Below are 60020 nucleotides of genomic sequence, written 5' to 3'. Positions count from 1 at the left end.
AGCACTTCTAGTCAGCAGCCATGTCCTAGTCAGAAGAAAAGTACCAGGAGAGAAAGAGGATTGAGGCAGAACTATAGCAGTAATAGTGAAGAGAGTACTTCTTCAACCAAACATGCAGCTACTATAATTTAATAATGTTGCTGTCTAAAATATGCGTAGGATGACATCTTAGGGTGCATTCGGGGAGCACGCTATTAGCACAATTATCGTCCAAAACTGTTCGAGGAGACGCTTTGTGGCGCTGTGATATACGATGATGACGTCACTGTAAAGGCAGCGTGACGTCATCACTCGCGCTATTTTCGCTATTATTTTCGAGGTGAGGCACGAAATGCTATTGGCACTTAGGCTGCGTTCGGGAAGCGCGCTATCGCTATCGCGCTATTGGCTCCTCGAACGAAGTTCATAGCGTTTGCGTTTATAGCGTTAATAGCGTCTCCCCGAATGCACCCCTAGTAAACACAACGTTACATGTAAAGTACATATTAGTTAAAATTTCCTATTCAACAATATAACTTAACATGTAACAATGTAATGTAACACTTATGTTATATAATAGTTACATTGTTGAGTAGGAAATTACAACTATCATTTACATTACATGTAACATTGTGTTTACTGGAATATATCTCTTTTTGTACTAAAACCTATATATATTATTTTATTCCTTTTATTTAGTTATTGCAACATAGTCAGAGGTTGTATTAAATTTTTGAGAAGATTTAATGAAGTTTTATTGTAATATGTTCAGTTATTTTATTTGTTTGAGAAGATTTATTGTAACAAAAGTTTTATTTGTTCAGATACAGTATAGTTATTTTGAAATACTTTAGAAATTTATGCTGTGAGGTACTTAGCATGTTATTCCTATGAGTCAAACTGTCTGTCATCTCATTACCACAGTAGATTTATTCTGACATTAGATGCAATCATTTAAATTTCTGAAGCCTTAATGCTAGTCTACAATCTTGCTTTAAGAAAATATTTTAGCTCTAAGCTGTAAATTGTAATCAATCACAGTCGATTCTCCTTACATTTGACTGTGGTCACAGCTTATGGATTAGAGCTAAAATATTTTTTTAAAACAAGATTGTAAATTAGTACTTATATTTGTTTTAAATTTAGTGTTTGCCTATGTTTATCACGGTTCATTAAAAGTAAAAAATATTTTTTTTTTCTGTTCATTATGGCATTTCTTATAAAATATTCAAATAGATATGCATGCTTCGTACAGAAATTTGATTCCTTTTTTCCTATAGGTTTTCTTGTATAAACCAAAACTGGTTTGTCAATTTTTATTATTTTTGTTTACTCTACTAATTTTTAAGAGCTCTTGTATACATTTTTTATTTTTAACATGTTTTTTACATGTTTTCTCTGTGGTCATTTCAGTTAGTTTCATTGATCTCATTATAGTCAAATGTATAAATGTATGCATATTTTCAATTGTAGTCGTTAAAAATGTTCTTTATGTGATCATTAAAATTGATGTTAATCTCAAAATTGATTTTCTGTACACAATCCTCTTGATTCAAGCAGGCAATGATGCCACGAAGATTATAATTCGACTGAATTCTAAAGGTATTTTATCATATTTTATTCACATACATGGCCGGTTGTTCTGTTTATTGATGTTATCAGGAGGGAAGGAAAAAGGAAAATGAGGGGAGAGGGTGCACTACATTCGATTCGACGTCGATTCGACCTCTTTTCGAAGATGACAAAGTAAACTATGTAATGAGTCTAAATGTCACAATGATGTCTGAATACACGCGTAACCTGATATTTGCTATGGGTTCAAAATATATGCAGATCGAAATTTCATCGAAATTCCATCGATATCGAAAACACATCGATTTCAGGGACAAAATCACATCGAATCGATGTGCTCGATCGATGTCTTTCATCGACGTCGATTCGACGTCTAGTCGATCAATCATTTCTCACTGGGTAACTTGACCAACGTGAAACTTTATCTAAACTCTGAATTTTATCCGTACGACGACTTGAATCCGGATTTTGGCAAAAATCGATACGCCGTCCTTTTCGATATGTATGCGCGTTTTCGTAAAGCTTATTACGGATACGATTCCAGTGATACGCTTTGCAGCTTGTATACATTCCTGATGGAAGGACCTTTTGTTGTCATCGATTGCTCGCGACAAAACGAATCTGTCAAGAGCGCCACCGTGGATGTGCGAATAGAATTTGACTGCAAAGAGAATGTACCGGCAAATACTACCGCCTATTGTCTCATTTTGCATGATCGCGTAATCAAATACTGTCCATTGTCGAACGTAGTGCGCAAAATCATGTAAATTGCAATATCAGCGGGTATTGCGATATAAGATACACTGATGTACCGCGATAAGATACAGATTGCTCCGTCGTTTCGTCATGATCGTACCAACGTTTGTCGATCTGCAAGGCTTCACCGTCGGGATGAAATTTGTCGTAAAGGAGGTGGCGGTTCTGAGAAACGGGACCGTTTTGGCGCATTACATTTTTACATGTCCCATGCCATAGAGTCTCCTCACGAAATCCGACAAATCATGCGCTTCTTGGTTGATTGCAAATCACCATGGACTACGATGGGAGAACGGAAACGTGCCATACAGCATGGCGAAACATCTAATTACATCGGCCGTGCTTGGAGAGGGCGACGAGATGTCGACTCTTGTGTACGTCAAGGGATGCCAGAAACGAGAATGGCTGGTGGATCTACTTGAGAATAAAGCGAGAAAAAATCTAAACATTGAGACTTTGGATGCCGATTACGAAGATATCGAATCTTTAAATAATCTAGATGTTACTAATACTATTAGATGTGAAAAACATGTTAAGAATTGCGCATTACAAAATGTATTAAAAATATGTAACTGGTGGTCGCGACACCAGAAAAAATTATGATTTTTTTAAATAAACTATATATATGTATATATAAAATGTTTTATTTCCTTTTCCCACATAGTTTGTAATATAATATAGATGTTTTAGTTGTTTAAAAGCTATTCAAAAGCTGTTTTAGCTGTTCAAAAGCTGTTTTTAGTTGTTTGATAGTTGTTTGATAGCTGTTTTAGTTGTTTTTAGTTGTTTGATAGCTGTTTGATAGTGTTTTTAGTTGTTTTTAGTTGTTTTTAAAGATGTTTTTAGTTGTTTGATAGTTGTTTGATAGCTGTTTTTAAAGCTGTTTTAGTTGTTTTTTAGTTGTTTGATAGCTGTTTGATAGTTGTTTTTAGTTGTTTTTAAAGATGTTTTAGTTGTTTGATAGCTGTTTTTAAAGATGTTTTAGTTGTTTGATAGCTGTTTTTAGTTGTTTTTAGTTGTTTGATAGTTGTTTGATAGCTGTTTTTAAAGCTGTTTTAGTTGTTTTTAGCTGTTTTTAGTTGTTTGATAGCTGTTTTTAGTTGTTGTTTAATAGCTGTTTTTAGTTGTTTAAAGTCTATTCAAAAGCTGTTTTAGCTGTTCAAAAGCTGTTTTTAGTTGTTTGATAGTTGTTTGATAGCTGTTTTTAGTTGTTTTTTAGTTGTTTGATAGCTGTTTGATAGTTGTTTTTAGTTGTTTTTAAAGATGTTTTAGTTGTTTGATAGCTGTTTTTAAAGATGTTTTAGTTGTTTGATAGCTGTTTTTAGTTGTTGTTTGATAGCTGTTTTTAGTTGTTTAAAGTCTATTCAAAAGCTGTTTTAGCTGTTCAAAAGCTGTTTTTAGTTGTTTGATAGTTGTTTGATAGCTGTTTTTAGTTGTTTGATAGTTGTTTGATAGCTGTTTTTAGTTGTTTGATAGCTGTTTTAGTAGTTTGATAGCTGTTTGATAGTTGTTTTTAAAGATGTTTTAAAGAAGTTTGATGGCTGTTCAATAGCTGTCTTTTTTCTTGCGAGGATTATTTTCGCATAACATAATATGCCAAATTTAAACGATTTGTAGCCATTTTACGCCAAAATTGTATCGCCGATAAATGTAATGCAGTTAGAATCTTGCGTGAATTTTATGATAAAAATTCGATTATTGATTGCGAACTGTTGGCGTATGCTGCAGATAATATTATACACGATGCATTACATGAGAAATAAATGTATATTAAAATGCATATCACTGTATCTAAAATTATCTTTCCTTCTGTCTAGCGTTCCCTTGTCTACCGTCAGCGGTTTAGAATTACAGATCGGTAACTCTCGATAAGAATGCGCGTTCCGCATTTGTCGCGCGATCATTAAACGTTTTCTTATCTGTCTCGTATAAATTATTAAATATTCTTCCTCTTATTTCCAATAAATAAATCACTTAAAATAATATAAAAATGATCTAACTATAATGGGTGACGGGAGCGCGAGAGACCGCGCGCGAGGGAGAGAGAGATAACGAGACCGTGAAGACGCGCGCGAACGGGGGACGGGGGCGCGAGAGAACATCTACGAGGGGGAGATAACGCGAGCGGGAGCGTGCCGTGTGACGTCACGCGGACCGGCGCGGCCGTTGCACGCGGACTCCGCGGCGCGGCGAAAACGCGAACGCGGTCACCCCTCCCCGCGGCGCGGCGAAAACGCGAACGCGGTCGCCCCTCCCCCGCGGCGCCCAAAACGCGGTTCCCCCCCTCTCCCGCCCGCGGCGCGGCAAACAACGCGGTTCCCTCCTCCCTCTCCCCGCGGCGCCCGAAAACGCGGTTCCCCCCCTCCCCCGCCCGCGGCGCAGCAAACAACGCGGTATACCCCCCCCCGCGGTATACCCCCCCGACTCCTCCCCCCCGCGGTATACCCCCCCCGCGGCGCCCGAAAACGGGTCACGATAACGAGATCCTGTCGATTATCACACACACACACACGCACGCACACATGGTGACACACACACGCATGCACGCACACAGAGTGATTTAGGACTAACGTAGCTTACCTACTCTTATCTATACCTATAACCTAGCTATTGCCCCTGTGCCGGCAGGATTCCGTCGATTCCCGCCTAAATTAACGGTTAGACGTGCATATATCTACGCGCCACGCGGTGTACGTTACTGGACTCCCCACTTTTTCATCGGCGGGCGACGATCGCGCGAGCTAAGTGAGAGCGACAAGGAGGGAGTAATATTCCCCCTCTCGCTCGGCATTGCCGAGCGCTGCCGACACACCGATAGACCAAGCGTTACTCTGTGTGCGTAGTGGAGGGGGAAATTCGCTGCATCCAGCCTATCCAACTTTCCATCACTGACACGAAGTCGGACGTCGGCGGTCGGACATAGGCTCGTGCGTGTCTCCACTAGTTCGGACGTGTTTTGTCCGGAAGGAAAATTTTTTTAAAGTATTGCGACTGTTATTGTCTGCATTGTGTTATCATTATCAGTACCGTGTATCGACGCCTTTCGAGGCCTACAACTTTTTTTACGACGCCGTTAGCGGCTTATACGACGAGTGGTTCGCCCTGGCCATTACTTGAGCAGTATTGCTTTCCGGCCATAATTAAAAAAAGAAGAAGAAGAAGAAGTCGGCGGTCGGACATCTTGTCAATGTGCACGTTAACAACGAGTGATCGCGACACGAGTTATTTTCCTTCAGTGTTCAAAGTCAACGATCGGCATTTATCTTGCGCGGTATCGCCGCCCAATCATCCAAGTGATCGAGGTGACGGGTAAGTGTTACATCGTCCGTGCGTCAGCGCGAGAATTATTGTTCAGGTTAAATAGCGCGACTCAGACAGCATCGCGAATACGAGTGCCACAGTGCTTTTCTTCGAGTCCGTGTGTGAATCGTGACAATGCCGAGGGTGTAAATGTTAGGCACATTATGCTGTTCCGACGTACCCGAGCGTTTTTCATGTTTGTGTCCTCTGGTTTAGGCGAGAGTGAGGCGACGGCCCAGCAGTACCTGACGTTGGCCGATGGAAACGTGGAGATGGCAATTAGCTTGATGTTCGAGGGTGGCAGACCGCCGGAGACCGAGAACGCGGATCCCGAGCCGCCCGTGAGGGCTCCTATATTACCCACGCGTGAGACGCTAGTGCCTCCGGAGCCGATATTGTTCATTGCCACAATTGTCGAACAACGTGTATGACAGATTCCGTGATTTTGCGGCAGAAACCCGTACGCATTTTGTCCTAAAACTTATATCAATTAGAATATGTATACGTACTGGACAATTAAGAATAGGTGTATTATGTGGGATGATTGCATGGATGGTATGAGGATGTTAAGTTTTTAAACCAAGTTTCTTCAAATCTACTTCTTGGCATGTAAGTTGAAGTTAATAAGTTATTATTGTTATTATACATGCTGGTAATTAATGTAGGACGACAAGAGGAAGAGATGACTCGCAGAGTAACTGGCACAAAGCACATATCTCAAAAGAAAACGAAGCGACTGGAAGATCTATTTAGACCACCATGCGATATTTTCTTCTTAGGCTCCTTCATGGAAGCACGGGACCACGCAAAAACTTTAAATCGTTGGCTGCTCGTCAATGTTCAGGATCCACAGGAATTTTGTTGTCAGATTCTCAATAGAGACGTGTGGTCCAACGAGCATATCCAAGAAATTGTGAAGGATCACTTTATCTTGTGGCAAGTATGTCATGTCACCTGAATATCATGTCACTTTCTATAGTTGACGTTCTGATTCATCGAGTTACATTTGTTGCTTTTAATTTTAGGTCTTGTCTAACACTTCGGACGGGAAACGTTATATAGATTTTTACAAAGTGATGGCATATCCTTATTTGGTGATTGCAGATCCTAGAACGGGAGAATGTATGAAAACTTACAAAAATATTACTGTGGACAGTCTGATATCTGATTTAAATGATGCATTAAACACACATGCATCTCCCGAAAGTTCACAAGTTACATCTGACTCTTCCAAGGATTGGAATAGTTTTCCTACGAAAACGCCGCCAAAACGAAATAATATAGCTGATCAAATAAAATTATAAAGTTTTAGTATTTAAATTTTACATTTTAAAATATGGTTTAGCGTAATGCAAAAAGAAACCAAAAATCTTTAATTTTAGTGTTATATGTAGATAATCGCGTTAGCAAAATATTAAGTATTATTTCGGATAGGTATTATTCTCGTAAGAAAAGTTTCATATTAGGAAATAAGAACCTTTAGTTAAGTGTATGTCACACGCAATCAATTTTACAGTGACCGTTGAACGCCTATTTTTCTTTCGTCTTACGTTTTTCAGCTAATGCACAACGAGCTGATATACTTACATTTAGAATTACTCACATTTAGATTATCGGAGCATTTAAAACGTGTCTGGAGGAGCAGCTTATTTGTTTACTTTTCTAAACGCGAGATGCATTCTAACAAAATTTATAAAGTCTATTTTAATTATCTTTTATCCGAAATATCGAGATTACTGTCTGTCATAACTTACAAGATAATTGCATGTTCGCACTGTAAAAATTGTTTGTCTTAATGTATTATTCAATTGAAAATGTATTCACGAGATGTTTGAACGATTGCAGTGTTCTCGAATTTTAAATCACGCTTAATTTGTAAGTACATTTTTCTGTACAAACGATAACTTACGAGTGAGGACTCAGATTTTTAAATCTTTCCAACAAGTCGTGTGACTATAATACATTTTCCTATCCTTTTGTTCTAAATAAGCGTCATTAGATACACGACATGTAAAAAATGCATACTTTCCTATTTCTTTTTTGTTTACTTATGTGCAATCCTTTTTAAGAAAACGATTATTTTCGATAGTTTTAAATATGTACTTCATATGTACTCAAATCACTATGTGATTTAAAGTTCGAGAACACTGCAATATTCTATAAGGAAATCATATGTGACATAAAACAGGCAGTAATCTATTATTCTATAGCAATTCTCTCTATCACGTATGACACTCGAAGTAACAAGCATTAAACTGGGCGTTATCCAATGCTATGTATGTGTTACCGCAATGTCCTTTTATTTTTATTTTTTTTATTTTTTATTATCGTGCTCGGCGTCAGCGCAACGTTTATCGCATAATAGTGCGGGAAAACTGACTGTTTTCGTGGAAACGAATGACCGACCGTGCGTTCTATATCATTATTTCCCTTTTATGAACGGGAGAAAGAGAGAGGTGTGCTCACTTTGTAACCTTTTTCGCCGCGTTTATTTTTACCGTCGCTGCTTCCGGTAACATCAAGCGCACAAAAAAGGCGAATATTATGTATGTGCGAGCGTACACGTGGGCGAGCTCATCATTCTACAAATATGTTTCAACCCGCAATTAAGAGCCGACAATAAGAAACCACTAGGCTTTCCCCCGATGCCGCTATTGTTATAACCGGTATATTAATACATTTTTAATTGTAGCGCGATAGAAAACATACGGTCTCGGGCGGAGGAGGGAAAAACCAAGTGTTCCTTCATAAAAATTCTAATAGCGCCTTTTCTAACGTTCTTTTTTTCCTTCTTGAACAAGACCATCCTTGTTGCATAATTAAATATTTTCCCCACGTAAAAGTATACTTTGTTTCGACATATCTGTGTAACGTAAAAAAAAGGACTTAGTCACTTGTGAAAAACCGAGACCGTATGTTTCCTGTGGTAATCAGCAACATTACATTTATTGCTGTTATTTTTTTACAAAAAGTGTTAAAGTTTAAAAGTATTTTATTGTATGTACCTCTATTTTTGTACGGTGTACAAAATGTTTTTCACAACACCTCCACGGAAAAATGTTCGACTTCCATCCCTGTAGAGAGAGGCGAAAGTGGCCAATTTCACGCCAGGGCTTACTTTCCGCCCGCTATACCGGGTGAAAAGTATAAATTTTCTTCCCTAGGGAGGAAAGTAAGCCCTGGCGTGAAATTGGCCACTCTCGCTCCTTTCTACAGGCATGGAAGTCGAACATTTCCGTAAAGGTGTTGTGAAAAATATCGTGTGCACCTCGGGTCGAAAGCTTTTTCAGACTCGTGTAATATGTATTTTTATTTTTACTGATTGTATTTTTTTTTAAGTGAAACTTCTTTAGGCACGGTAGTGAATTCGATTCGCGACACAAAATCACAAATTTCGCGACACGAAAAGTGTAACGAAAATTCGACCAATAGGTGTACGGCGTTGGCGAGACGGTCCTTCTTCTGGCACGGTAGTAAGTTCGATTATGCGATACGGAAAAGCGACACGAATTTCGCGACACGAAAAGTGTAACGAAAATTTGACCAATAGGCGTACGGCGTTGGCGAGATGGTCCTTCTTCTGGCACGGTAGTAAGTTCGATTATGCGACACGGAAAAGCGACACGAAAAGTGTAACGAAAATTCGACCAATAGGCGTACGTACGGCATTGGCGAGACGGCTCCTTCTTTTGGCACAATAGTAACTTCGATTATGCGACACGGAAAAGCGACACGAATCTCGCGACACGAAAAGTGTAACGAAAATTTGACCAATAGGCGTACGGCGTTCGCAAGACGGTCCTTTATTGTTGTTTCATATCTAGTTTCTAGTTATATTATATTTTATATTTGGAATTATATATGCCCATATATAATGATATATGGACCCATATATATTTTATATAAAGCCAAATATATTTTATATAAAGCCAAATTTCATATATAATCACATATAATTTATATATATTTATATATATATATATGCAAATTGATTACTTCAAGGACATATTTTAATAATGGTTATATGCGATGCGTAATTGGTTATTGATTCGTGTATTTTGATTGTACTCAATATATGATTACTAGTAACGGATATATGCATAAAAAAATATATAATGATTATTTTAGGGACTTTCAGATGTATATTGATTACCTACTTTGGGGACTTTTAGATGTATATTGATTACTTTGGGGACTTTTAGATGTATATTGATTACTTTGGGGACTGTTAGATATATATTGATTACTTTGGGGACTTTAGATGTATAGTTGGAACACCTTATGATTAGTTCTTAAAGTAATCATTGTGTACATAAATTGTCCTCAAAATAATTGTTATACATACAATTTGTGTGTGTGTGTGTGTGTGTGTGTGTGTGTGTGTGTGTGTGTGTGTGTGTGTGTGTGTGTGTGTGTGTGCGTGCGTGTGAACGTGTGTATGATAATATAATATAATAAATGTATAATAACTAAATATTATTATCATTACACTATTTTACACATCCATTTTTTAAAATAATATATAGACAAAATAATAGTTAATTTTACTGTCAACTACAAATTGACGCTAGTTTTTATTACTATAAATTTTGTGCAGGATATTTTTGTATTTTTTATGTATTATTTTTAATGAAAATATATTTTTATCGTTTATTATATTAATTCTTACTATCTCTTACTAATAAAATAAATAATAGTTTATACTATTCTTTTATTATTTATTATTTTTTACTATTAAACATTACATATATACACATACATATATTTCTAATAAAATTAATAGCTGTCAAAATAACATAGCTGCATATGTATAGCATAAGACTGTTTAAACTAATGAACGTTCAATATGAACCACTTAAGCCGTTATTCATAGTCGGATCTTAATTCAAGATTCTTATTTCAAGATTCTTATTTCAAGATTGTTTTAAGTAATGTCTTAAGGTGAAATTTCATGAGCAGTGAAAAGCAGCAGCAGATCGTACTGATTGGCTATAAAATAGAGAAGTTCTAGAAACTCGAGAACTTCTCTATTTTGTAGCAAATCAGTACGATCTGCTGCTGCTTTTCACTGCCCATGAAATTTCACGTTTAAGATGCTAATACTGACATTTTATTGGTTGGACGATGTCTCAAGTCTGCCTCTGACCATACTTAAAACGATCTTAAATATACGAATCGACTATGAATACCGACCTTAATTTACAATGCATGCTCATTGGTCTGAACATTCTCATGCTATGCATATGCATCTATGTCATTTTGTATTTGATGACTGTAAAGCGCGGCAACGTATACGTGGAAATCAAAGATTAGGTAGACGTTATTAGTATGTAAACGTAACGTTTCGTTGTTTGACGGAATAAAGGGTGCATTCGTTTACACAGGGCTGCGTGCAGAAACATCACCCGAGCGCTGAAAATTTATAGTGCACGTAACATATGCTGTAGGATTTTTAGCACTTGGGTGATGTTTCTGCACGCAGCCTTGCGTAAACAAATGCACCCAAATATTGAATATTGAATCAAGTTTCTCTGCGTTTTTTGTATTTAGATAAGCTGAGGTAAGAAAGTTTAATTTAGGTTAGGTAATGATAGTCTTCAATGTGCATACAAAGTTTGTTGTATTTAAGGTAAATGTATGTACCAATGCCCGGACACGTACCTGTGTCTGGACATTTTTATCATTTTAGTTCTTAAATAAGTTATAATGCAAATTCGAATCGAAGAATCATAAATAAAAGTATTTTTTTCGTATTATAGTTTTGTCTTTAATTTTAATTCGCGTTATACTTACTTAAAAACTGAAATAATAAAGGTGTCCAGACATCGGTCTTAAGCGTCCCGGCATTGGTACATTTACCTTAAGCAAATTCACTGTTTTTTTTTATAGAAAACATGGCAAAAATACATTATTTCTTAATAAAAAGAAATCGAAAGCACTATGTGTGCACAAACAGAAAAAAGAAACATGACGTTATAATAGCTAAGCATGGTACGTATATTCTAACTTAAACACAATTGTCACAGCTGCGGTTCATTTGATGCTACAAACACTTTGAAGCATCCTTCTTCTGCTTCTTTCTTTATTGAGAGAAAGGAGAAAAGAAGTGCTTCGAAGCATTTGTAGTGTTGAGTGGAATGTATCTTTTATTGTAACCAGTAATTTTTTATAAGTGCAAAAATGTAATTTAATTTTTTAAACATATAAATGTTATCAATATTTTCATTCTTTTTCAGGAAACTATGGTGTACTTAAAAATATTGCGAATAATTTAAATATGAATATTCCTTACATTTATTTGACGAAAGTTATCAGAAAAACGAGTAAGAAAATGAATAATACAGAGTAATAAATCTATTATAAAACTATTAGAGTACTATTACGAATAAGTCTTAACTTTAATGTATATTTTTAAATGTGTCTAATATTTGTAAAACTACTAACTATGTAATATTTTCTCAAAATTAGATCAAGTAACGCACTTCAGAGAACGTCAGATTCCAACCATAATAGAAAATAAAATATTATCGAACTTTTATATAAAAGGTATCTACATATTAATTTTTAATTCTATAAATTTTACATACTTATTATAATACTGTTTTGTATTTTTTTTTACATACTATTTTATTAATTTAGAGATAGTTATTGGGTTATCATTAATAAATTGTTTAATTTAATAAGTTAAAAATAATTAGAGAAATAAACTATATTGTCTATTGATTAAATATTATTATAATGTAAAACTTAATAATTTTTTATTTTTTTACTTTACTTTTTTCTAATTTGTTTTAGAAAAAATGAGTTAATCACTAGATATAATTCCAAATGCTTAAATTTGATATTGGATTTTCATTTTATTATCTATTGTTTATTAAACATTAAAATTCTTTGCTGATTGCTGATTTGATTATTAGGGTATACTATTGAAATTTTTTAAATTATTAATTACAGTTGTAAAAAAAGAACTTTATTCAAACGAAAAACGAAAAAAGGAAAATCAAATTCAAGAACTTAATAACAAAAAGAACATAAGTAAGATGAACATAAGAGTGAAAAACGTACAAGAAAGTGAAATTAATTTAGGCGTTATTCTACACAATGATGATACTGGAATAACAAATAATTATAAAAATAAAAATAAAACAAATGAAATTAAGTTATATAATAATCTACAAGATAACTCAGGTATGATGTTCAATTATTGTATTCAAAATATTTTTAAAACATTTTCGACTTCTAAGTTTGTACATTTATCGATTGCATAAATAGAGAAAAGTATGTTTCGCAAAGCAATTGTAGAGATTATAAGATACAACAAAAATAGAAATAAAGATGGAAAATGAAAATAAAGTAAATTTCAAGATTGTTCTATAAAATTATGAAAGTAGAAATACTAATAATCATAAGTTTTGAAAAGATAATAAATTAATATTATATAATGAACAGAAATTGGAAGGTACACAGTAAATTTCTAAGTCATAAAAATCCTAGAGCTGAAAGATAAAATATCTATATAATGTTTATATAAAGATATTATTTATTAACAGAAATGAATGAAACTGAAGATAGAAAAATTCTCGACGGACATAACAAAACGCGTGTTTTACAAAATTATAAAGAGAGTGAAAAGAGTAATAAACAGTTTAATAATATACAAGGTAATTTGAAGTCAAAATAAGATAGAAATAAAAATCTGATAGAAGTTTTGGTATTTTTAATTGAAATGTCATGTGACATATACATATTCATTTACCTATCAGTTTTTCCTTTAGTTTCTTATTTTGAAATAATTGATATTTTATTTTAACATCTGCCGCTTTTATAGATCGTTCTCAATTTCTGCTTGCTGCGTTTAATCGCGCATTTTATAAAAACTTGTCATATAATGAAAATTCAAGCAAGCAACTAATATGTAATGACAGAAAAAATAAATCTGAAACAATTACAGAACTGGAAGTATGCAGGTAAATAAAGTTTTCCTAATGTTGCACAATAATAAAATGAAAAATTTTAATTTAATAAAATACGAATAATTTACTAGTTATTTCAGATGTATGCGGCAAATTATGGCAACAAGACACTTTTGAAGACAAGTATGTAAAATATATGTACGACATAGCGCATCACAAATATTTCATAAAGAAATAAAATATATAGTTAAAACTCTTTAATTTAAATAATTTTATCTAAAATAGTTATAATTACAATTTTGTAAATATTTGATTTTTAAATTCAAAATTATATTTAAAAAAAGTACTTTAATTAAAAGTACTTTAATTAAAAAAGTACTTAAATGAAGAATTAATTGTTCATATTAAAATTTTTTTTAAATTGTTTCTTTCTACAAACAGCATTATTTTTCTATTAGAAGAAAACATTTCTCTTTACTATTTCTATAAATATTTATATCAATTAATGTTTCATAAAACCAAAACATCAAAAACTAATAATTAATCTAGTTTTATTTTAACGCTATGCTTTATATTCTTTTTGCCATGTCTTACATATTATTTTATGGTTACGCTTTATTTGCTATTTTTTCTGTGTATTATACATACTATTTGTTTTATAAATTGTTATATTGTTGAAAGTATTACACACATTTTTCTTGGAATAGATTGAAGCAGTATTCAGACAAAACATGTTCCTGAACTTGTTAAGGAATTAGAGATATTTTAATTTTTTATTTCAATTTTTATTTTTGTGACTAATTTGCATCGAAATATATCATGCATTTATTTTTATGCATATATAAAGAATCTATATAAATTATTTATGTTTGATTGCAAGTATCAGTCTGAAAGTAACTCGCCAAATTAACTGTATCGGACAAATCATTAATTTTACAACAAAGTAATTATAACAATGAAGAAATAGGAAACTGTTTGCTAGATTGTAGTAGTATTAATGATACTTCTTTTATAATGGATGAATTGATGCCTTTCAATAATACATATACATTAGAAAATTTTCCTGAAATTGAAGATATTACCCAAAGTTAGTTAATAAGTAAAATTTTGTCATAAAAATTATATATAAGTTTTATTAAAATTTTATTTACACGTATTTACATCTTTACATATTTAATAAAGTTATATATACAGTAATGTTTTATGTTTAGTGGAATTAGGAAATACTATAATAGAAGAACAAGTGGAGAATAATCTGGAGAAAAATAGTGAAAATATCGAAGGTGAGAACTACTTTGAAAATTTTCCTGAAATTGAAGATATTACCCAAAGTTAGTTAATAATAAGTAAAATTTTGTCATAAAAATTATATATAAGTTTTATTAAAATTTTATTTACACGTATTTACATCTTTACATATTTAATAAAGTTATATATACAGTAATGTTTTATGTTTAGTGGAATTAGGAAATACTATAATAGAAGAACAAGTGGAGAATAATCCGGAGAAAAATAGTGAAAATATCGAAGATGAGAACTACTTTGACAAAGATTATAAACCATCAGAAGATTCAGCTAGCTACACAGATTATGAAAGCAATGATGAACTTATAAACGAAAATGAAGCAAGTGCATGTAACAATAGCTTAAACGAATCGACTACTTTTAATTTATCAACAACCGCAAATGCATCGGGTGTATCAGGATGTGATGATGCACAACTTACAATTGATAATTCTCGTAGTGGCACAAAAAATATTACTGTTTTTATTGTAAGTTACCAAAAGCAAAAATTGCAAGACATTTAGAAAGTGTACATCGTAATGAAGAAGATGTTAAGAAATTCGCTGCATTACCGAAAGGATGTCTTGAACGTAAAAAAATAATTGAAACAATACGTCGAAAAGGAGAATTTCAATTTAACACGAACAAAATGTTAAATGATGGCAAGTTACATGTTGTTAGAAGACCGAATATAAAGTTTGACAAAACAGCTAATGAATATGGAGTGTGTATCAAATGTCATGGATTTTTTTCTAAAAATACTTTACGAAATCATGTTCGAAAGTGTGTAAATGTAAAACATTCTAAAAATCGAATAATAACAGTCCTTGGACGAGCAATCCTCGGTAGAATTAATGAAATAGCTTCTCAAACTCTAAAAAAAAGTGATCTTTCCAGTGTTAAGAGAAGATTCTATTACGCGTCTTATAAGATATGACGAATTAATTATTCAATATGGTAACAAACTTTGTATGAAATACAAACCGCAGCATCAACACGATATGGTGCGAAATCGATTACGAACACTTGGACGATTTTTAAAAGCATTAAAAGAAATAAACAATGAAATTACAGATTTTGCCTCACTATATGAACCAAAATATTACGATGACTGTATTAAAGCAGTATATCAAGTAGCTCGATATAATACAGAAACTCAGAAATTTGAGGCTGCTTATACAGCATTTCAGTTAGGTACATTATTAAAAGAAGTTGGAGAATTATGGCGCTCACAGTGTATTAAAAATCATGATCCTGTTAAAAAGGCTCTAGTTGAAGATTTTCTTTCTCTTCGTAAAGAAGATTTTAGCCATTCAGTTAACAAAACAGTAATGGAAACGAGAGCACATATGATACGACAAAAAAAAGAAGTAGCTCCAAGTATAAGCGATATAAAAAAGCTTTACAATTATGTAAACAGTAAGAGACATGAAGCATACAATATTTTGAAGGAAGAATTTTCATATAATGTATGGTTAACTCTGGGTCAATGTACATTAATTTCTATGCAAATATATAACAGAAAACGCGCTGGTGAAATGCAAAGAATACTATTAGAAGATTTTTATAACTATGAAAGTTTAAATGAACAAAGTGATCCAGATCTTTTTAAGTCTCTCTCAAATTCAGCAAAAGCAATTGCACGCAAATATGTACGATTTCAAATTAGAGGAAAATTAGGTCGTCCTGTTCCTGTCTTATTACATTTTGATCTATTAAATTGTATACAATTATTTATACAATGCCGAGATAAAGCTAATGTACATCCAAAAAACCCATACGTTTTTGGTGTAAAAGGTTTCCATAAACAGAGATTTAAATACTTAAGAGCATGCGATCATATGCGACAATTTGCTCATGAATGTGGAGCTGACCATCCTGAAAGATTGCGAGGTACTCTTCTTAGGAAACATATCGCAACCAATTGTCACAAATTAAAGTTAACAGAAGTAGAAGTATCCGAATTAGCAGATTTTATGGGACATAAAGAAAATATACATAAGCAATTCTATAGATTACCTCAAAAAGAGGCTGATATTCTCAATATCACCAAATATCTGGAAGCTGCACTAGGGACAGATATTAACACTCAAAGTGACAGCGATAATGATAGCAATAGTGATGAAAATGATGATTACGATAATGGTACCATTAGTTTAAACAATACTACTGATGATGATAACTTTACTAATAATAATACTAATAGTACTAATGTGCAAGGTACGAATGATATTATCACTATTATATTTTCAAAACTCCATTTTATGTAAAGAGAAAAAAAGTTTATATTTTAATACAGATATATATTTGAAAAGATTATTTTATTTACAGAATCTGATGACAGTTTGATTTCAAAAAGGAAAAGTAAAATTACGAAAAATCCAAAGAAATTACACAACAGTAAGTTCGATGTTTTCATACATGATCAAACTCGAAATCATTAATTTCATTGTACAAGTTACTTTAATTTCAAATATACATTTCTATTGTATATACGTACCATACGTAATAATGTACCATAAATTTTGTTTTGTTTAAAAAAATTGCTTATTTAACAACCTTCATCTTTTTAATTATAGATAATAAAGCAAAAATGAAGTGCAAACGTATACGTTGGCCTGATGAACAGAAAAATATAGTGCTAAAAGCATTTAATAGATACTTATATACTAATAAATGTCCCACTCCTAAGGAAATTGCAGCTCTAATAGCAGCTAATCCTTGTTTACAAACACGAACGATAAGTCAAGTCAAAACCTGGTTTAACAATCAACAGAAAGATTTACGTTCTAAAAACACGAACGATAAGTCAAGTAAAAACCTGGTTTAACAATCAACAGAAAGATTTACGTTCTAAATTTTGAGATTATCTTGTTTTTATTGTCTCTAGAGAGATATTTATAAAATGTTTAAAAATTTTTAGGCACTTAAACACTATATTCAAAAATGTTTCTTGAATTTACATGAAAGATAAAAAATATTTTGTTATTTTTATTTTTTTTTCATATTGACAGTAAAAATATAATAGTATTTATTTATAACATATATTCTAACAACAAGAAATTATATATTTCACTTAATTTAAAAAACAATTACAAATATATAAGGCGTATATAGAAAATGTAATGAGTAAAATATGAATAAATTGCGTTAATTGATGTCAGATTGTGATGTACTTTTCTGTCCTAAATTTATATGTCTGTTATTACATGCATGCATTCGTTATTACTTATATTGACAAAGTTGCTTGTTAATCAATTTATTAAATAGAGAAGTTAGCTCATTGACACTTGCCTAAATATTATCTTATTAAATATAAACCAATTTATTAGTAGCTTATCAATAGTTCTTATGATTAAATAACTTGTAATAATTATTTTTTAATTCTACATGTAATGTTTGTTTTAAGACTGTCGTTTGGAATAAACAATATGTCTTACATTTCTTTATAATAAAACTATGAGATTGTTAAGATACTGCAAAATTAAAAACATTGAAACCAACCAGGGTAACATTAAGATTAAGAAACTAAGACTAAAAAATAACTACGTATTTTCTATTACTGTTAATATTTTCCACGTGTTTACGTAGATTATATACATATATTTATAGATTATCTTGTTTATATATATATACACGTATAAATACACGTATATATACAAATTTTATGCATAACGATTATTTTGAGGACAATTTGTAGACGCTGTGACGTTGCAGTTTCGCTGCAGCGTTGCAGCGCCCCGCCGCCGTCACAAGGCGCGGGTTTCGCGACCTTTTCACGCCCGAGGACGGTTCAACGAATCGATGCGAGATCTCCAGGGGCATATTAGTCATTGCGTTACGATATACTGATCCCTTTTATTTTGTATTATTGCGTGGCGCCTCACCGAGCTGAGACTGGAGTTCCTGAGAGGATACAGAGGAAGCGGACGCGGAGTCGACGAGAAGGATAACGGCGAGAGCTCGGACGATGGAAAGCGGATCGAAGCGACCCGCGGGCCGCCGAAAGCGACGGAGCGCAGGAACACGCGCGCGGCGCGTGACACAGCGGCGGGCGGACCCATAATGGCAAGGCCCCGGGACGCCGGGGCAAAAATCAGCCCATCTGTCCTCCTCACCCTGCTGACCGGATTCCGGGATGGATGGCCACCATTCCCGAACCGGTGCGGGAAGGAACACGGAGGCAGACACGTCCCGTCTGCCGCCGGGAAGAATCCCGGAAAATTTGCCGCGCGAGCGAAGGGCCGTTTAGCGCCCTGCGGAAAGCCGTAATTCACGGCCCTACGCACGAATCCGCCGCGAGCCTGCAAGCTCACCCCTCATTGGTCCGCGCTCCAACGTCGCGGGGCCGCGTACGCCCGGGGTGGGGTGCGCTATCGATTCCGCCATCGAGCGAAATTTCGGGAGCATTCGTAAATCGTCCTCGGTGATCGACGCACGTCGAAAGTCAAGTCGCGGTATCACGTTAAGTCGCATTTTGGGAGCTGAGTACGACGTCCGGCTGCTCTCGTTACGACCCTTGGGACGACGGCGAGGACCCTCGGGAGAAAATCTGCCTACGGTGAGGTTGCCTCGGTAACGTTTTATGTAAAGCCACGACACCGCTCCCCGGGTCGCGCTCTCGCTCGGGAAAATTCGCGATAATTAGCGTATTCGCCGACAAGGCGTATTTAGCGATCGATAGCGAGAGCGAGGGGCACCGGAATGGTCTCGTGGCCGTGGGATCGCGATCGAAATCTACGAACCTCTGGAGATCGCGGTAGGCGCGTCGATGACGACGTTCGATATCGCGAATACGCCATTTCTCGCGCCCTTCACGTTCACGACCGCGTGTCTCGTTATGCGTAGTATTGCGCCCGGTCGAATCGTAGATTCTGCACGCGATATTAATGGCGTCAGAGGGATATTCGCGTTGGTTTAATTGCGTTACTTACGATTCGCGTTTGGGCATTTAGACTATCCTCGCGATATCGGCTGCGTTGAGATATTATTCGCGGTAGGATGTGGTTCGCCTTAAGATACCATCCGCGTCGACCTAAGGTTGCGTCTCGTTATTACTCGCGGTAATTCCGTAATCTTTCTCGCGTTAATTCGAGTATTTCGCGTTATGCCGAGTGTCTCGGCGCATCATTTTTCGCGTTGGACGATTGCTGACGATCGCGGGTGTTGCGTTCGATCAGAATCACTTGCGTATTCTCAGTTTCTTGCGTTAGGATAAATCGGTCATTTCGCGTTAGTTATAGTATTGGTCGCGGTAATTCCGTATATTTTCTCGCGTTAGTTTAGTATTTCGCGTTACGTCAAGCGCCCCGGCGCCTTATTCTTCGCGTGAGGATATCCCTGGCGATATCACATGTTGCGTTCGTTCCTTCTTGCGTTGGGACGTTACTCGCGTCGCGTTCGGGCGTTAGGTTAAGATTATCTTTGCGTTAGTTTAAGATTATCCCCTGCGTTAGATTGAGATTATTACTTGCGTTAGAGTAAGATTCTTATGGCGACAGAATCCCGGCACGGGTTTGGGAACTTGCGTTCACGCGCTCCAAGCGTGGCGCATTATTATTTCGCGGTATTTCGCGCTATTATTTCGCGTTTATTTCCGTTATGTCGTAGTCAGTCGTAATTTGTACCGATATTCTATGTTATTTGTCCGCGAACTTCTCTACTATTATTAGCTGTGAAATTATATGATCTCGATGATTTTGTAAGTTTAGTTTTCCTCACACGTTCTCTTGCTGCGCCTTCCGCGCGTTTACTGAGTTAACGTAATTTTCCGTTTATTTCTGGCGTCCGCGTTATCATATTTTGTATTCGAAATTTGACGCCCGCGTTATCTACCACCTGCTATTTGCTTTTGTTTTGAAAGCCACATTGGCACTTACTGTTCCATCCAGAAATTTCTACCGAATAAATGTTATCTTTTATCTGTTAACCGCTTGGGTTCGTGATCTTGATTATTTTGCGTCACCCCGCCGAATACCGCGCTGCCCTTCATCAACCCCGCCCTGCTATTAGGTCGAGCTAGCCATTCCCTCGCACACCGACTCATTTCGTTTTGCGTCTCGTTTTTGGTTTCTCGCGATTTCGCGGACGCGAATTCACGCGTCTGGCGCCCAACAAGAAAATCGTTTCGTGAAGTGTCGGAGGTGCGAAAGAATCACCGGAGAGGCCTATCATCCCGCTCTCCTTTCCCCTTTTGATCCGGCACACGTCCCGGACCGCTCCGGGAGTGAAAAAGTCGTGACAACGCATTGATTACTTTGGGAACCTTATATTTAGTCCTTACAGTAATCGCTATGCATTTAAAGTTCCCAAAGTAATCAATGCGTCTACAAATTGTCCTCAAAATAATCGTTATGCATAAAATTTGTATATATACGTGTATTTATACGTGTATATATATATAAACAAGATAATCTATAAATATATGTATATAATCTACGTAAACACGTGGAAAATATTAACAGTAATAGAAAATACGTAGTTATTTTTTAGTCTTAGTTTCTTAATCTTAATGTTACCCTGGTTGGTTTCAATGTTTTTAATTTTGCAGTATCTTAACAATCTCATAGTTTTATTATAAAGAAATGTAAGACATATTGTTTATTCCAAACGACAGTCTTAAAACAAACATTACATGTAGAATTAAAAAATAATTATTACAAGTTATTTAATCATAAGAACTATTGATAAGCTACTAATAAATTGGTTTATATTTAATAAGATAATATTTAGGCAAGTGTCAATGAGCTAACTTCTCTATTTAATAAATTGATTAACAAGCAACTTTGTCAATATAAGTAATAACGAATGCATGCATGTAATAACAGACATATAAATTTAGGACAGAAAAGTACATCACAATCTGACATCAATTAACGCAATTTATTCATATTTTACTCATTACATTTTCTATATACGCCTTATATATTTGTAATTGTTTTTTAAATTAAGTGAAATATATAATTTCTTGTTGTTAGAATATATGTTATAAATAAATACTATTATATTTTTACTGTCAATATGAAAAAAAAATAAAAATAACAAAATATTTTTTATCTTTCATGTAAATTCAAGAAACATTTTTGAATATAGTGTTTAAGTGCCTAAAAATTTTTAAACATTTTATAAATATCTCTCTAGAGACAATAAAAACAAGATAATCTCAAAATTTAGAACGTAAATCTTTCTGTTGATTGTTAAACCAGGTTTTTACTTGACTTATCGTTCGTGTTTTTAGAACGTAAATCTTTCTGTTGATTGTTAAACCAGGTTTTGACTTGACTTATCGTTCGTGTTTGTAAACAAGGATTAGCTGCTATTAGAGCTGCAATTTCCTTAGGAGTGGGACATTTATTAGTATATAAGTATCTATTAAATGCTTTTAGCACTATATTTTTCTGTTCATCAGGCCAACGTATACGTTTGCACTTCATTTTTGCTTTATTATCTATAATTAAAAAGATGAAGGTTGTTAAATAAGCAATTTTTTTAAACAAAACAAAATTTATGGTACATTATTACGTATGGTACGTATATACAATAGAAATGTATATTTGAAATTAAAGTAACTTGTACAATGAAATTAATGATTTCGAGTTTGATCATGTATGAAAACATCGAACTTACTGTTGTGTAATTTCTTTGGATTTTTCGTAATTTTACTTTTCCTTTTTGAAATCAAACTGTCATCAGATTCTGTAAATAAAATAATCTTTTCAAATATATATCTGTATTAAAATATAAACTTTTTTTCTCTTTACATAAAATGGAGTTTTGAAAATATAATAGTGATAATATCATTTCGTACCTTGCACATTAGTACTATTAGTATTATTATTAGTAAAGTTATCATCATCAGTAGTATTGTTTAAACTAATGGTACCATTATCGTAATCATCATTTTCATCACTATTGCTATCATTATCGCTGTCACTTTGAGTGTTAATATCTGTCCCTAGTGCAGCTTCCAGATATTTGGTGATATTGAGAATATCAGCCTCTTTTTGAGGTAATCTATAGAATTGCTTATGTATATTTTCTTTATGTCCCATAAAATCTGCTAATTCGGATACTTCTACTTCTGTTAACTTTAATTTGTGACAATTGGTTGCGATATGTTTCCTAAGAAGAGTACCTCGCAATCTTTCAGGATGGTCAGCTCCACATTCATGAGCAAATTGTCGCATATGATCGCATGCTCTTAAGTATTTAAATCTCTGTTTATGGAAACCTTTTACACCAAAAACGTATGGGTTTTTTGGATGTACATTAGCTTTATCTCGGCATTGTATAAATAATTGTATACAATTTAATAGATCAAAATGTAATAAGACAGGAACAGGACGACCTAATTTTCCTCTAATTTGAAATCGTACATATTTGCGTGCAATTGCTTTTGCTGAATTTGAGAGAGACTTAAAAAGATCTGGATCACTTTGTTCATTTAAACTTTCATAGTTATAAAAATCTTCTAATAGTATTCTTTGCATTTCACCAGCGCGTTTTCTGTTATATATTTGCATAGAAATTAATGTACATTGACCCAGAGTTAACCATACATTATATGAAAATTCTTCCTTCAAAATATTGTATGCTTCATGTCTCTTACTGTTTACATAATTGTAAAGCTTTTTTATATCGCTTATACTTGGAGCTACTTCTTTTTTTTGTCGTATCATATGTGCTCTCGTTTCCATTACTGTTTTGTTAACTGAATGGCTAAAATCTTCTTTACGAAGAGAAAGAAAATCTTCAACTAGAGCCTTTTTAACAGGATCATGATTTTTAATACACTGTGAGCGCCATAATTCTCCAACTTCTTTTAATAATGTACCTAACTGAAATGCTGTATAAGCAGCCTCAAATTTCTGAGTTTCTGTATTATATCGAGCTACTTGATATACTGCTTTAATACAGTCATCGTAATATTTTGGTTCATATAGTGAGGCAAAATCTGTAATTTCATTGTTTATTTCTTTTAATGCTTTTAAAAATCGTCCAAGTGTTCGTAATCGATTTCGCACCATATCGTGTTGATGCTGCGGTTTGTATTTCATACAAAGTTTGTTACCATATCGAATAATTAATTCGTCATATCTTATAAGACGCGTAATAGAATCTTCTCTTAACACTGGAAAGATCACTTTTTTTTAGAGTTTGAGAAGCTATTTCATTAATTCTACCGAGGATTGCTCGTCCAAGGACTGTTATTATTCGATTTTTAGAATGTTTTACATTTACACACTTTCGAACATGATTTCGTAAAGTATTTTTAGAAAAAAATCCATGACATTTGATACACACTCCATATTCATTAGCTGTTTTGTCAAACTTTATATTCGGTCTTCTAACAACATGTAACTTGCCATCATTTAACATTTTGTTCGTGTTAAATTGAAATTCTCCTTTTCGACGTATTGTTTCAATTATTTTTTTACGTTCAAGACATCCTTTCGGTAATGCAGCGAATTTCTTAACATCTTCTTCATTACGATGTACACTTTCTAAATGTCTTGCAATTTTTGCTTTTGGTAACTTACAATAAAAACAGTAATATTTTTTTGTGCCACTACGAGAATTATCAATTGTAAGTTGTGCATCATCACATCCTGATACACCCGATGCATTTGCGGTTGTTGATAAATTAAAAGTAGTCGATTCGTTTAAGCTATTGTTACATGCACTTGCTTCATTTTCGTTTATAAGTTCATCATTGCTTTCATAATCTGTGTAGCTAGCTGAATCTTCTGATGGTTTATAATCTTTGTCAAAGTAGTTCTCATCTTCGATATTTTCACTATTTTTCTCCGGATTATTCTCCACTTGTTCTTCTATTATAGTATTTCCTAATTCCACTAAACATAAAACATTACTGTATATATAACTTTATTAAATATGTAAAGATGTAAATACGTGTAAATAAAATTTTAATAAAACTTATATATAATTTTTATGACAAAATTTTACTTATTATTAACTAACTTTGGGTAATATCTTCAATTTCAGGAAAATTTTCAAAGTAGTTCTCACCTTCGATATTTTCACTATTTTTCTCCAGATTATTCTCCACTTGTTCTTCTATTATAGTATTTCCTAATTCCACTAAACATAAAACATTACTGTATATATAACTTTATTAAATATGTAAAGATGTAAATACGTGTAAATAAAATTTTAATAAAACTTATATATAATTTTTATGACAAAATTTTACTTATTAACTAACTTTGGGTAATATCTTCAATTTCAGGAAAATTTTCTAATGTATATGTATTATTGAAAGGCATCAATTCATCCATTATAAAAGAAGTATCATTAATACTACTACAATCTAGCAAACAGTTTCCTATTTCTTCATTGTTATAATTACTTTGTTGTAAAATTAATGATTTGTCCGATACAGTTAAATTTGGCGAGTTACTTTCAGACTGATACTTGCAATCAAACATAAATAATTTATATAGATTCTTTATATATGCATAAAAATAAATGCATGATATATTTCGATGCAAATTAGTCACAAAAATAAAAATTGAAATAAAAAATTAAAATATCTCTAATTCCTTAACAAGTTCAGGAACATGTTTTGTCTGAATACTGCTTCAATCTATTCCAAGAAAAATGTGTGTAATACTTTCAACAATATAACAATTTATAAAACAAATAGTATGTATAATACACAGAAAAAATAGCAAATAAAGCGTAACCATAAAATAATATGTAAGACATGGCAAAAAGAATATAAAGCATAGCGTTAAAATAAAACTAGATTAATTATTAGTTTTTGATGTTTTGGTTTTATGAAACATTAATTGATATAAATATTTATAGAAATAGTAAAGAGAAATGTTTTCTTCTAATAGAAAAATAATGCTGTTTGTAGAAAGAAACAATTTAAAAAAAATTTTAATATGAACAATTAATTCTTCATTTAAGTACTTTTTTAATTAAAGTACTTTTAATTAAAGTACTTTTTTTAAATATAATTTTGAATTTAAAAATCAAATATTTACAAAATTGTAATTATAACTATTTTAGATAAAATTATTTAAATTAAAGAGTTTTAACTATATATTTTATTTCTTTATGAAATATTTGTGATGCGCTATGTCGTACATATATTTTACATACTTGTCTTCAAAAGTGTCTTGTTGCCATAATTTGCCGCATACATCTGAAATAACTAGTAAATTATTCGTATTTTATTAAATTAAAATTTTTCATTTTATTATTGTGCAACATTAGGAAAACTTTATTTACCTGCATACTTCCAGTTCTGTAATTGTTTCAGATTTATTTTTTCTGTCATTACATATTAGTTGCTTGCTTGAATTTTCATTATATGACAAGTTTTTATAAAATGCGCGATTAAACGCAGCAAGCAGAAATTGAGAACGATCTATAAAAGCGGCAGATGTTAAAATAAAATATCAATTATTTCAAAATAAGAAACTAAAGGAAAAACTGATAGGTAAATGAATATGTATATGTCACATGACATTTCAATTAAAAATACCAAAACTTCTATCAGATTTTTATTTCTATCTTATTTTGACTTCAAATTACCTTGTATATTATTAAACTGTTTATTACTCTTTTCACTCTCTTTATAATTTTGTAAAACACGCGTTTTGTTATGTCCGTCGAGAATTTTTCTATCTTCAGTTTCATTCATTTCTGTTAATAAATAATATCTTTATATAAACATTATATAGATATTTTATCTTTCAGCTCTAGGATTTTTATGACTTAGAAATTTACTGTGTACCTTCCAATTTCTGTTCATTATATAATATTAATTTATTATCTTTTCAAAACTTATGATTATTAGTATTTCTACTTTCATAATTTTATAGAACAATCTTGAAATTTACTTTATTTTCATTTTCCATCTTTATTTCTATTTTTGTTGTATCTTATAATCTCTACAATTGCTTTGCGAAACATACTTTTCTCTATTTATGCAATCGATAAATGTACAAACTTAGAAGTCGAAAATGTTTTAAAAATATTTTGAATACAATAATTGAACATCATACCTGAGTTATCTTGTAGATTATTATATAACTTAATTTCATTTGTTTTATTTTTATTTTTATAATTATTTGTTATTCCAGTATCATCATTGTGTAGAATAACGCCTAAATTAATTTCACTTTCTTGTACGTTTTTCACTCTTATGTTCATCTTACTTATGTTCTTTTTGTTATTAAGTTCTTGAATTTGATTTTCCTTTTTTCGTTTTTCGTTTGAATAAAGTTCTTTTTTTACAACTGTAATTAATAATTTAAAAAATTTCAATAGTATACCCTAATAATCAAATCAGCAATCAGCAAAGAATTTTAATGTTTAATAAACAATAGATAATAAAATGAAAATCCAATATCAAATTTAAGCATTTGGAATTATATCTAGTGATTAACTCATTTTTTCTAAAACAAATTAGAAAAAAGTAAAGTAAAAAAATAAAAAATTATTAAGTTTTACATTATAATAATATTTAATCAATAGACAATATAGTTTATTTCTCTAATTATTTTTAACTTATTAAATTAAACAATTTATTAATGATAACCCAATAACTATCTCTAAATTAATAAAATAGTATGTAAAAAAAAATACAAAACAGTATTATAATAAGTATGTAAAATTTATAGAATTAAAAATTAATATGTAGATACCTTTTATATAAAAGTTCGATAATATTTTATTTTCTATTATGGTTGGAATCTGACGTTCTCTGAAGTGCGTTACTTGATCTAATTTTGAGAAAATATTACATAGTTAGTAGTTTTACAAATATTAGACACATTTAAAAATATACATTAAAGTTAAGACTTATTCGTAATAGTACTCTAATAGTTTTATAATAGATTTATTACTCTGTATTATTCATTTTCTTACTCGTTTTTCTGATAACTTTCGTCAAATAAATGTAAGGAATATTCATATTTAAATTATTCGCAATATTTTTAAGTACACCATAGTTTCCTGAAAAAGAATGAAAATATTGATAACATTTATATGTTTAAAAAATTAAATTACATTTTTGCACTTATAAAAAATTACTGGTTACAATAAAAGATACATTCCACTCAACACTACAAATGCTTCGAAGCACTTCTTTTCTCCTTTCTCTCAATAAAGAAAGAAGCAGAAGAAGGATGCTTCAAAGTGTTTGTAGCATCAAATGAACCGCAGCTGTGACAATTGTGTTTAAGTTAGAATATACGTACCATGCTTAGCTATTATAACGTCATGTTTCTTTTTTCTGTTTGTGCACACATAGTGCTTTCGATTTCTTTTTATTAAGAAATAATGTATTTTTGCCATGTTTTCTATAAAAAAAACAGTGAATTTGCTTAAGGTAAATGTACCAATGCCGGGACGCTTAAGACCGATGTCTGGACACCTTTATTATTTCAGTTTTTAAGTAAGTATAACGCGAATTAAAATTAAAGACAAAACTATAATACGAAAAAAATACTTTTATTTATGATTCTTCGATTCGAATTTGCATTATAACTTATTTAAGAACTAAAATGATAAAAATGTCCAGACACAGGTACGTGTCCGGGCATTGGTACATACATTTACCTTAAATACAACAAACTTTGTATGCACATTGAAGACTATCATTACCTAACCTAAATTAAACTTTCTTACCTCAGCTTATCTAAATACAAAAAACGCAGAGAAACTTGATTCAATATTCAATATTTGGGTGCATTTGTTTACGCAAGGCTGCGTGCAGAAACATCACCCAAGTGCTAAAAATCCTACAGCATATGTTACGTGCACTATAAATTTTCAGCGCTCGGGTGATGTTTCTGCACGCAGCCCTGTGTAAACGAATGCACCCTTTATTCCGTCAAACAACGAAACGTTACGTTTACATACTAATAACGTCTACCTAATCTTTGATTTCCACGTATACGTTGCCGCGCTTTACAGTCATCAAATACAAAATGACATAGATGCATATGCATAGCATGAGAATGTTCAGACCAATGAGCATGCATTGTAAATTAAGGTCGGTATTCATAGTCGATTCGTATATTTAAGATCGTTTTAAGTATGGTCAGAGGCAGACTTGAGACATCGTCCAACCAATAAAATGTCAGTATTAGCATCTTAAACGTGAAATTTCATGGGCAGTGAAAAGCAGCAGCAGATCGTACTGATTTGCTACAAAATAGAGAAGTTCTCGAGTTTCTAGAACTTCTCTATTTTATAGCCAATCAGTACGATCTGCTGCTGCTTTTCACTGCTCATGAAATTTCACCTTAAGACATTACTTAAAACAATCTTGAAATAAGAATCTTGAAATAAGAATCTTGAATTAAGATCCGACTATGAATAACGGCTTAAGTGGTTCATATTGAACGTTCATTAGTTTAAACAGTCTTATGCTATACATATGCAGCTATTACATATACATTATTATTTGCTATTATATTATACACACGTTCAAACGCACACACACACGCACACACACGCGCACACACACTAGATATTAATATAACTAAAAATGGTGTGAAACATTGTAGTTAAAATCGTATTACAGTTATGTTTTTGCAATCTCATCAACAATGTATCCTGTCTAGCGAGGTGGTTATGAAACGACATCATCAAAAATCAGCTGACAGTAAAAATACCAAAATATTTGCAAGGTGCCGTGTACGTCGTCATTCCTGCACTTGGCGTAATAATCTGAGTACAGTAAAACTGGTGATAGAAATAACCTGCCGCAAAGTCAAACTGTGTTTCTTGGAGCTGAAATATCTTTTTTAGTGTTTATTGCAAATATTTCGACAACCGTTGAAGATATATAGATAATTTAAAACAGACTGTTTACATTGCAATCTGCTGTATTAAAATTGCCCGATTTTATTAATGCCAATTATGTATGTCAGTTTATTATAACAATATAGCGCATGGAAACATAAGGAAACGGGCGCCAGGCAACGTTTCAATGTCATAAAACGCTCATATCTTTGCAACCATAAATAACAGAAATATAATTCAAAAATATTTTTAGTTCGTATTTTGTTGTAATTGAACAACTCGATTTTGTTCATACCAATTACATATTTCCGTATATTAAGACGAAAAACTGCACGAGAATCTGGTGGAACGTCACGACCTTAGCTGTCGGTTTCTTCTCTCTTTATCGTTTCAAATAACAGAAATGTAGGTATAACTAGCATTAATAAAATCAGATAATTCCAATAGAGCAAAGTATAAACTAACAAGTGCTCTTTAAATCATCAAGAATAGACACTTTTCTTGCACAACAATATGATCTCAAGCAATCGATTCAGTCTACTAAGAAGTCGATCGATCCAGTTATTATTTTGATCTGATAAATGTGTATCTGCTCAATTCGACGGCACGCGTAAAGATACACGACGTGATTTCATGCTCATACGCTGATGTTTGGATTTAGCGCGCACACTATCGTGTTTCTTGAGGTTTTCTCTTTGTAGCTGAACTAATATAAGTTAAAAAAGCAAAAGTGTCGAGAAGATTTAAAATTACAAAAGAAAGGATTTTTCCAAGCATGTATGTATATAAGACACCTTTTTATCATTGAATATTTTTTAAACCGTTAAATGCCTGAGTAAATAGTAAAATACACAAACACGTGTATTATATATTTTTTCTGTTGCCCAATCCCTTAACAAATGTTTTGTGAAATTGGAAATTATTATATGTAGTTTTGTTATCATACTTAACAAAGTCACTGTCCCTAAAATAATAGTATATATAATTAAATAAGACAGGATTTCTTTGGTAACCTGTTAATTGATAGGTTTCCAAAATCCTTTCTTATATATGATTGAAGACAGTCCCCAAAGTAATCTTTTCTCATATACGATTACTTTGGGAACAGTCCTCAAAGTAATCTATTTGTGTATAAAATAATGAGGACGGGTCTCAAAGTAATCGTTTGTCCCCAAAGTAATCACTTTATATCAAATTTTGTCCTCATAATAATCGACTTGTATACATATAATTATATATAATTATATATAATATTTTTTTCCCGGGTAGAACCAGTAACTGTTCGCACAGATAGTGACTGATAGTCCTGTGTTGTGTTGCCTACGAGTATACATATACGTGTCGTGTTACTTTAAGGCACAGAAGATTTATTATTATTTTGACTACAACGCGACCGTCGCTGGGTCGAGAACGTAGCAGCGTAGCGGTGAATAAAATAATTATCAAGCGGTTTAGATCGTTCTATTACTACTCATTTACACGGAGTGAATTTATCGTAAGTTACTACAAAACTCCGTTTATGATCACATATAATTATATATATTTATATATAATTATAAGTAATTATATATAATCTTTTTTCCCGGGTAGAACCAGTAACTGTTCGCACAGATAGTGACTGATAGTGCTGTGTTGTGTTGCCTACGAGTATACATATACGTGTCGTGTTACTTTAAGGCACAGAAGATTTATTATTATTTTGACTACAACGCGACCGTCGCTGGGTCGAGAACGTAGCAGCGTAGCGGTGAGTAAAATAATTATCAAGCGGTTTAGATCGTTCTATTACTACTCATTTACACGGAGTGAATTTATCGTAAGTTACTACAAAACTCCGTTTATGCGAGGAATTATCGTAAGTTACTACAGAAGTAACGCTCGTGCAAACATAGTATATATAGTATAACGGCATCCTCTCCGATTCCTTTAGAATTTTTCAAATTTTGTGTATTTTGTGTTGTAAATAAGATTCTGAGAAGGAAAAGGAAAATTGTCGCTCATGTTCTATTCTACTTTTATAACTTCAATATAGAGTCTCATTAATATATTATATTTAGTAGAACACATTAATAATAGTCCTTGCTTGCAGTTCAAGATGTAATTGATAATGTGAATGCATGGCCTAAATTTATTTAAAAAATGTTTTGGGATAGAAATTTAAAGGATCACAATTAAAGACAATAGTTTGTGCTCTTGGTTAAAGCAGAGATTACTCTGTGTTTATGCTTTCTGTGATTCTTTGCTTTAATGAAAATTATAATTTTAAAATAAAATATATAACTGAATGAAGTTGTAAATAATAACAAATGTTCTAATATTAAGAAGTGAAATATATATCCATAAATTATTTTTTATTTCTTTACTTACCGACATCGTAATATTTTAGTTATTACTTATAAACAAACGGAACATGAGCGAAAATTTTCCTTCTGAGAATCTTTTTTAACCAAAATACACACAATTTGAAAATTTTTAAAGAATCGGAGAGAGTGCCATTACCTATACTACATATTTACCTGAATTTTTATTAAATTAGCAAATTAATAATTATTTACAACAAATTACTAATGACGTTAAAATTAATAATATTTAGGTAAAAGTAAATTACTAATTATTTAAAAATTGGTAACTACATATCACTTGGGTTGGGATAACGCAATTTCGTGATATAATAATAATTTTGTTAAGGAGAAATAAAGCTACTACTACTTAGCCTGGATTTTTATTAAATTTACAAAATAATTATCGAAACTTCTTTTTGCATTTTTTGCATTTTATTTTTGTATTAATTTCAGAACAAAGTTATGGCAAAAACAGTTGCAGAACGCGTGAAAGCACATCGCGAGAGACAACGTGCCAAAAAACCACAGAAAAAACCGACTAAGAATAATCAACAGCGGTGTCGAGAATATAGAGCGAGGCAAAAGGCATTAAAATCAAACATTGACGTAGTAGGTACTGGATTACTAGAAGATCAGTTGCAATCGAACAATAATATCGAAGATTTTCCTGAGCCATCGACTTCTTTTGGCACGGTAGTAAGTTTGATTTTGCGAATCGAAAAAGCGTCACAAAAATTAGAAACGAAATGAATGAAACGAAAGAATCTGGCAGAAAAAAGCGTCGCTCTGCCCCGTGAAGCGAGATATTAATCGTTAAAGTTGACGACTATTCAAGTTATGAAATCTGTTGTGTCGACGAAATGTAGCGACATGTCATGTTTCGTGGCCACATGTGCATGTTTCTGCCAGATTCTTTCGTTTCGTGCAATAATTTTTCGAATGAACATAATTTGATCAATATTGGTGGCTAAACTGAATAATCAATAATTACCAAAACTTCTTTTTTTTGCATTTTGTTTTTTGTATAATTTCAGAAAACAGTTATGACAAATACAGGACGCGCAGAAGCATATCGCGAGAGACAACATGCAAAAGAACCACCGAAAAAAACGGCTAAGAGTAATCAACAGCGGTGTAGAGAATATAGAGCGAGGCAAAAGGCATTAAGATCAAACATTACTGGATTATTAGAAGATCAGTTGCAATCGAACAATAATATCGAAGATTTTCATGAACCATCAACTGCTCAAAATAGTTCAGCTGACACAAGTAGCGTGCCATATACAGATTTTAATGCTCATCAAAGTATTCATCAAAAATTCAAGATAAATTTTTTTGATAATCCTTTCGGTTCAGTGTGTGCAATTTGTGACCGTCTGTGGTTCAAAAACGACTTACAATCCCCAGATCAAAAATATGAACAGTTACTGCGAACCGTGGAGCCATACGTAAATATTAATAATATAGTGGCCTGTAAATGTTGTATGCAATCCCTGAGTCGCAATCATATTCCCAACTTATCTAAATACAATGGATTCAGGTATCCAGAAATACCATCACATCTACCTCCATTGGATTTAGTTACAGAGAGACTTATTTCTCCGCGTATACCATTTATGCAAATAAGAAGACTGCGACATGTACACGGCCAGTATGGGATTCTTGGGCAGATTATCAATGTTCCTGTCTGTGTGAATACTATGGTTCATCAATTGCCGAGAAATATTGATGATGACCATTGCATCAATGTTCATATTAAGAGGAAAAAAATACATAAATCAAGTTATTTGAGTGGCATGGTTAACAAACGAAATACCAAGACTTGGTTGCAGTATTTGATTTCAACTCCTCTTTACGCATTTTACAATATCACAATTGATGAGTCTTTCTTCAACAACACCAACTTGAATGAAATATCTAGGGATGAAATAAGTGAGGACATATCCATCGAGGATAGTCTTACTGCACAACAACAGACCCTGCTATGGAATGACGAGAAATATCTCCGGATTGCACCAGGCGAAATAAACGTGCCACGCAGTATACTTTTCGACGAACATGCTGAGGAGCTCTCTTTTCCAAGTATCTATCTTGGTCAATTTAGAGTGTTTAAAGAAAATGTACATGTGACGCCATTCATGATGGCTACGAGCGAATTGAGACGGGCCGATCGTCGTGGAGTGACGCCACACCATCTTCTGTACATGGCAATGAAGATAATGAGATTGAGAGTCCGTGATTCTCTTACCGTTGCCTTTAAACACGTCGGCAAGGATTCAAAGATAACCAGACAGCAAATTGAATCAGAGGAATATATCAATCAGTGTATTGATAGTAACTTAGCTTTCCTGAAATGTATTCCAAATTCAAGTTGGTATTGGGCAAAACGCAAACGAGACTTATTCGCTATGATAAGACAATTAGGAAAACCTACGATGTTCTTAACATTGAGTGCAAATGAAATCGGTTGGGTCCCTTTACTGCAAACGTTATACAGATTGAAAAATGACGGGGCTGAGATTTCTGAGAAGATAGTATCTCAGCTACATTATATTGAGAAGAGTACACTAGTAAATGAGGATGCAGTTACTTGTGCAATCTATTTTAACAAATTAGTGAATGTTTTAATGACCATCCTACAATCAAAGAAATATAATCCGTTTGGAGAACATCATGTGGTTCATTATTTCAAGCGCATTGAGTTCCAACATCGCGGCAGTCCTCATGCACATATTCTGTTGTGGCTTGACAATGCTCCATCCGATGCACTTGGCGCTAACAAACAGGATGCGATTACATTGATTGATAAAATTATTTCCGTTTCAACTAAAGAACCCTCAGGAAATATCAAGCTTCAAACGCACAAACACACTTTCACCTGTTATAAGAAAATTGTTGCAAATAGGGCACAAAAGTGTCGATTTGAAGCTCCGTTTATGCCATGTCGGTCTACGACAATTCTGACACCTATGGCGAAGACGGATCCTGGATTTGCGAAATATGCTGCACGTTATACAAGCATCAGAGTAAATTTAGAGAATCGTGATTATTCAGATATGGACGCATTTTACAGAGACAATCAAATAGTTTCAGATCAACATTACATAGATATACTTCGAGCTGGAATTACGCGACCAAGAGTGTTTTTAAAACGCGAACCTTCTGAGAAATGGCATAATGCGTTCAATCCTTTTATTTTCAACATCTTACAATCAAATACTGACATTCAATTCATTCTAGAGGAATATTCTTGTGCTGCCTACGTCGTGGAATATATAAATAAAACAAACAGAGGAATAAGTAATTTGCAACGACAGATTATACAAATTATGGATGAACATCCAGAATTTGATATTGTCGAGATTACAAGAAAAATGAGTGTCGATATGCTCAACACAGTTGAGATAACAAGTCAGGAAGCGGCTTGGTATTTACTGCGTGAGCCTATGTCGAAGAGTTCTTCTGTTATCGTCTACATCCCAACAGTTTGGCCCGTTGAACGACACAGGATCAAGAAAACTCTAAAAGAGTTGGAGAAGATGGAAATTGATGACGACTCAACAGATATCTGGAAGGAAAACTGGTTTGATAAATATCAAAAGAGACCAGAAGATCTGGAAGATGTAACTCTTGCACAGTTTGTCTCTTGTTACACGCGCAACTCAAATAATATGTATGTCAAACGAAAAGACCCACGTATAATACGTTATCGGAACTATGACATGACTTCAGATCTGAATGAGTACAAACGAGAAATGGTAACTCTCTATTTACCTTTTCGCAATGAAGATACAGAAATTCTCGATGGGATGAAATGGATTGGACTCTACGACGAACATAAAGAATTGATTCTACAACGAAGGAAGGAATTCGAGTCAGATTTAGATCTTCAGAAGACAATTGAGATTTGCAGGGAGTTGTGCCGTGAAAATGAAGCCTTGGAAGACGACGGTGGAGTACAGGACCTGGTCGGCAGACACGCAGAGCCTGATCCGTTTCAGGAATTATATAACAACGAAAATTCAGATATGAATCAAGAACTCAGACTTGCGACACTTAATAAGCTCGGTGCCATTGCTAAGAAACGCGAGAATTTGATGTCTAACAAAAGGTTTTGCGAATTGATGCGGATGGCAAATGAAAAACAAAGAGCACTCTTAATGCATGTTATTCACAATCTTCTTTCTCAACATCGAGTGCCATTCCAAATATTCTTGACTGGTCCAGCAGGGTGTGGGAAAACGTTCGTAATTCGACTCTTGATGGAAATTTACAATCGCTACGTGAATACTGATGGATATTGTAATGCTTATATTACTTGTGCATCAACTGGCAAAGCTGCAGTGGCAATCGATGGTACAACGGTTCACACTGCTCTAAAAATAACGCTTTCAAAGTTACTTCCATTGTCTATTGAAGTGGTGCAGCAATATCGGGCTCTCTTTAAATTTGTTCAGGTAATAATAATTGATGAGATTAGTATGATCAGTGCAGAATTATTGTCTCACATTGACGCAAGATTGAAACAAATTACTGGCAATTTTGACACTAATTTTGGCGGCATGGACATCATTTTAATCGGTGATTTGCGGCAGTTACCACCAGTCCGAGCAACACCAATTTATAAGCAGATCAGACAACAAATTGCAGGTCCTACTTTATGGCGTGGGCTTCAGTTCTTCGAGCTTGATGAAGTCATGAGACAATCTAACACAGTATTTTCATCGATATTAACGAAGATTGGAAATGGTATACAGTTGGAGGAAGATGAGTTGAGATTAGTGGAATCACGGTTTTTTACCAAAGAAGAAGCCAATCGACTCTGTCCGCATGGAATACGTCTTTTTTTGTCAAATAATTCAGTGAATGAATACAATCAATCGATTCTCAATTCAGTTGAAGAAAAAGTTGTCTCTGTAGCAAAAGACATGTATGCTGGTTGTCACAGTGCAGAACAAGAAGCTTTTGTACGTCGAAAGCTTCACAAAAAGTCAGTTATTGACACTGGAGGTTTGCCGTACGAAATCACATTTGTTTTGTACAAGTCATATATGATTACAACCAACATTGATGTGTCAGATGGATTAGCCAACGGTGCTTTAGGGAAATTGGTTCATATCGAACATGATGATGCTGGGGAGGTCACGCGTATATGGTTGGAGTTTACAGATTCAGCTAAAGTTGGTGAGAGAACGAGGAGGAAAGTCAGTGCGTATATGCAAGCCAATAATATCAGTCGAAGAGCAGTACCCATAGCACGACGAACGTCAAGTATCGCCCTGAATAACAATAAAACCATTGTTGCTAAAAGGAATCATTTTCCCTTAATATCTGCTTGTGCAATTACAATTCACAAGTCGCAGGGAGGTACCTTTAACGAGATTGTCTACGAATATAGCAAGAGTCACTCACAGCAGCTCATTTATGTGGCATTATTCGCCCTGCAAAATGAGTTCCGTAGGCTCTGTGTTAATAAATTAACAACAATCGACAGCATCTTGATAGATTTCATCACTTCTAAAAAGGGACTATCAATATTTTCGTTCAACTGTCAGAGTCTGAGAGCTCATTCAGCAGATCTCAATGATGGAGTCGTCAGGAATTCTAAAATTCTACTTCTTTCTGAGACTTGTTTAAAAAATGAGGAAAAATTAGATATACCTAACTTCGATTGTGTGGTTCAATTTAGGCGTGCTCACGTGAGAAACGGTGGCGTTGCAATCTATCACAGGTCCAATGATACCACAAATATCGTTACTGCTAATATGGATATTAATTTACGCCAGAGCAGTGCATTATCTGTGAATGTTACAGAAATTGGTGAAATGTGTGCTGCTCGTTGTGTTTTGGAGAATGGTCAAAGCATTGTCACTATAGCCATATACATTTCACCTAATCAGGCAATTCCAAAAATTATCGAATTTCTTCATGAAGTTCTGATTCTATACACTGTCGAGGGTTCGGCTTTACTTGGGAAGAACTACGACAAAGTACCGATGATTTTGAGTGGCGATTTTAATATTAATTTTGCCTCCAGGGAAGCACAGCCCCTGGTGAAATTTTTAGAGTTGAAACTGAATTTAAAAATAAACAATGACCCAGCAATATCCACCACGAAATTCGGAACAACAATCGACGTAGTATTTTCTCGATATTTGGATCAGTTACGATCGGCAGTCTATATATCGCATTTCAGCTACCATAAACCAATTGTATCATTTCTAGATTACGAACAGATGGATACTACGGAACAGGTGGATACTACTGAACACATGGATACTACTGAGTAGTATCCATCTGTTCAGTAGTTAATCAAGATAATCTTACTGTGTAATTTTTTTTTAAATAAATATTTCAATAAATATTTCAATTACCACTTTTGCAACTCTGGTTTTAACACAACAGTTGTTATTAACACTGAGCGTCTATATGTTTTTTTTTCTTCTTTTGGCACGGTAGTAAGTTCGATTTTGCGACACAAAAAAGCGTCACGAATTTTGCGACATGAATTTTGCGACACAAACAGTTATGGCAAAGCCCTTACCTTCAGAAGTTTCACTTCTAACGCGCGTGGCGACCACGCGTTCATTTTTTTTTTAAATTAGAGGTACTTTGTTTAAAAACTATATTCTTTTAATAAATAAAGATTTAATATGCATTGTACAATATACTTATTTTTTCATGTACATCGTGGACAGAAATATTGTTTCTCTTTGGTGATAAATTTCGGAATGTGTTTATTTAATTTTACAATTTATTTTTCAATGGAAGAATTCTTTTATTAAACAAGACGAATGCACATTCCGAAATTTATCACAAAATAGAAACAATATTTCTGTCCACGATTGTACGATTATCCCCTTTCTGGTTAAACCATAATTTCATTGTATATAAAATATCCATACGATATCCATACGATATCGCGAGTGTATAATTAATATCTTGCGATATTTTTCGACCTGCCTCGGATATCCTGTGGACCGTCATCTAAGATGTCTGCAAGATCTAAATAGCCGGACACTTGTGCATCCACTGGATATCCACCGGATATCTGAGACCATTTTGGGATGTCCTACGGTTATTGAGATATCCCAAAATGATGTCTATAGGACGTCCCTCAGATAAAGTGTGCTGTGTGGGTAACGTATAATTTTCAACGTGATCGACATGAGATCCCGGCTTGCCCGGGCCATAGAAGGGAACAGAAAGAGATCAGGATCGGAATTACATGCAGATGGCGTTGGAATAGAAGGATAGCATATGGATATACAAACTTGTCCATTTTGGGATATTCCTACAGTGTCCACACATGTATATCTTATGGATATCTTTATAAGGTCCATGGACATCCCGACAAGAAATAGACATAAAACGGACATCCATAGGATATCCTGTGCTGTCTGGGTTGTCACTAATTCATGTTAACATTGTCACTATTTCATGTTCAAGTATTCAGCGAAGGACAGTTAACGTAGCCCTACGTCAACTGTCCTTCGCTGAATACTGTTGCGCTGCGCTCCGCTATCTTATAGTCACTCGCGTTCGCGCCGCGCACTCCCGGACTTGCGTAGTAAAAGAAGGTGAACACTTTATTAAGAAAGGAACTCAGGTTTATTAAGAATTCTGTACAAGCGTTTCAAGTGGAGAACACGTCCGAACGATCGGAGTCTCCCCGTAGATCTCACAGTCGTTGTTATTCCAAACCGATCAATACATACCGTCGTCAGGGACCAGGGATCGCGCTTCGGTTTGAAGCTACTCGTGAGCGAAATTCAGCGCGCAACGGGTGTCTCAGCACGAGCGCAACAATACTTTAACATGAACTAGTGACAGTAGACGTAGTTCTACGTTGTTGGTTGCGGCACAGTTGTTACTGTGCCCATTTGATTTTTATTATATTGGCAATTTTTTTATAATTCTATTATGTTCTTTAACCCATTGACTGTGTATGACGGCTATAGCCGCAAAAACAAAAGTGGCCAAGAGTGTGTATGACGGCTATAGCCGCAACGTAGAAAAAACAAAGTAAAACTTTCTGAATTTGCTTGAAACTTGTTACTCGGGGGTTTCTGGGGTCGCTGATTACGAATCCGAAGTCAGATGTACAAAATTCAAAATGGCGGATTCAATATGGCGGATCAAAATGATAAAAAAAGGTCTGATTTTCATGAAATTTGGTACCCTTATGTTTTTTGGGTCTCTGAATCCGAATATGAAGTCAGATTTTCAAAATTCAAAATGGCGGATCCAATATGGCGGATCAAAATTACAAAAAAAGTCTGATTTTCATGAAATTTGGTACCCTTATGTTTTTTGGGTCTCTGAATCCGAATATGACATCAAAATTAAAAAATGGCGGAAATTAAAAAATGGCAATATCAATATTTTGATCCGCCATATTGGATCCGCCATTTTGAATTTTAAAAATCTGACATTATATTCGGATTCAGAGACCCAAAAAACATAAGAGTACCAAATTTCATGAAAATCAGACCATTTTTTGTAATTTTGATCCGCCAAATTGGACCCGCCATTTTGAATTTTGTAAATCTGACATCATATTCGGATTCAGAGACCCAAAAAGCATAAGGGTATCAAGTTTCATAATAATCCGATGAACTTTTTTTTCAACACACGTTTGGCCCAAATAGTAAAATTCTCTTACACAGCCAATGGGTTAATCTTTTCTACCCCTATTTCATATATAATTCTTTAAAATTTGGTTGATTAGTTCTTGAGTTATATATAAGCGAAAAAATGTGCAAATTTATAATTTGCACATTTTTTTATTATATTGGCAATTTTTTTTCTAATTCTATTATATTCTTCATATCATATTTCCTTATTGCTCCGTATCCTGATGTTCTAACACTATATTTTATAAACTAAAACCTTCCTGGGGGATTGCTCTATAGGACAGTGAAACCCGCATGCAAATCCGTCCAGTAGTTTCAAAGAAAACGCGGACATATATACATACTCGCCGAATACAGAACCTCCTTTTTGAAGTCGGTTAAAAACCGATTTTTTTGAAGTTCCACCCCTTAAACATGCGTATGGGCACGTATAAAAAAATACGTATCCCTTATTTTTGTCCAGAGAACAATATACTAAAAGCTCATCAAAATCGGAAGGAGACACTTCCGTCCCTCTCCTGTAAGTAGGAATGTCTCCAAGATTTTAAGGTAATCTTTGTTTTTTTTAAATGGAATCCTTTATTTTGATTTTATTATCATTTTCTATTAATCAATTTGAATAACTTTTATTTGAAACATTTTTTATTTGCTTAATATTTTTTTAGATATTCAAGAAAAATTTGGTAATTTTTTCAATATTTAGCTTACGATATCTCAATAATTGTTTGTTGATGGGAAAAGTGGTACAGTGGAAAAGTGGACTTTTTGATTTAATTTGATCTCAAGAATATGCTGTTGTAATAGTTCCCGAAAATAGAACATTATTGTTACATATAAATGGTTACAACCCATACACTTTATTCTGAGGATATCCTAAATTGTTCCAGATTTCCAAATGCGATCCTATGGATATCCCAGTAGGTTATTCTAGGATATTCCAATAGGATATCGTGAGATATCCTATTATAATCTCACGATATCTAAATATTCTGTCATATCCGTTAGCTTACTTAAGATATCTCACGAGATCTCGCTAGTTCGCAACGACACCGTTAGGCGGTGCATGACGGTAAGACCAACTGGTAATAAGTAAATCTCAGTTGAGGGCGAATATAAGCAAGCCCTCGGCGAAGTAAAATTGCGACATCCGCGGGTTTTCGAACACGACAGCACGACGCAAGGCTATAGCCCTCGTCCTTTTATGAAATCTACACGTAAATAGAATAAATAGTTGCGTTTAGCAAAACGTAAATTTTGTAATCTTTTGAAGTTTTTTGAGCTGAAATTAGAATTATTCTTTTAGATCTGGAGAAAAAGAATGTTACAGTGTAATGTCTATACAACTCGTAACTTTCGTACTCGCGTAAAAATACACGGGGAGGTCTCACGTTGCGCGTGTACTTGGCGCGAGACACTACCGTGTCTCTTCCCTAAGAGCACAGTTGACGGAAAGTCGACGGCAAGTCGACTTTTATAAGTCGACTTCTAGTCGACTTCTAAAAATGGCGGAAAGTCGACTAAAAGTCGACTTCTAAATAGTCGACTTCTAAAAATGGCGGAAAGTCGACTAAAAGTCGACTTCTAAATAGTCGACTTATAAAAAGACGGAAAACAGTCAAGCGGCGCGTCATGCATCATCAATATGGCGGCGAATCTCGAGGAGGCTGGAGGACCAGAGTGGACTAGAGTTTACGCGAGTGCGAGGAATACGTGCCGCGAGACAGGACACGATAAGACGCCAGATAGTTCTTGCAGGTATGGCGGATCAAGTCGCGAGAAAGGTTTTGCCCGACGAGGTAAAAGAGGATCAGGATAAGGCCAAGTGGAAACATGCTTACAGATTAGGTATGGTGTGTTATTAATTATCATCGATAATTAAGACCTATTAAATGCGACCTCTCCATTCTGTATCATCTTTCAGAACACCAGAAATGAAGGAACCTGTGTTCATGCATTCTTCGTGCGTTTTACGGAAAATCAGTCCGGAATAGGTGGTTTATAAATAGGTGTACGAAACGAATAAGATGTACATGCGAGGTGTCACGGTGATAGAACCCGAATGATTGCCGAAATTCGCCCATGCTATGCCATCTTAGTGAACCATTGGTTGATCCACCGCCAAGGTATTTTTATCACAATTGTTGCTTTATAATGTTTTTCCTACTTATTTATAAAGATATTTATAGATATAATCAATGAACCGGGAAGATCATTTGCCGCGTGTCTGGTACATTCGGAAAGGCCGAATGGGCACTACCATCGATGGATATAGAGCATCCGTGGACGTTGTCAAGTGGTTAGCGTATTTCTTCTTGGAGGGTCAAGTGTGCCCTAAGCTGAAACGATTTGTCCCGTCGCTGCTGACGACACCTGGGAGCATCACCAAGTCATGGGCCAGGTAAATCGTTATTCTATCTCCTTTCGATTTCACGTTGATTCATCGAATAGATTACATTAATTCAATACGATTTTTTCAGGTTGATACCACGCACTCAAGCAATAGTACAAACGCTGCAGTCGCAGGGAGTCGTGTCCAAACACAAACTGCTAGAAATCTGGGGTTCGGATAAAAAATGTGAGATTTTAATTTATAAAATAATATTTAGATATTATCATAGACTACTATACAATACTAGACCGCTGACAGACATCTCGGCCGTGATGCTTGCCGCCATGTTGATTTTAGTCAAGATATGCTATACTACTATTCTATACAAGTGGTTTTATACAAGATTTCTATACAATAGTCTGGCATATACAGAATGTCCAAAAGAAAGGGTTTAATACTACAGGAGTAGTGGTTCGATTTCGGCATCCAAGTACGCTACACGTCGAAGGCATGACTTACAAACTTATTGATAACATGTACCAATATTTAACACAAAAACATTCGCCTGCTTCGTTATGTACTGTAATAACGAATGCAGATAAACGCACATCATGAGCAACTGAACACCCGATAGTGACTTATTGTTAATTCAATATGGCCGCACCCTTCACTAACACTTGCACCTTGCACTCGCTTCAGCTTTTCGGCAGTGCGTCCATAGATGTTAGTGGTCTAGTATAAAAGTCTGTGGATATTATATATTTATAATAATATATATATATATATATATATATATAACAATATTATTATATATTTACAACATTATGATAATAATATGATATATATTTATATAGCTAATTTTGCATATTGTTTCGCGATTAACGCTGGAATGTTTTAATTTTAGTTCTGTTATTGTCAGCTTACCAGAAGTGGCTGCCGGAATCCGCGCACGCAGAAGTGGCACAGATATGGCCGCCTTTGTAATTAAGAATAAAACATTAGGATTGTAATTATACAGTTTTTTAGATAATTAAATTATTTTATATATGAAAAAAAATTGAAATGCATCAGTTTTAGCCCTCCAGCAAGGGGTCGATTGTGTATCTTGAAATAATGAGGTAAAAATTACAAAAGTGAGAAAATTCATTAGCGTATCTACGATTTTATTTATCAAAATCTAATAAAATCTGTTAACTTTTGTTATTTTTACCTCGTTTCAAGATACACAATCGACCTCCAGACGTACGCGGCGGTTTATTTTATCGACTTTAAAAGTTGGCGGGAAGTCGACTTTTCGTCATGACGGGAAGTCGACTTTTCATCATGACGGGAAGTCGACTTTAAGTCGGTGGTTTTTGCGACATTCGCTGACTTCAAGTCGACTTTCGTCCTTAAAAATGTCGACTTCTCTGCCAAGTCAGTTTCGGTAGAAGTCGACTTCAAGTCGACTTAAAGTCGACTTTTTGCTCTTAGGGTTGATATTCTTGCAACATTTCTGAGCTGTATGGAATAATTAATATCTTGCGATATTTCTTAATCTGCCTCAAATATCCTCTGGATATTGTCTAAGAAGTCTGCAAGATATCACATAGCCGGACACTGCATCTGCTGGATATTCACCGGATATCTAAGATCATTTTAGGAGAAGGTCCTACGGCTATGCAAAATGATGTCTGTAGGACGTCCCTCCAGATAAAGTGTGCTGTGTGGGAACATTCATAAGTGTTTACAAAAGTTGCGGCATTATTGCAACAGCATATTCTTAAAACCGAATCAAATTAAACAATTCTGTATCACTTTTCCCTCCGACAAACAATTATCGAGATATCGCAAGCTAAATATTAAAAAACCGAATTTTCTTTGAATTCAAGAGACATGGTAGTGTCTCGCGCCAAGTACACGCGAAGCGAGACTGCACCGTGACTCTTTTACGCAAACGCACGAGTTTTCGAGTTGCGAGTACCCGAGATTTTAAGATCTCAATAACGAGTGAACGGATCAAGTTCTAAGTAGGCTTGATCGATAGCTTGGGTTTGAATTATGTAATAAGAGTGTTTTTATTTTTCCGCTACGTGCCCTACGAGCGGAGATATTACGATGCAAAGTCCGAGAAGTTAAATTTTACAATTAAGAAACATCGTCGTTGTCGTCGTCGCCGTACGGTTGCTTTTGCCTCGATAGATGGCATTTGAGAACATCTCGAGCGTCCCCCCGGGGTCCCTCCATGACAATGTTGCTACACTGAAAAGAGACAACATATACGCGTACGCATGGTGTAAGTAGACAGGTGAAGCATTCCCGACGCTGCGCACTTGTTCAGTTTTTGAGCCAATCAGCGCGCGACCCGTTTTGCAAGAAAAGCAATATGGCTGCTCCCGTCAGCGCGTCATCCGTTATGTCCGTTACCCGTCGCGTGCGTCTGTTGTGCGGAAAAAATCGTGTGTGCGTAACCACAATATGTGCATGTACATACGTAATCCAACCAAAAATATAAACTGATATACAATTAAACCTACCTAACTTAAACAAGGTAGGATAATATTTGATTAAAATTCCTGATTTGGTTACGCAAATTTAATTGTCATTATAGTTTATTTATGTATTAAACTCCTTTCTTCTGTCCTGATTTGGTCAGGTAGGTTTAACCCTTAAAGTGCATAGGTTTTTTCCGGTACCTTCTAAGTGCATACGTGGGTCTGTCACGTTCAACGCTATTTTCCCTACCTTAAAGTATTTTTAAAAATCTAAAAAAATTCATGAAACATCTGTCTACATTCCAATTGACGATTTTATAGTAATTTTGATAAACATTGTTTATTTAATATCTTCTGATAGGCTTGCAAGTTTTACAGTTACGAGCAGATATCACTTTGGATCCGACGCCGTATGCAGCTTAAGGGTTAATCGTTTATTAGTTTATTCATTTATTCCGTTTTTCCTGCCTTAGTTGGGTTACGTAGGTTTAATTGTCATTAATTAATTAATTTATTTAAGGTTTTATTATATTTCATTAAATATATATTTAAAATTTTACAGGATTCACGCATTTTTATTTCTTATAATCGAATTTCACTTTAAAGTGAGCGCCTACAAAACGGGTCGCATCCTGATTGGTTCAACCGCCAAACCTGCCGCCATTATGCGCAATGCTTCACCTGTCTATTTACACCATGCGCGTACGTGTGCGCTCGTCGCTCAGTGCGTTCGCGCGGACAGCGCGCTGTCAGTCATCAGTTATAACCTAGGGTGCGTTCCGTTTCACGCATAAAGCCCCTTGCACAATGCCAGGCAACAGGCAATAGGAACAGGAAATAACCAAAAAATCGTTAATTACAACCTAAAAAATTCGAATGCTATGATTGGTTGGCAACAGGCAATAGGCACAGAATTTCCAACGTGACGGAAACTCTGTGCCTATTGCCTGTGTCACTGTTTATTCTGCATTTATACATGATTTCTGATTTCTATTCCCTGTTCCTATTGCCTGTTGCCTGGCATTGTGCAAGGAACTTAATGCGCATAGACTGCATAGAGAACCGTTCCGTTTCACTCAATGCGCGCATCAGTGAGTATCGATAGCCCACAGAATTCCCCAGATCCCCACCACTTCTCGCGCATTAAACGTGCATTAGCTACCGCAGCTCGGACGTGAAGCATTTGATGCAGAGTTAATGCGTCCGCGGTAAATTCAAAAAGGCGTCTTTTGCTCGGATTTGCGTTCATTTGCGTTGCAGTTAAAATAATCATGGAAAGTGAATTGATCGAACTTCCAGTCATCATTGACGAAAGTAATGAAGTTATCACCCTCTTTCTCGGTTCTGTCAAAACGGCGCGCTCCACGTACAAACGTGCCGTGGTCAAGTTGTCATTTTTACCGGTGGATGTGAATACTGATTCAACGTAATCCGGAGTGACATTCCTCGATATCTGTTAAATCCCGTGCGTTCGTTCGCACCTTTGCCTGTAAATATCTGTAAATATCCGTGTATTAAATTGTTAAGCATTAGTTTAAGTTGCAGCACTTGCAGTGCTCTGCATGTTGGGCGGCTTGAGATCAACCCATTCGTCACGGCGGGCGGCTCTTAACTTTGTTGCGAATCGTTATTCGCGGCGGGCGGTTATGTTCAGGATTTTCAATCCGTCGCAAATCATATCGATCGATACATGTAACGCCATCCCTCAGCCGCCCTCTGAACGAGGTAATTTCACGCCGCATCCCGTCAACCCCTGACCGCGAAGTCTCTCCCGACGCGTTATTGATCCTGCCATGCCTGGATCGCGTGATCCAGCAAACGAAATCTATTGGTCGATACGTGTCGCGCGCCCGAAATCTCCCGAAACGGGACCGCGAGAGCTCCGGTCAAATTAATAGCGAAAGATACTCCGGTTCACGCGGTTGCTCATACTCGCCGTCGTGCATTTGTAATTTACCGCGCCGTTAGTGCGCCCGCTCTTTACCGCGCATCTACTGCTGCCGCTGATCGCGCCGTCGTGCGCTCGTTCCACTGCGCCTCAGTGCGCCTACAATTTCACCGTCGCATCCTGCGACCGGTGCATATTCGCGTCTCTGTGCGCGTTTCTTTCCGCACCGTCGTGTGCCCGCTCATAGCCGTCACCGTATTGCGCTCGGCAGACTTTACTCGGCTCGCGCGTGAACGTGCTCAGTGCAGCTACGTTAGGCGCTACACGCGCGCCCGAGATTGTACGCGCTAAAGTGCGCCAGCTAATTAACCGCCGCAAATGCTTCCGCTAATTGCCAGCCACAAGTGCGCTTTCATATTCGTGACTGGCGAACACTCACGCGTCACGTGGGCTCGCGCCCAGTGAACACTTTCGCATCACGTGCACGCTACACGCATGTGAACCGAAAGATCGCGCCTGCTTATTGTAAAGGTGCGTCGATTATAAACCTTGCCGAAGATTGTACAGACGTTGTACAAACGATCCTCACTCATTCGCACGCCTTATCCCTGTCGGGGTAGAGCCCGCTCTTACGCTAATTGGCGAGATCAGAAAGAAAATTATATACTTCAGTGATGGAGCAAAGCAACATTTTAAAAATAAATTCCAGATGATGAACTTAATTCACCATCAAGATGATTTTAATGTTAGCGCTGAATGGCATGTTCATGCGACAGCTCACGGCAAAGGTGCTTCGGATGGAATTGGTGCTTTATTTAAAAGAGAAGCTGCGAGAATTAGTCTCATATGTAAGCCAGCTGATGCAATATTAACTCCAAATAAACTTGTTGAATGGGGCAGAATTATTTTGAAAATATAACGACATTATTTTATAGTCGCAAAGAACACGAAAAAATTGAAAAGTTCTTGAGAAAAAGATTTGACAAGGCTCCAGCTGTACCAGGGATATTAAAACATCACTGCTTTATCTCAAACAGTATAAAGAACTATTTATAAAAAAGTATTCTAATGCTTCTGCAGGATCAACACTTGTCTACAATGTATAATTTGTTTTAAATAAATCACTCGCCATATTATATCCATCATTTTGAATGTTTAAAATTCAACTTTGGATTCATAATCAGCGACTCCAAAAACCCCCGAGTAACGAGTTTCAAGCGAATTTGTTCGTTTTTAAAAACATTCGTCCGCCATATTGGATCCGCCATTTTGAATTTTTAAAATCAGACTTCGGATTCATAATCAGTGACCCCAAAAACCCCCAAATAACAAGTTTCATCGTTTCCTTACTTACTCGGTTAGGCGGAGCGCGTGCCCCGAGGGCTTCGTGCCCCGGCGGTCACGGTGTTCTAGAGCCAAGCGTGTCAGAGTGGCGTGAGGCCTCGCGGCCGATCGCCGTTAATACTCCCGCGTGATCCGATTCGAGGACACTGCCAGGCGGGGAGTTTGACTGGGGCGGTACATCTGTCAAAGAATAGCCCGACGGGCAACGAATGTTGCCATCTCCCACTTATGCTACACCTCTCATGTCTCCTTACAGTGCCAGACTAGAGTCAAGCTCAACAGGGTCTTCTTTCCCCGCTAATTTTTCCAAGCCCGTTCCCTTGGCAGTGGTTTCGCTAGATAGTAGATAGGGACAGTGGGAATCTCGTTAATCCATTCATGCGCGTCACTAATTAGATGACGAGGCATTTGGCTACCTTAAGAGAGTCATAGTTACTCCCGCCGTTTACCCGCGCTTGCTTGAATTTCTTCACGTTGACATTCAGAGCACTGGGCAGAAGGCAAAAGCCAGAGCCAGCACATCCGACGTAGATTCCGCATCGCGTACCGGGTACAGTTCCACATCGTTCGCCGTTTCCAATCCGGTGGGCGGGCGAGCGGGCTGGCCTAGGTCATTCTACGCGTATGCGGCGGCGGCGGCGACGGCGACACGACGACAGTCGTCACAGACGTTACGCGGGTCGACGGCGACGCGCTTATAGTCCCCGACTCCTCCTCGAAAGGTGGCGATTGTGGCGAAGCGCGCGGCAGGGACACGGCCTGTCCGGGCCGTGCATGACAACTGCTACCCCAGACTCCAGACGGCGGCGTCGCCGACGAGCTCCAATCCAACGACACTGGTAGAGGCGATCACTCGCGCATGATGCGACGACGAGAGACGACGAAAGGCCGCTCAGAACTGCCCCGACGTACTTTTGGCCCAATAGACCAAAGTGATCTCGCAACGTTTCTCGACCCTCAGATGTTTGCAACTGCTGTCGAACGGACGTCACGAGTGAGTCATCCGTGGTTTCGAAAACATCTTCGTTTGCGAGTGATTCGAGCATTGTGGGTTGCACGGAAGGCGCAGAGGTTATCGGTGGTTCATTCAATGGACCTGTCGATCGTTTCGATTTATGCGGTTGTAAAATTTTGGTTATTTCGCTCAAATTAGATGGCACATTTATCGATCGTTTTAACGTAACCGGAGTTGAAGCCATTACAGAGTCATTAAACGAGGCGTTTGGCCGTTTCGTTTGAACTTTGGCTCTTCGTCTTCCCACGCCGTTTCATTCTCAATCTTTGACACGTCAGATTCTTTGCCAACGGTGTTTTCGGCAATCTGCCTTAGAGGCTCGATGATGGGCTTAAAGTGTCTCTCCAACGCGATATCTTCCTCCATTTTACCAGTTTTCAAGGCGTGATACTTTTTGCGAATTGAATCGCTCGTTTTCGCAATTTGATTTGCTATCCTCTCGCGCTCTCTAATCTCCTCGCTGCTGTCCATGTTGCGATAACGTTGTTCAATCGGCGCGTCAACAACAACTAACCACGTTTCGGTATCGCAAAGTCGTTAAATCCTTTTCTGTATCGACCATTCGAAATCGCGCTGTCCTTGTCTATCACCACGAATCCATACTTTTGTTGCCAACATGTATGACACAATTTGCTGAAATCATCGTATGACATATCTGTGTTTACGTGATCGTTGAATATGTGTTTCAGATTGGTACCATCCTGTTTAAACAGAATCAATAAATTCGCGTTGTCGCGTATAAGATGCTTCGGTATCTTTGCATACGTCTGACAAAGATAGAAGGAGTCAACGTCCGCGTGCCGGCCCATTGCAAAGTATTCTCTTATCGTATCCTGCTTGTCGCACGCCACGTCATCAAAGATAAAAATAGAATTCGGGAGCGCCTCGCTCGGTGGAATGACGTCGCTGTTATTCGATAACGTAAAGTAGCCAATCTCTTCTATCGGTGTTAGTATATTCTCCAAATATCGATATTTCGGCTGTTGCAACGATTTCGAGTACACATACACGTTCTCGAAACGTACACCGTGCGGACTTTCCAGCAAGCTTATCAAGACGTTTGTCTTGCCGCAATTCGACGGACCGCAGATGATACCGCGTATAGAAATCGGTAGCATGTCTCCATGTTTGCGTACCTCTTTCGTTAACTGTATCCTATCGTCAAAGTTTGTCACTTTGATCGTCCGCGATTGTCGTACGAACCGCATTTTACCTCCCCTCCACAACGAATGAAAAACAGTATCGAGAAAGCTGGCCTATTTATAGAGGCGCGTAGAGCTGAGATGCTCAGTCTTTAAAATGTTTTTGCTCGTGTCGGATAACAGTGATATTTACAATTTAACCGCCGAGCAGTTAAAGTATATACCAAAGGTCATTCTACTACGGCAGTTTTATAATCATATAGATTATTCGTGGGATAAGCTTCCCGAACATATCAAGGCAGATTCGGAGGTTCAGCAATACCGTCGCTGTTTAATACATTATAATTTGTCGTGTCAGCAAACGCACATCGACGGTCCGCCGCCGTTGATAAAAAACTGCGGCGAATGCCGCCGAAGACAGGTCGAGGTCTGTTGAATCGCGCGATAAACGCGCTTCCGATCGAATTACATATCCCCGGCTATCAATTTTGCGGTCCGGGAACTCATTTAGAAACACGATTGGCAAGAGGTGATCGGGGTATTAATCCATGGACGCAGCGTGTCGCGAGCACGACATAGCCTACTCGCGTAGCAGCGATCTCGCAGAACGACACGTGGCAGACAATATACTCACCGCGAAAGCGCGAAAACGTGTCACCGCGAACGATTCGACCTCTCGGAGAGAGAGCTGCAGCTACAGCCGTCTGGGCGGCCATGAAGGCTAAAACGAAACTCGGTATGGGTTTGAAAACGAAGAAAAAGAAGAAGAAACAAGCGAATACTTCCGGTAGCGAACGCGGCGGTATCCTACCGATCCTGCCGTTATTAGGGGTTCTCGGTTCGTTGGTCGGCGGAGCGGCGGGAGTCGCAAAAGCTGTGAACGATAACAAGCCGCGCGACGTCAGCTGGAAGAGATGCAACGTCACAATCGCGCCATGGAAGGTCACGGACTTTATCTCGCTCCGTACAAACGCGGACGGGGAGTCTCGAGAAAAAAAAACGTCAAAGAGACGCTAAAAATCCCCAAGGGCGTAACTACCAACGTACAACTGCAACAATTGGCAAAACGTATGCGCATTCCATATTTTAGAGGTATTTTCATGCGCGACTCGTTACCGATCGGCGGTGTACGTCGAAACGAGAGCGGTATCGTGAATTTGGATAATACTGAGGGACCGGGTACTCACTGGGTGGCGTACGCGAAGAGGGGAGATCGTGCCATATATTTCGACAGTTTTGGCAATCTTCGACCGCCGAGAGAATTGGCGCAGTATCTAGAGAACAATGTAATAGAGTACAATCGCACGCCATATCAGCGATACGATCAGAGCAATTGTGGACAACTGTGTCTGCGTTTTCTACAGTCGGCTGACAATCAATTTAAAGACCGGCGTTACGCTGTTTAATCTCAGTATTCATTCAAACATGTCACTGACATTTACGCTCACCGGCAAGAGCAGCATCCTCGCGGTAAGCTACTTTCCCGCCGTGGATTTGAGCGATGGCGATTACGAGCTCGGTCTGACAGATTTTGAAACCTATCACACGATACCGAATGTAAATTCGTCGAACAATAAATTCTACTATGACGACGACAAGGAGATTACCATTCCCGAAGGATCGTACGAACTGCGTGATATAGACATGTATCTGAACGCGCTCTTTTATGGGATCAATCCAATAATAATAATAATAATAATAATAATCTTTATTTACGGGTAAAAAACCCTTTAGTATATACACGAGAGAATGTAGTTTATAAAAATTTAAACAAAATAGATAAAAAATACAGTCAGAAAACAATAAGTAATGTTAGGAGAGTAAACAAATGAGTTTCCGCTTAAAAGAAGACACATTGCCGCCGAAGAAATCAACCAAGTTGGCATAATTATTTGCCGAGATGATCATCCTATTCAAACATGAGTTTACGCCATATAAAGTACGGTGATATTCAACATAAAAAATGGGAGATTGTCTTAAGTTCCTGATTGGAATATTAAATAAATATTTTTTAATAGGTCAGGACTATCGATAAAATTGTTTAATAATTTAAAAATTAATGTTAGGTCAGAAATTAATCTCCTGCTCTCTAGAGTGATTAAATTAAGTCTTCTTGATATGGGATAATAGTCATGGCAGGTAATAGCCATAGGACTTCCCATGCGGTAGGCTACCGTGCGTAAGAACTTATGCTGTATGCGTTCAATCTTTTCAATATGACATTTATAATAGGGAGACCACACAGTGGAGCAATACTCCAATTTCGGGCGAACCAACGCGCAATATAACAGTTTTAAAGTGGAGATATTTTACAAAATACTTTCCCAGCGAGGATGAAGCCAAGTGTTTTATACGCAGATGAAACAATAAGTTGAATGTGATTGTTAAATGATAAGTCGGCGCAAAACAAAACTTCGAGATCACGAGCATTATGCTTTATTGAGAGTGGTAAACCATCAAGAATGTAGTCATACAGAAGTGGGTTATGTTTGTGGGTAAAATGTATAACAAAACATTTAAAAACATTGAGTCGAAGGCAGTTTCTCTTACACCAGACCTCAAGATTGTGCAGATCCTGTTGCAACAATAATGCATCTGCAAGTCCATTTATTTTTCGATACATTTTCAAGTCATCAGCATATAGTAAAAAGAGGCAATATTTAATATACATAGCGATATCGTTAATAAATAAAATAAATAAAAGGGGGCCAAGATGCGAACCTTGCGGCACCCCGGAAGAGACAGTTATATTTCTAGATATACTGTTTTATATTTTACAATTTGTGTTCTATCTGAGAGAAAGCATGAGATCCAACACAAGAGAGAGCCTCCGACTCCATAGGCTCGCAGTTTACTTAATAAAGAGTACGATTCACAGTGTCAAACGCTTTCGCAAAATCAGTATAAACAGAGTCAACTTGGGATCCACTCTCAACAATATTCGCTAAAAATTATAGTAATTTACCAGATTTGTAGTCGTGGATCGTCCAGGAACCATCCGTGTTGTTCAATTATAATAAGGTTTTTGCAAAGCGCTCCAAGCTTGCGAGCCACAATGCTGTCAAAGATCTTAGGCATTATGCTTGCTTACAAATAGGACGGTAGTTTGTAACAAATTGGCGTTCACCTCCTTTAAAAATTGGAGAAACAAGACATTGTTCCAAACTGCAGGAAATGAACCCATTTTTAGTGATTTGTTAAATATTAGCCATAAGAACCGTGATGCAATAAAAATATTTGACTTGAAGATTGATGGAGGAATACCATCCACACCGGCGGCGCAATTTAGAGAGAGATTATCGATTTCATTGTACACCTCCTCTATAGATATATCCAAGAAGAGGAGATTCAGAGAGTGAGCCAGATTAGGATCTATTTCAGGTTCATATTATTTCCATCGTCGCCGGAGTAGACAGATTCGAAGTAATCGGCAAAGCAGTTTGCGATAGTCTCATTATCCTGCACAAGGTGATCATTGTGTAAAATGAAAGAGGCATGAGGCTCTGAAGATCTAATATTTTTTATAAATTTCCAAAAAAGTTTTCGTGTTATCCGTTATGGTGCTTTCAGTTTTATTAATAAAGTTTGCCCACCATGCAGCAGATAAAGACTTGCACTTTGCTCTAAGGTGAGAGAAGGTCAAATAGTCGGAATAAGTTTGTGTATTCTTATATTTTAAATGAGCCGATTTTTTGCTTTTATAAGCGAAATCAACTCTTTTGTAAACCAAACTGGGTAAGAGGATTCAAAAATGGGGCGGAAGGAAAAACGTAGCAATTGCGGTGTTCAGGTGATGATATAAGAAATCCACCGCTTCATTAACTGAAAGTTTCTCTAAGGCAGTATCCCCAGTTTATCTGGTTAAATAAACAAATGTTTCGTTCGACAAAGTAACAACTAAATAAATTCAAACGGCCAATTTCGAGCAATTATCAGGTGTTAAAGAAAATTATTTTATTTATTTATCTGGTTAAGATAGTTCGTAATAGCTGAATAGTCGGCTCGCTCAAAGCAGAGTTTTCGTGCAGTCCTTACAGGGGAGCAAGCTGTGCTTAAAAATGGCAAGGTACATATGAGTGGAGGATGATATGTATCACAAGGAATAAGAGGCTCATAGGCAGTAGATACACGGAGGCTTTCAAAGATGAGAAAATAAGGTCAAGCTCATATCCCAGAGCATTTTTTACCGCGTTATGCTGATAGAAATTGCAAAGATTGAAATATTCGGTAACTACATCAGCTTGTTTTGGGTGGGAACCATTCATGGGAGTATAAGTTAACAAGGAATAATTTTGCTGCCATAAATATTTGGTAAATTGTAATCACCAAGAATAATAAAACTAGCATCAGGATATACACAGCGCATATCAATACCAGGCGACCGTGGGAATCGTAACATCGGGTGAAGAGCTGGTTGGATATAAACAGCAACAATAATAAGAGAGCTATGTTTAATTTTTACTCTACAAAGAGATGTTCGACGTTTGAAACTGATGTACTATATTACGACTATAATAACAATTACGGACAGCGATCAAAACACCACCGCCCCTCGAGCAGTCACTAGTGCTCACATCTCTATCACAACGGTAAATTTTGAAGTCGATTAGGCAAGCTCAGCAGCCAATATACCCGAATTTAACCACGTCTCCGACAAAAATAACAAAATCTATTTCATTGTAGCAGATGCAATGGACAGCGCAGATCCGATAATTTTGTTCTCAAACCTTTTACATTTTGATAATACACTAAAGGGCAGTGTTCATGTTTTTTGCGCGAGAATTTAGAGGCATTTTAACAATTTTCGGTATGCCGTTATAAAAATCTAATCGTTTGTCGGTAACTCCAGAGTTTCTGAGAGATTCCAGTTGCTTCTTCAAATCTCGAAGGTGGTCCCTCTGTCTTAATGTCAGGTCCTGCTTGATAAAGGCTGGTCCAGAATAAGAGTTTTTACTCTTTAGAATATCAATGGCGTCAGTTTTTGAGGGAAACGAAACTCGAAGAGGTCTAATTTGATCCTGCTTGATATTACCAAGCCTCGAAGTCCTGATATGGGGAGGGTTTAGCGGCCGGATTTTGCGAACAATCTCTTCTGCCTTCTCCAAATCATTCGGTTGGTTCGTATTTAAGAAGAGGGAGGGCTCATTTCCTCGATGTTATAATATCAAATTCACGGATCTTTTTTCTCTCTCAGCGATTTCGCTTATTATTTCCTCGTGGACAGCAGACGATGCAACAGACGAAGACTTATTTTCTAATTCAATGACCTTATTGTTAAGTGCCTGAATCTCAGCCGAGATCCTCTCCACATCGGCCCGGTACATCCCTAAGAGCTCGTCACGGAAACTTGCGAACTCTGCTCGAATCATATTTCGCAGTTTGGCAACCAAGGAGTCAGAGAGGTCAGTAGGAGGCAAATTACAGGGAAGAAACTTGCCGTCGGCATTAGGATAGCCTGAGCGAGAGATGCAGCCCGGATGAGATGCAATGTCACAAGTGCTGCATTTAATTGGTTTAGCCACTGTCGCTCCACAGCCTTTGCACAATTTTTTCTCCATGGTTGACATATATATGATAGAGACAAGTAACTTTAGCGATATGTAAATAGGTAGAGAGGATAATAAACACGTCTGTTCGCTTTGACGGTCAGAACAGTACTATAATGTCTCGATAAACGAAGATGAACCGCACCCATTGATTATTATTCGGCTAATAACAATACGATGAAGAGCGAGATCAAGTGCGCTTATCGGATAAATTTCACCAAACCGAACAACATGGATCGCTTCTGGATTTCAGCGAATCGCGTGCTGGAGTCGCGACAATGGCACGAATCGGATGTTCCGATAAATATCATCAACGTAAACATCATTCGCATAGAGTGTAACGTGACCGCTGGGTGCGTACAGCAACGACAAGTACGTGCACACGATACACGAGTTTTCACCGAGTGTGCCTCAGGATATAAGATATCGGAAACGCCGGCAGCAGATCATTTACCTTCCGATCATCGTACGGAGCATTTCGGACTTGACGCTTCGCGTCGTGGATCAGGACGGTCGATTGATTGATTTTCATGGAGAGGAGATCACCGTTAGACTGCATGTACAAAGACGACAGCGATAACGTGAGATGCTCGTACTGAACGAAGCTGAGCAGGTGCAACAGACGAGAAACAAAATTAGAGAGACAATCCGATCGCCAAAGAAGAAACTCACTGCGTCGAACGTTGAATTTCTGAAATCATTGGGTTTCGTCGTACGAAATGGCTAATATCTTAAACATTGGAGGTGAACCGATCTTTGACGACAGCGTCGTCAAGATTGAGACACACACGTACAATCCGTACGCCAACACAACGTTTGGACATAACGATGAGATAAGAATACCCATACAACAGCAGGATTTATACACGTTGCCGTGCGAGAGCTTTCTCTACGTTGAAGGAAGATTGACGATAAAGAAAAGGAATGACGAGTCTCAGGCAACGCTTGCGAATAATTGTGCAGCGTTCATGTTCGATGAGATTCGATACGAGCTCAACGGTGTGGAGATTGATCGCAACAGAAACGTTGGAATAACCAGTACCATCAAGAACTATGTATCGCTATCGTATAATAATTCTCAACTCATGCGGAATGCTGGATGGGACGTTTCATCGAGCATACCGGAAGGATACTTCAACTTTTGCATACCGTTCAAGAGGTTGCTGGGCTTTTGCGAGGATTACAAACGCGTGGTTGTTAACGCTCGTCACGAATTAATTTTGATACGAGCGCGCAGCGACAACAATTGCATTGTAGGAAATCCGGCGACGGAGCCGGAAATTGAATTGTTTAAAGTACAGTGGCGAATGCCTCACGTCACATTAAACGAGATCAATAAGCTATCCATGCTACGGGCCTTGGAAAGCGGGCGATATCTTTGTGTTAGTTTCCGTTCGTGGGATCTGTACGAGTACCCCATGTTGCAGAGCACGACCAAGCATTCGTGGGCCGTCAAAACGGCGACTCAGCTGGAGAAGCCGCGATACGTTATCTTTGCGCTGCAGACTGGGCGCAAGAATATCATGTCTCAAAATGTTAGCGTATTCGATGACTGTAACTTGACCAATGTGAAACTTTATCTAAACTCTGAATTTTATCCGTACGACGACTTGAATCTGGATTTTGGCAAAAATCGATACGCCGTCCTTTTCGATATGTATGCGCGTTTTCGTAAAGCTTATTACGGATACGATTCCAGTGATACGCTTTGCAGCTTGTATACATTCCTGATGGAAGGACCTTTTGTTGTCATCGATTGCTCGCGACAAAACGAATCTGTCAAGAGCGCCACCGTGGATGTGCGAATAGAATTTGACTGCAAAGAGAATGTACCGGCAAATACTACCGCCTATTGTCTCATTTTGCATGATCGCGTAATCGAATACTGTCCATTGTCGAACGTAGTGCGCAAAATCATGTAAATTGCAATATCAGCGGGTATTGCGATATAAGATACACTGATGTACCGCGATAAGATACAGATTGCTCCGTCGTTTCGTCATGATCGTACCAACGTTTGTCGATCTGCAAGGCTTCACCGTCGGGATGAAATTTGTCGTAAAGGAGGTGGCGGTTCTGAGAAACGGGACCGTTTTGGCGCATTACATTTTTACATGTCCCATGCCATGGAGTCTCCTCATGAAATCCGACAAATCATGCGCTTCTTGGTTGATTGCAAATCACCATGGACTACGATGGGAGGATGGAAACGTGTCATACAGCATGGCGAAACATTTAATGACATCGGCCGTGCTTGGAGAGGGCGACGAGACGTCGACTCTTGTGTACGTCAAGGGATGCCAGAAACGAGAATGGCTGGTGGATCTACTTGAGAATAAAGCTAGAAAAAATCTAAACATTGAGACTTTGGATGCCGATTACGAAGATATCGAATCTTTAAATAATTTAGATGTTACTAATACTATAAGATGTGAAAAACATGTTAAGAATTGCGCATTACAAAATGTATTAAAAATATGTAACTGGTGGTCGCGACACCAGAAAAAATTATGATTTTTTTAAATAAACTATATATGTATATATAAAATGTTTTATTTCCTTTTCCCACATAGTTTGTAATATAATATAGATGTTTAAGTTGTTTAAAAGCTATTCAAAAGCTGTTTTAGCTGTTCAAAAGCTGTTTTTAGTTGTTTGATAGTTGTTTGATAGCTGTTTTTAAAGCTGTTTTAGTTGTTTTTAGCTGTTTTTAGTTGTTTGATAGCTATTTTTGTTGTTGTTTGATAGCTGTTTTTAGTTGTTTAAAAGCTATTCAAAAGCTGTTTTAGCTGTTCAAAAACTGTTTTTAGTTGTTTGATAGCTGTTTTTAAAGCTGTTTTAGTTGTTTTTAGTTGTTTTTAGTTGTTTGATAGCTGTTTTTAGGGGGAGAAAGAACGGGGGCCGGGAGCGCGAGAGACCGCGCGCGAGGGAGAGAGAGATAACGCGACCGTGAAGACGCGCGCGAACGGGGGACGGGGGCGCGAGAGAACATCTACGAGGGGGAGATAGCGCGAGCGGGAGCGTGCCATGTGACGTCACGCGGACCGACGCGGCCATTGCACGCGGACTCCGCGGCGCGGCAAAAACGCGAACGCAGATCCCCTCACCCCGCGGCGCCCGAAAACGCGGTTCCCCCCTCCCCCTCCTCGCGGCGCCCGAAAACGCGGTTCCCCCTCCCCCTCCTCGCAGCGCCCCGGTACCCCCCCGGTATACCCCCGCCCTCACCCCCCTCGAGCACCACCACTTTGGTTAGAAACGGCCTAGCTTACCTACTGACCCACCATTTTGAATTTTGTAAATCTGATATCGTATTCGGATTCAGAGACCCAAAAAACATAAGGGTATCAAGTTTCATAATAATCCGATAAACTTTTTTCAACACATTTTAGCCCAAATAGTAAATTTCTCTTACACAGCCAATGGGTTAAATACTGTTCTACTGTAACCAGGAATAACTCGCTCAACGTAATCCTCTATTTTCAGTAAAAACAGTCTCTCCGCGTGTTCACCAACATTAATACTGAATATATTAATTCTAATTCACTATTTAATGATAAAATATCTTCATCATTTTCGCTATCACGTATTGGTAGTATCACTCGAATCACTGCTAACTTTCTGAATTCTTTTTCAGCGTTTTTATTCAACAAAAATAAGGTTAATACAGATAACGTTTGTCACCCATGGGTAGCATTCATTTTTGATTCGCATCA

At 36.4% G+C, this 60020-nt stretch overlaps 2 protein-coding genes, 2 long non-coding RNA genes and 3 pseudogenes across 5 annotated transcripts; 5 read left to right on the top strand and 2 right to left on the bottom strand.

Moving 5' to 3' along the window:
- The first annotated feature begins 5771 nt into the window (after positions 1 to 5771).
- LOC139783239 (UBX domain-containing protein 7-like) lies at positions 5772 to 9738 on the top strand (annotated as a pseudogene).
- A 1173-nt stretch (positions 9739 to 10911) lies between these two features.
- LOC139783237 (uncharacterized) lies at positions 10912 to 12781 on the top strand. Its single transcript, XR_011721177.1, has 5 exons — positions 10912 to 11167; positions 11497 to 11598; positions 11844 to 11930; positions 12076 to 12153; positions 12562 to 12781. It is a non-coding gene; the product is annotated as an uncharacterized lncRNA (long non-coding RNA).
- Positions 12782 to 14476: 1695 nt separating this feature from the next.
- Positions 14477 to 17810, top strand: LOC139783244 (uncharacterized; annotated as a pseudogene).
- Positions 17811 to 21824: 4014 nt separating this feature from the next.
- LOC139783243 (uncharacterized) lies at positions 21825 to 25174 on the bottom strand (annotated as a pseudogene).
- A 1682-nt stretch (positions 25175 to 26856) lies between these two features.
- LOC139783238 (uncharacterized) lies at positions 26857 to 28725 on the bottom strand. Its single transcript, XR_011721178.1, has 5 exons — positions 28470 to 28725; positions 28040 to 28141; positions 27708 to 27794; positions 27485 to 27562; positions 26857 to 27076 (listed from the first exon to the last, which is right to left on the bottom strand). It is a non-coding gene; the product is annotated as an uncharacterized lncRNA (long non-coding RNA).
- Positions 28726 to 33729: 5004 nt separating this feature from the next.
- On the top strand, positions 33730 to 38223 carry LOC139783246 (uncharacterized). Its single transcript, XM_071722397.1, has one exon. It carries the CDS (start codon positions 33730 to 33732, stop codon positions 38221 to 38223), a length of 4494 nt encoding a protein of 1497 aa, XP_071578498.1.
- A 4266-nt stretch (positions 38224 to 42489) lies between these two features.
- On the top strand, positions 42490 to 44044 carry LOC139783242 (probable ATP-dependent RNA helicase DHX37). Of its 2 annotated transcripts, none has more exons than XM_071722395.1 (4): positions 42490 to 42692; positions 42756 to 42967; positions 43047 to 43144; positions 43803 to 44044. In XM_071722395.1, the coding sequence occupies exons 2-4, from the start codon at positions 42765 to 42767 to the stop codon at positions 43880 to 43882; spliced, it is 381 nt and encodes a 126-aa protein (XP_071578496.1). In that variant the 5' UTR covers positions 42490 to 42692; positions 42756 to 42764; the 3' UTR covers positions 43883 to 44044. The 2 variants fall into 2 exon arrangements, with proteins under 2 accessions (XP_071578496.1, XP_071578497.1); XM_071722396.1 differs by lacking the exon at positions 43803 to 44044 and adding an exon at positions 43206 to 43621.
- Positions 44045 to 60020: the final 15976 nt, after the last annotated feature.

The sequence above is a fragment of the Temnothorax nylanderi genome, unplaced genomic scaffold (genome assembly GCF_030848795.1).
Source record: "Temnothorax nylanderi isolate EJ_2023f unplaced genomic scaffold, tnyl_v1.0 TNYL_tig0481_pilon, whole genome shotgun sequence".
In the NCBI taxonomy this organism is placed as follows: Eukaryota; Metazoa; Arthropoda; class Insecta; order Hymenoptera; family Formicidae; genus Temnothorax; species Temnothorax nylanderi.
The sequence above is the reverse complement of the archived record's forward strand: the minus strand, read 5'-3'. Positions and strand labels throughout refer to the sequence as shown.

Coding starts and splice junctions, on each gene's coding strand:
- LOC139783246 (XM_071722397.1), top strand. CDS start 33,730: ATGGTTAACAAACGAAATACCAAGACTTGGTTGCAGTATTTGATTTCA.
- LOC139783242 (XM_071722395.1), top strand. CDS start 42,765: ATGAACCGGGAAGATCATTTGCCGCGTGTCTGGTACATTCGGAAAGGC. Junction 42,968..43,046: donor ATCACCAAGTCATGGGCCAG/GTAAATCGTTAT, acceptor CGATTTTTTCAG/GTTGATACCACGCACTCAAG. Junction 43,145..43,802: donor CTGGGGTTCGGATAAAAAAT/GTGAGATTTTAA, acceptor TTTTAATTTTAG/TTCTGTTATTGTCAGCTTAC.